The sequence below is a fragment of the Amblyomma maculatum genome, chromosome 11 (assembly GCF_055883805.1).
Source record: "Amblyomma maculatum isolate TAMU_Amacu chromosome 11, ASM5588380v1, whole genome shotgun sequence".
In the NCBI taxonomy this organism is placed as follows: domain Eukaryota; kingdom Metazoa; phylum Arthropoda; class Arachnida; order Ixodida; family Ixodidae; genus Amblyomma; species Amblyomma maculatum.
This window is the reverse complement of record NC_139354.1, coordinates 131,227,618-131,299,706: the sequence shown is the minus strand read 5'-3', so window position 1 is coordinate 131,299,706 and position 72,089 is coordinate 131,227,618.

Below are 72,089 nucleotides of genomic sequence, written 5' to 3'. Positions count from 1 at the left end.
TTGGCAATTTGGTCTCTAGTTCCTCTGCCCTTGCGAAACCCAGCTTGCACGTCCGGAAGCTCCCGATCCACATACTGCTGCAGCCTACCTTGCAGGATTTTTAACATCACCTTGCTAGCATGCGAAATAAGTGCGATCGTGCGGTAGTTGGAACAATCTTTGGCACTGCCTTTCTTTGGAATGGGGATGTAAACTGACCTCCTCCAATCCTGTGGCCACTGCAGGGTTGTCCAAATCTTTTGACATAATGTATGCAGTGCGTTAACAGCGTCGTGGTTGAGGTTTTGAAGCAACTCAGCTGGAATACCATCAATTCCGCTAGCTTTGTTCTTAGCAAGGCTGGCTAAGGCCCATTCAACTTCACTCTTCAGGATGCCCGGCTCGAGATCAGTAATCACAACCGTCCTATGTTGGGTTTGCACATCCGGGTCCTTCATGTACAGTTCTTCTGTGTATTCCTGCCACCTCTTCTTTATCTCTGAGGCTTCAGTGAGGTCCTTGCCTCGTTTGTGCTTTATCACGCCCAGCTTAGCACAGAAGCTTCCTTTGATATATTTGATTGTCTTATACAGAGCTCTTGTGTTCCTTAATTGGCTGTTGTCCTCAACTGCTTGACACTGTATGTTCACGAAGGCATTCTTATCTCTCCTTGCTATTTTCTGAAAATCCGCATTGAGAACCTTGTATCTTTCTCTTTCCCCCATACCTTTTGCCATCCTCCTTTCCTCAGCTATTTGCAAAGCCTCCTCAGATAACCAGTTTGCTTTTTTGCATTTCTTTTGCTTTGGAACTACCTTAGTAGCAACTTCTTGTATTATATCACGAACATCAGTCCACATCTCTTCGGGCTCTTTGTCTTCTAGATATAATTCTTGAAATCGATTCCTCACTTCCACAGCATATTCTAATGGAATCTGATCCAGATCATACCTGAAAGGCCTTCTAGTTTTCTGCGTTTTCCTCAATCGAAGCTTAATTTTGGCAACGAGAAGCTGATGATCGGTGCCACAATCGGCCCCAGGCCTAGTTTTTACTGCTTGTATAGCGTTTCTCCATCTCTGCCGGCAAATAATATAATCGATCTGATTCCTGTACAGACCGTCCGGTGAAATCCATGTGTACAGGCGCCTCTTGTGCTGTTGAAAATGAGTATTCGCTATGGTCAGGTTGTTTTCTTGAGAGAACTCTACTAGCCTCTGCCCAGCTTCATTTGGCTCACCAAGACCGAACTTGCCTGTAATTCCGGATATTACTTCACTCCCGACCTTAGCATTCCAGTCTCCTATGAGAAAAACGACGTCTGATGATGGGGTGCGGTCTAAAAGGCATTGTAGGTCCGCATAAAATCTCTCAACGTCAGCTTCTTCAGCAGCAGTGGTCGGTGCATAGACTTGGATAACTGTTATGTTGAAAGGGTGACCTTGGATCCGAAGTGAAATCATTCGGTCGTTTTTGGGGTTGTACCCTAGCACTGCTTTGCCCATTCTTCTGTTTACTATGAGAGCGACCCCATTCCTTCTCTTGGATTCGGGCCCACAATAAAAGACATAATGGTCGCCGGAGTTAAATTCTCCCATTCCGGTCCACTTGAGCTCGCTGATACCCAAGATATCAATGTTCAATCTGTCCATTTCTCGCTTGACGATATCCAGTTTACCTTGCGTCATAGATCTTACATTCCATGTTGCTATGTGATATATCTCCTTGCAACATCGGACTTTCCGGTCGCTTCCCGACACATCCACAACTGAGCGTCCTTGTGGCTTTAGCCCAGCCGCTTCATTCGTCCTGGAGCTACTAGGAATCGCCCTTTGTTCATCCCCAGTAACATGTGGGACGCCTTCCAACCTGGGGGGCTCATCTTCCGGCGCCATATCGATAATGGTATTGTGACTGGCCATAGGGTTTTCTTGGCAGGAAATACTGGAGTGGGTTGCCATTACCTTCTCCAGTGAATCACATTTTGTCAGAACTCTCTGCCGTGACCTGTCTATCTTGGGTGGCCCTACACAGCAGAGCTCACGACTTCATCGAGTTTCGCAAGCCCCTCCGCCACGACAAGGCAGTGATCCATGAAGGGGTTCCCCTGCCTAGGAAATGTCTTTTTTATCCCTTGGATCAAATTTGCTTGGACAAGCAGTATATGTGTAAAAATGGTGCACCTCATAGTTCAAACGACTTCAGATATCATCGGATGACTACATCACCACTGATCCCACTGAAGGTCCTTATAATTGCTTCAGTGACAGCTTTTTATCATTTTGACGGGCTAGATAATTCATATGAATACGGAATGAAAGCTGATATTTTCTTTCGTATATTTTCTAGGATGCCTGAGGAGAGGCAGCGTGTACCTGGTTGACGTCCTCTCCAGGAAGACCGCGGCAGCCATGAAGTGATGGCTCGTAACAGTGAAGTAATGGGACGGCGGGAACAACGAGCAGGAAAACGTGACGTCTTCAACTCAGCCTAGATGCTGAAAGCCGGAAGAAATTGCTGTGACGGCTCACAACCTTAGTCAGCTGTAAGTGCCACTTTTTATTAGGAGGGTTTTGAGCCTGTTTCGAATATTTAAGAAACAACAATAAAAAGTGCTGTTTAAAACTACATTTGTCGATGTGCAGGCATTTTTAAGCTGCATACGTATGGAGTGCTTTTCACCTGCCCGAGAACACCATTGCTAATGCCAAAAAGTTAGAGATCTCTTGGAGGAGAATATGCGCATCTCAAAATACTGCCGCAGCTCTAACGTCCATGCACAATCGAACTGCAGAAGTTTTAATGGGTAAACCATAGGCCATGGATGAGTAGACTCCTAATCATGCCTGGATAAACCACCGGGTAGCGTGTACCGCCGAAGTGGTTGGACCATGTGTGGGTAAGCCATGACCCATGCATGACCCTAGCGCGGCAGTAGGCTGATAAAGTCGGCCATACTCGTCGGCCCCAGGTCGATTGCCGATAATTGGCCGTTCATAGGTCATTGTCCATTCCCGACTTCGGACTGATGTGGGTGGCCTAGGTCGGCCCGACGAGGTTTAGTCGGTCATACTGGCAAGGGCCGAGCGCGGGCCGTCTATGCGCTTACCGCTTGGGACTGACGTGTGACAACTATAGGTATATTCTGGCTAGCGATGACACAACAATCGAATATTGTTCGAGCGTACGCACCCGGTCGCAGCCATCCTTGGCAAACTGGCAGCGGAGCGATAAGCATTGACTTCAATAGCTGCAGTGTGTTTTATGAACTTCAGCAGAATTATAATAGAGTGTAACGATCGAGTGGCTAGATTTCCGTCTTCACACTTCAGCACTCAAGAGCTGTAAATAAACGCTTATGCGTGACAAGTATGCAGACAGAGCTAGTGATTTCGGCGTGTCTGGAAAACGACATTCACCCGTTTAAGTGAGCTACCCACAAAATCAGCCAAAAGCGTATATCAGCTAATCAGCAACCAGTGCAGCAGTCGTGGGCTTAGATCGCAGGTGTATATTATAACTAGCCATTTCAAAAAAAATCAAGTGGTCGCCGAACATCCTCTTGCTAACGATATTTAGTATAAACGGTTTGCACATCGAAGAAAGCGTAGGAGCGGCAAAAAACTAGCGCGCCAGTCGTATGCGGAGACAGCCGACAATCAAGCACTGATTCCTAATGTGGGATGAAACACTGGCTGTCTCAGCCGTATTGCTATGCAGGCGATCAAAATGCAACAGGCACATGATATGCAATGTATGTGCGTCTTTCATCCTAATAAACCCAAGGCAGCTGAAACGAATCTGGAACTCATCTGTATAGTGTTTCTCATTAACCATGAATTTCGGTACATGGATCCTGGAATTTTCTACATCTTCCTAAAATAATGCGTGCGATATGCCTTGTAATAGTGTTGTAAATTTTGTTTCCTCATTGTTTATGTGCAGGTGCCATTTGCAAAAACGTTGGGGTGGACGCTTTGGAGGCACACGCATTTATTCGCAGCTGGCTGCCTGGTTCCTGTGACAGAGGGGGTGGAAGATAAAGGGGTTATGCTGAAAGCTCCCCTGGCAAACCAGGCATGCCACCTGTGAATACAAATGCAGGGTCAGCCCTCTCACTACGCCTGTGAGTGTGCCTCCAGCTCCCTGGCCCCTTCCACTTCCCGAGAGCCCGCCCTGCCCTGCCCAACCCTTCCACTGCCCTGCACGCCCTGCTGCCACTGCCCCGCCAGCTGCGGCTGTGTGTGCCCTAAGCGCTGGCTAGTAACAACTGCTGTCTAGTAACAATTGCAATAAATATTATCTATTTGTGAACCTGCCCTTGTTTTGTGAATATCTACTGGTTGCTCATGAGCGGCAATTTGAATTATTATGGCCACTCCTATTTGAAAGGCTATTATTGTCCCAGCAAGTTCGATGTGCTGTCACGAATATGGCTTGAATGAAAAAGGCTGCATTTTATGGCCTGCACAGGTAGTGCCACAAAATGTGTAATCTTGACATCATAAATGGTACATGAATGGAGTAGCCCGTGTACCCATGAACCATTGGATGAATATTGGTATCGACAATATGCGGCATGAATGGAGTAGCCAGTGCACCTGCAATGGGTAACCATTGGTATGATATTGGCATTGACAATGGGTCATCAATGGAACAGATAGTATTAAACAAATATTGGTAATACAATGATGCTATAATGCTGGACAGTATTGGCAAGAATCATGGTGCATGAATAGAAAGTCTAATATTGTGCCTACATTGGTGTCTTCAGCTTGGTTGAAAACTGGACCAGTCTTGGAACGAAAGATGGGCCAAAAATGGAGAATATAGTAAAATGCCCAATTGCCAATATCAATCCAATATTGATGCCATTCTTTTCTAGTGATGAACCATTGTTGGACCAATGCTGGTGTGCTGTTTGGGGAGATTGGCCTTCTTCATGCCTGTCCGCTTGTTGGCAATGCTACATATGAGACGGGCTGCCGGCTGTGTATATCGGTGCAAGCGTCGTGTTGTGTTAATGTTGGCTCCGTTTAGGTGGAGTCCGAGAAATCGGATTGAGTCTACCCTAGGCATGGGAAAATTGTCAATAGCGAGGAGGATATCTGGAAATGTGGGGGTTTCTAAGTGCCGGAATAACGCACAAAGAGATTAGATTGTGCTGCTGAGCACGCAGGTCCTTTATACGAAAATAAGCCTTCAACAGTGTTGATCGCACCCTGGAGATTCTGTTCAATACCAGGTGGCACAAAGTGGGCTATGAAGGGGGGCCCCTGGTGGGTCCGATGTAGGCAATGCAGGACAGCCCCGGTGGGCTCAATGTGGGTGCTGCAAGAAAGGCCGACGTAGGCCTGAAGGGGGCTGTCGACAAAGCCCCAATGGGCCCGCATCGCCAAACTCCCCACCAACTCCCCACGATGGTCCTACTTTGAACAGATTCGGGCAGCCACTCTGGATGAACATTGATTTTTTTATTCCGGTTAGCTCCTCAGATAATGATATAGGACCGATGCGGTTTCTATAGCGCAAGCCGCATTTGAGCTTGCCCACATTATTCTCATAGGGGTCCGACGCAGGAAATTGATGGGAAGCCCCTGTCCAAGTTTTCCTAGTCATTAATTATGCACAAGTAATTATTTTATGCTTGTCTGCCCGTTCTAAACCGCCACAATATTAAGTTTTACAATGATTCATAACACTAACCTAGCCTAAATGACTTTGTGTACATCTTGTTAAGCGTATGGAGATTTGTGTTCTTAACAGTAATATTGTGCTCAGTGTTGCAGGCTATCCACAGCAACCACATTAGGAGCAACAGTTAGCAATAAGTAGGTTTTAGTATTTTAGCGCAATTTGCATGAGCACTAGAACTAAAGCCACGTAACATTTCTTACCGACTAAACATGGCAACAACTGTTATAGAATTCATCTATAATAGTAATTTAGGGCACCTCTAATACAAATAAAGGTTGGAAAGAATCATTACACAATTGCACGCATGCCTTAGCCCCATTTCGGCCGATGTGGGACCTAAAGCGGTTTTGTGTGGGCTGCCCGCAAAACACTGCTTTAGGTCCCACATCGGCCGAAATGGGGCTAGAAGGCATCCACATGGGCCGTAATGGGGCTGGAAGGCGGGCCGGCCCGCATGATACCAAAATCGGTCCCTTGTGGGGAATTTGAAGGCACGTGTAACAGCAAGTGAGCTTTAGGTTCCAAAACAACATCCAGCCCAATTGGGGCTGCAGCCCCAATTGGGCTGGGTGCGGCCTCATTTGGGATCTATGAGGGCTTTACCATAATGAGCCCACATTTAGGTTGGATTGCCCTTAAATATCCGACAAAGGAAACTTGCAGTCTGGAGGCAGGAATGTGCTCTGAATTAGCCCTAGCAACGCCGCTACGGGACCCATGGAGAAGGAACAGGGGCAAGCCCAAATGGGGCTTGCCCACATTTGCCCCATCTGGGACCGATGCAGGTTTTATGGTGGTTGCCCCAGCCCCACTGCCTACATGGGACCTACTGGGGCCCAACATTCTGTGCTACCTGGGATGTATCCGTCACTTCCGCCAGAACTCTATTTGACATGGCCGCCCGCACTGTGCGCAACCGGTCAAAGTAAGCGCGTTTTATAGTTCTGGTCTGCCTCAAGGTTCTACGTACATGCGCCGAAAGGTATGTGTTCCTTTATTTGTTTACTGGTTTGTTCCAGTTTTGAATCTAATTTTTTGCGGTGGTCACAACAATGTAATATTGAGCACGTTTTTTATAACATCAAGAGTGTTAACTGTCAATGGTTAGAAATATACTTTTAAGGCTGTGCTACATGTACGCGAAACCTCACGCTGACGCAATGGCGGAACGCATCGCGCAGACAGAAACGTATAAGTAGCTTATCTCTCGCTGGGATCGGCCGAAATAGAAAATTTTGCCGGAATTGCATGAGCGATCAGCTAATAGCGAAACGTACCTCATTGCCTGTCATTTCGCACGCTTTCATTCTTTTGGAGTGCTGCATTGTGATTATGCACTACCGTGTAACTGTTTCACTTTTTACGAACAATGGTGAATGAACAAGAATTCAAAGAAAGTCTGATCGCAACCAAAAAGCAGGACTTCACATGACTACTCGTATAGTGCAAGTTAACGCACATCAGACGGTTGAAATTTATATTAATTTGCATGTTGTCGCAAAATAGTTCAGTTCTTGCAGTTGTTATGATTATGTTCCCATAGTTTTGTGTAAACTATGCCAGTAACACAGAGTGTCGTCGCCGTTTCGTGTTGCCATCGGTTCGTGCTGTCGAGTGCATGTATCTTGCCCAGTAGGCGATGGAGCAAACCATGATCACTTTTGCCGCGCTGCTCGTCGCGTCGCTCTTTTTCTCGCTCACATGTAGGTCAGTCTAGTATTGCGAAATTGTGAAACGCTTCTGAGCGCAACTGCAACCGAGCTTCAGCGTGCAGCTAGGTATGTTTATCTCATGACCACACTTAGAAGACGAAGAAGCTTCTCTGGTAGAGCTTTATGCTATAGTCTTAATCATCACTCTAATGTTGAGTTCACATTTCCGGCCTAGTTCGCTATCAGTGTGTACAGCAACTTAAACATTTTCTTGGTAGGCTCGATTATTGTTGTTACACATTAGCTGCAGGCACTGTATACCTGTCTTCAGTGAGGAAGCAATGCTGAAATCAAAATTTTACGCAGCTTGCTGCGTCGCTGGACCTGGTGAGACTTCATTATCCGGTTAATGAATGTGCACGTAAGCTGACGAAGCTTGACTTCTTCCTTTGCGAGGTACGTCAAGCCTCCATTGTCCTTATATCTTTCAGTTCAGTTCAGTTCAGTCGTTCTGTCGTGTCCGACTCTTCGTGACCGTATGAACCATGTCATGCCACGCTTCCCGGTCTCTCACTATCTTCCTAAAATCACATACCTTCATCTGCAGTGCCTCGAGGATGCCATCTAACCATCGCGTTCGCTGCCTATCTTTCTGCTGCCTATATCTTTCATTAACCTGTAACTAGCCCAGTTAGCTCAAGTTCCCTGTAAGAGGCTCTTGTAGACTAACATGTTGCCTGAAAACCATTACCAGATATCGCAGAAAGCAACAACTTGGTACTGATAAAAAAAAAAAACTGGGAGTTCTTAACTCCCCTTGCAGGCCCTCGTTAGCGTACCCGCAGTTTTCTGCCGTGCATTCACCACATTCCTCAGTTACCGTCTCTGTCGCGTAAGCGACCAGTTTCAATTCCCATTTCACCCTTATATTTTATTAACGCTAAGTTGACAGCTCCTGCCACCGTGAACATGCTATGTGTTCTCATTGCTCCACAAGAGTCCGGCTATATCACCACCAAAAGTGTATTTTGCCAAAAAAGTATTTTTCCAACCTTTGGCTGACAAAGCGGGCATCGAATTTTCGCTGGAACTTTATCTTTTTACTTTATCACGTCGGCTAAAGCAGCCTCAAGAGTATAAACAAATAATGTATGCACAGGCTTCTTGCTTGCAAGGCTACTCAGACCAGCGGCAAAATTTGGAACAAATTTAAGTTAATATACAAATATCCCTATTTACCTTTAAGTGGCATGTCCGAAACATAGGCTGCGATTAAAGCTCCTAGTGTCACCTCATACCTTCTTCTGTTTCGCAACACACGATCAAAAATCCTAGCTTACTGGCAGTCTCTTCGGTAACTTGAGATTAACAGCACGAACAACGTTACGGGAACACAAGAAAAGAGGGCGACGTAACTAGCGCTTTTGTATCCTCTTCTTCTCCTGTGTTCTCGTCACTTTGTTTGCGCTGTAAACCTGCAAAGAATCACCAACAAGTCCAATCTTGTATCCCTACTAGCAGGTTCAACGGCAGCTAGTACGGCATTATGTTTCAGCATCGTGACCTATCATCAGAGCAGCTTTCATTTGAGAGGAATTGGATGCATTTCCACTCCTCGCTATCGCCGCTGCCTGAAGCAAGCACAGCATAAAAAATTAGCGGGTCTCTTATATGTCTCTTAAGAGCAGAATGGCGAAATCCAACACTTCTGCTATCGTTTGCCTCAGTTGAAGGCATTTCAAAAGTCATCGTTTGATATATTGGTCGTTTCGTAGTCATGACTGATGAGTCATGCCTGCCTAGTCATTGTAGTCCTTACCACTCATAGTTAAGCAGGGTTACTCAATTCCGTTGTGGTCATTAAAATTCGTAGTTTTGACATATTGTCATTACAAGTCATGTTATTATTATTCATCATTATTAGTTATTAGCGTTGATCATTACCTATATCGGTGTCTATAACTTTTATTCATTGCCAGACACCTGATCATTTTCATTCTAAATCTCCCTCCTCACACGTCCGCTTTTTGCGATTGACACATCGGCGCACAGGTGCGACGTACAGCTTCTGTTCACAGGCTTTCGCTCCATAAGCTTAGAAAGGCTTTCGTCTTTAAAAGCAAACGCGTCTCATCTTGACGTTAAGGGGCTTGCAATCACGCACACAATAAAATTTGCGTTGACCACGCAGACACGAGGCGAACGCGTCCAGAAAAGAAGCAAACCGGGCGCTCAGCCGACAACCGCGGTAGCGACGTCTTCACGAACAGTGGCGCCCTGAGTAGAAGCAGCTGGTGCAACTGTAAACTCCCCGAGCACGCGTTTGCCCATTGACGGCGGCGCGACACACCAGGCCGCAGCTACAGGTTTTCCTACTGAATTTGATCCTTGTGCCAGCGAAAATAATATGAGTGCTGACTGATATAATCTGCGCGCCGAGTAATTTAATTCGAGTGCCAAGCATTTAATCAAGGCGCCAGAATATTTAATCCAAGGGCCACCTCGAATAATGCCAGCACCAACCAATTTAATCCCAATGCCAACGCAGTTACCACAAGCGCCAGCGAATTTAATCCGGATACCCGCCAATTTAATTCACCGGTGAAAAAGGAATGCGGTAGAGGGCTACAAAGCACGAGACATGAATTCCAAAAACAAATCAAAATTGAGTTCACTTTGCAGTCCATTCGACGAGCAAGCGAAGCGTTACCCTATAGGATGGCTGTCGTCAATATTGATACAAACTATAGTCGACGACGAAGCGGAGACAATCAGTGGCTAGTTGACGTAGACGACGAAGTTGGTTGCTGGAACCGCGCTCAGACCGCTTCTCGGACCGCTCTCGGACTTCGGCAGTCTTCTAGGCTCAGGGCGTTGCCTGGACGTTTGGCGCAATACCCGTTACAATATTATGACAAATATTGCCGTGATGCAAGGGTTTTAAAAATCCGTTTAAGACGCACAATCTCTGCAGTGAAATACTGCAGTGTGCTAGAGCTGTGGCTTACTGGCTATATATTGCAAAAGAACAATTTTGCGCGCTCTGCTGATTACAGAATATATAAAGAATTAAAATGTCTTCGATGAAAGGCACAATTTTATCACACAATTAAAAAAAAGCTTTTAATAAACCATATCTGATTTAGCTATATGTAATTTCATCAGCTAAACATTAGGCACCCAATGCTAAAAAGCTTCAAAACAGACGGCACGTTTTCCGCCTCCGTTTATTCGGTGCCAAATGGACGTCTGTTTTTGCGCCATGCTAGGAGAATGGACGAAATCACAGACACTATTGCACTAATGGAAATAAATGTACTTTCTTTTCTAGAAACGAAGAAGACAAGGTATTTCAAAGCTTGCGGCAATCTTGACGCCTCCGTTGTTTGTTCCCCATTCTCGTCTGCATTTCCACAACGGAGGAGACCAGGACGGTAGTGGTGCGTACTCATATGCTATAGGGGTATTCACTGCCGGACTGTGCGCGGTGCACTGCGGGTAACTGAAGCGCAGTCAGCCATTTTGTTGTCCACCGAACGAACAGGCCGAACGTACGCATCAAGTACTGCCGTGCGGTTCCACGAGTGTTGGCATCCGCAGCTATGGTTTATTGAGCTCTCGTAAACAATTGTAGCCATGCACAGTGCAAGCAACGGAAGCTAGATAGCTTCGTGAACGACCTCGACATTTTAACGTTCCGAAAATGCAGATGGACGACTACGTTAAACGAAAAAACTCACCGAGATGCGACGTCACGTATGGCTGGCACGGTTCAACAGCGCAAGTAGTATCACGAAAAATGCGAAATATATGTCGAAAATCGACTTGGGTGGAACCTTTCGGATGTTATCTAGCAGCGAGCTGTTGCCACGATCCGGGCATGGTTGCTCTTTCCACACTCGCAAGCCAATTCCAGGTAAAAGACAAACACACCAACCTAACAACATGGATCGCCGTGCCCAGCCAGGCGCATGCAGTGCGCCGCCAACACCTTCTCGACGTGTTTTGCGACAGTCCAAGCCCTCGGAGAGCTCGGCGAACTCTGTTTGGCGTACCCGATTCATTTTATCAGAAGTCGGACGATCGCATCGTCTGTGTCGTCTGCGGAGCAATATTCGCTGAAGGAATGTAGGCGGGCAAAGTTGTTTTGCGGAAGGTTTAAAGGGCTGTATAAAATTATTTAGAAATGATTAGCGAAACTTATATTGGCAAAACACAGCCCGGTATTTTAAGTGTTTTGCTGCAAAAAATCATTTCGAGTCTGCAACGCAACAAGGTGGCTGTGGCAGCGGTTTAGTTTGCTTCGTTACTGCCAGAGACGATGCAAACATCCGACCTCTTCTGATCGAATGAGGCAAGTACACCAAATAAGTTCCGCACCAAAAAGACTGACTACAAAATGCTATTTCTGTGCTAAATTGAGCTAGAAGGACTCGGCGGTGTAGCTGGGATAAGTATTGTACGACACGCATGCAATAGAGGGTTTACAAAAGTACGTCTGGCAACCGTGAGCGGCACCCTGATCCCGCGCTGGCCGCCATATTTTGTTCGCTCCATCTGTTCGCTCCGTGTCCGTCCGTCAGCGCTCGCCGTTCTGTTTGCGCTTTTCACGTTTTAAACAAGTGTGCTGTGCTTGGACCTCTGTTCGGTCCCTGGCGGTTTCTGTTAGAGACGCTAGAAGCGTATTTTGACAGCCGAGACGTGGCGGGGCCCACCGGCTGCGCTGCCGAGCGCAGTTACAAATTGCTCTAGGAGTCGTGCATGCCCCCCCCCCCCCCCCCCCCCTCGGCAATCCGCAGCGTCATCCCTATCCAGGTACAGTAGCCAGAGTTCTGTAATGTGGATTTTTTTGTCTGTGCGCCTTTGCTGTTTGCTGTTGCGCCCATGAGAGATCATCGCGAGTTTGTTTGCTTAATTGGTTTGCGCAATCACCGTCGCTCATCCTACTGGAATATACTTGGTTGGTGGAATGAGCGAGGAGGCATTTTATTTTATGATGAAAGGATCATGCGTAATTTGACGTAAGTTGGACTGGCGCTTAGCACTTTCCTTCCCATGCCGTCGACGCAGTAGTTGGCATTAGCCTCGGAAATAATTGGGGGCTGCGTAAACAAAAAATTGTTATGGTAATTTGTACTTCCAGTGATTGAATAATGATTGGTGTGCGATAGGCGATGACGAGTTAATAAAATATTTGTAATTAATTGATCAATTGATGAAATAAAGAGACAAAAAAAGGAAAAATTGAAAAGTAAGGGTTTAAAGGTGTCAGATTGCAAAACCAGTACTTGGTGATGCTAAGGAAGAAAATTTAGAATGTGTAATTGATTAATTGCAATAATTGAAGAATGTGTTCAATAGTGCGAAATTGCTCAGAATGGAAAGCCGATTGTTTTTGCGTATTGGTGTATAAAAATATAAAACGTCAAATAACATAAAAATAAAGAAATCATAGAAATATAACATAACATAATTAACATAGAAATATAACATACATAACAACATATAGCATACTACCCTTGTGTGTAGTATGTTACTTTTGATGAATTCATATTTCACTGCATTGTATTCTTTTCGCCCCACCTGCTAGGGCCCAGTTAGGGCCTGCAGTATTTGGTAAATAAAATAAATTAATTAATTAAAAAATAAATAAAAGAGCTAAAATATAACACGTGAAGGAAAAACATCGTGCGTTTGTGTGTATGATAGAGAGACACTATCGCGTTATACCTTTAACGGCGGAGCTTAAGTGGCCCCTAATTTTTCTCTAACGATATGATATAATATAAATCTGATTTTATGAACACAGCCAGTTGCACAAAGCACAAACACTTCGCAGTAATGTGAGTTGACTTTTCAAATTTCTTTTCGTTTCAGCCGACCTCGAAGCTTCTAATGTCAGCGCTTTCATATGAGATTGCGGCGTCAAATGTTTGCTTTCTGACAGAGGGAATAAACAAGAAATCGACATATTTAAAAAATCCAGTGAATTTCAGGTAGCTGTGAATTAGCGAACCATCGGGCGACTCGAAAAAAACACATAAGTGAAGCGCACGCTTCGTTACTTTATCGGCCGCGCTGGCAGGTATATACAACCTGAGCTGCGCGCTCTGGACGCGGACCGGTCGAAACGGGCTGTACGTGAACATGTTACAACACACTAGTGGGATGTCATCTTTTCATGCTTTTCTAGACGCCGAGGGTTTGGCAGCCGCTTGCTTTAGCAGCGTGAAACACGCACCTCGGGCGCACTAGACAACCGTATTGCTCTCTGCACCAAGCACTACCATTTCGTACGACTGTGAAAAGTAGTTTCGGTAATCATGCCCATGTCTTAAATCAAATACACAATGGTAAATGCAACCTACGTACAAAATGTTTCAAATAATGTATTTGCACAATAGCGTTCGTTATACATGCATTGCTCCTTCTCCCGTGTCCTCCATCGCAGCATAAGTTTATCCTTCAAGTTCACAAGGCTCCATAGCGCGCAAAACAATTAACCTTGCTGTTTTAGGTGATAGCACATTCTGTGAGCTAGCTCCCAGTCAGAGGGACATGCAGTAATGCTTTACATGATGCAAGTGACCCTCGTAAAGCCGATTAAGACTGCAAACGAACGGTCGCGTGCACGCGTATACCTTGATTCCGTGCGCGTCTATGACGGTGCGCTGGCTGCAGAAGGGCACGCAACAACATGCTGGCATCATTCCGAATAGAGCTTGGGGCTAAGAGTGACTGCTTGGATGTTACAAAATGAAACAATCGCTTGTGAGCATTCCAATGCACCTTTCGGTGCATGCACGGGTTCTACGAAGGCGCACGTTGACAGCGTACTCGATGGGGGGCGCGGGCGGACTGAGCAAAACATGGCCGCCGCGCACAGTTTCTGTTTCTTTCACTAGATGGCGCTAACTTTTGTAAAGCCTCTATTGCGCAAAGCGCGAGTTCGTCTGCTTAAACCGCGGCTCAGCCGCTTGTAACATACTTATGTTCTTCGAGTAGTGTGCAGCCTTTCAATTGATTTCTTGTGACGAAGGTCGTTCGTATAGCGCTAGGAACTCATGAATGTTGCACATATTTATGTGCGGCCGTTGGTCGACGCTTACCGTGAAGTTGCGCCCATCGACTGCAAATGGGTCAGTGACAAAGTTTTTTTTTACAAGTCTCTGTCCGCATATCGCAGACTACATATAATTTGAACCGTCACTGATGATACCAAGTGAGTTTTGATTAAAATAGTGCTGGCATAACGTAGAGCGGCACAGTAAACGGATGAACACCAGCTAACCTTAGACAGTCAGAGCAGGACCCAAAGATGGCGTCGGCTGCATACTGACGTCAGCTGTGACGTCACGTGAATACCTCCTATAAGCAGATTGCAGTCTCCGTGTTTTCATTCATTTCGCATGAATGCTACCTCATAATATTTCCTTCCATGGATGAGCAGTGCTCCGATATCCTAATCGGGCACCGAAAACGGGGAGCGCCGTTCAAGCCTCCAGGTGCACCAAGAAGAATGAACAGGAAAGTCTCCGAGCATGACAGGGCCAGAATTCTCGAAGTATCGAGGCATGGAGGAGATGTGAAAAGCATTGAGAGACACGCTGGGCATCAATTTAAAGATGTCGAGATCCATTGCAGCGACCAATAGAGAAGCGTTGAAGAAAGGCAGAACATCGAAGAAATTAGAAAATGAGGTAGTAACGGCTGTAAAGAATATTGTGGATAACAACCCTGCTTTCACTCTAAAGAAAGTAAATCAAGCAGTAAAGAAGAATTGCCGGGGATCGCCATCAGCACAAGTAGCATTGATCGTCTACTGGATTCGCAGGGTTACTCCATGAAGTTGGTGACTCAGAGGCCGATTGACAGCAACAGAGACGACGTGAAACGCAGCCGCAAAACAGACGCGCAATGGCTGCAGTGTGAAGGACCTAGCTTGTGTAGGTTTCACGTCAATGAGACTATTACGTATAGTGTTCAAGGAACTTCGGCCGTGCAGGTAAGGGACAGCCTGCGGTGCTAACGACGACTGGCACCAAAGGAGCAAACCTTAACATTATCGCCAGTATATCAGCAAATGGTGTCATACATTGGACGGCCGTCGACAAGGTTCCCTGGGTCGTGTTCAATGAATGTTTTAGTAACATATCAGCCCGTGTCGAAAGTGAAGAACCTGGCTCTGATGCGGTTTTTATTTTTGACAACGCTCCAGATCGCAGTCGTGCGGAACAGGCAAGCCTGGCCAGTCAGATGCACTCGGTCAAGCGGCTGCTTCCTTACAGTCCGTATTTCAACCCTATCGAGGAAGTTTCAAAGTTCAAGTCGGAAGTCAAAGCTTTCCTCAGCGACTGGAGGGACCTCGTGCTAATCACTCCTCCCCGAATGGCTAAAAAGGACCATCGGCTCAGTTTGTTGCTCGACGCCACCCGACATTCTATGCAGCAAATACAAAGGGTAGACAAATTAAACTGATTGCTGGGCTAGTGACAAAGGGTAGAGTGTGCTGCTCTCGACCGCCTTAACTTTTCTTTTATACGGGCAGCTTTGCATGAAGACGATATGTAAAAAGTGCCAAGTTACACTTAGACTTGCTCAATGTCTACCAGAAAATAAAATTGCATTTCAAAGTCGGCTACGTGTGTGTTTGTACGTGCCTATAGTTTGTTGGCAACCTACGCCGCTAGGATTGCCGCGCAGCAAAATTAAGCACTGCTGCTAAGGTGACCATAGTGAGAGGCAAGTAGCTATATCTGGCCTTGGTTACAAACTCCACTGTACATAGTTTCATTCACTCTACGGTGTTGAGGGTAGACTTAATGCTGAGGCGCGCTCTATCTTTCCGTGGTAGTGGCCGCGTAAAGTTGAAAAAGCGGTGAAATGAGGTAAATGTTTCTATGCCTCTAAACCTTCAAGCTTGAACGAACTGTGCTTTCCACTATTCCTTCTTTTCTACTAGTGGTGTTAAATCATGATTATAAACACAAACACATTTATGCACCGGTTGCAATTTCACGAAAACGGCCGGCTGTTGTGTGAAGGCCGCACATGCCTTGAGTACGCAGATTCACTGCATATGACAACCCATGATAAGCAGTGCCTAATCAGCCAATTATAAGATGACAGTCATATTTATTTACTTGCCATGCGTCTAAGCTAAAACTGCAAGAGGCGTGTCATGTATGTATGTATGTATGTATGTATGTATGTATGTATGTATGTATGTATGTATGTATGTATGTATGTATGTATGTATGTATGTATGTATGTATGTATGTATGTATGTATGTATGTATGTATGTATGTATGTATGTATGTATGTATGTATGTGAGTGTGTGTGTGTATGTATGTGTGTGTATGTATGTATAACTTTATTGAGGAGCCGGCAAACGACAGATTAAAGCGTCGTGACGCTGGCCGAGCGTTGACCCCAAACCGCATTTTGTCAGCTGCGCGTGGTTCACGGTTGTTGCAAAGTATAAGAACAAAGCGAAAGAGTGCATCCAGATGTTACAATTGCTCGTCGCATAGTCTGCAATGTGATCTCAATTTCGATTTATTTCAAGAGAGAGAGAGAGAAAACATTGAATTAATAATCAGTAAGAATTCGCAGGAGCTGGGTAGTTGGTGCCCCTAGTCCAGGGCTCCGCTGGCAGCAGCTGACCTGCGGACTATCTGGATAATCCAGGCTTGCTGGTCCAGGTTGTCGCTGGTCAGGGCCGCCTCCCACTGCTCGTGTGTCGGGCATGGCACTAGTAACATTGGGTCAAGTTTGTCCTGGCATTCCCAAGAGATGTGATAGAGTGTGGGGCTTGCACCGCACCAAGGACAGTAACTCGTGTATTTTTTTGGGCTTATCTTATTTAAATATGAAGATTAGGGAATGCGTTTGTTTGTATTTTTCTCCAGTCTATAGCGTCCGAGGAAGGAAGATGTTTGTGTGGTGGTGAGAAAATTCTTCTTTCTAACCGTAGGTGTTCCAGCCTGTCGCCGTAGGGTCCTAGGAGAGGGGTGGGGTAGGGATGGGGATCCGCCCGGTTTGTTAGAGTTCGGGCTAGATCATTCGCTACCTCATTTCCTTCTAGGCCTTCGTGTCCAAGTGTCCATGTAATTGTGTGCGTCTGGGAGATGGAACGTATTATTGCACACGCTCTTCTGTGAGGTTTTCTGGCCAGGTAGTCCCTGCAGGCTGGTTGGGAGTCTGTCACTACGTGTGATGACTTCTTTTGGTGGTCTTGTGTTTTTATGGTGACGGCTATTGCCAGTGATTCCGCTTCCGCAGGATCCTTGGCATAGATTATTCGAGTTGGCGCTTAGATTAAATATGCTGGCGCTATGATTAAATGCTTGGCACTCAAATTAAAGCCGGCGCTCAGATTCTTTCCGCTGGCGCTAGGATTAAATTCAGAGAGAAAACCTGTAGTGCGCTTCTATCGTGCTGCCTTGGCTGGAGACTAGGGCCAAATAGACTTCACCACGAGGAGTAATCCAATGTAAGAAACTGCGTTTGGAGACTGTATATATCTAGATACATTATAGACAAAATTGAGAGCGTTACATGCAATGCATCGCTGCATGCATCGGGCAATCTTTGTCTCTGTCAAGCAAAATGAAAAATGATGTGTATACCCAACGTCTCTTTAAGCATGCATGACCACGACAGGCTAAGCTAGGGAAACGTACCTCTCGTTACTTGTATCCGGTCATATCGGAATTAAGCAACTGCCATCTTTTCTTATTTATTAAGTTATATTATATACATCCATACCTTTTATTCGTTCACCACCAGCATCGCTAGTTAGTTTTCTTATTTCGGTGGGAATGTACATGCACAGCAAATATGCTCCTTGGAAATTATTCTAAATGTCATGTATTATTCATGGAACTCCGGAAAGCTAACGACCACACTCATCGAAACATGGTTGCGGGTAACCCATCGGGTCAGCATTAGATCCCTTAACTGACGAGTGATAGGGTGCAATTTCATTGGTCAATATGTACCTGATTGGGAACACATTCAACACTGTTGAGCATTCCTTGTATCTTCACAACTCATGAACCCGCTTCATCCGACAGTAATTTGTGAACCTTAGATGTATAAAAGCCCTCGTCAATACATATAGAAACACCAGACGACTCGCTGAGCGATTACCAGCGCTCATGTGCATCGTTCGCCTGAAAGGTGGTGGCAGTCAGTCGCGGCGGCCCGCACCGGAGGAATTGCACAGCCCAATTTGGCCTTGCCATTGGCTAGTATATTTGCGTAGAGCGCCCATTCAGGGGCACAGTACACCTCGAGGGTTTACCCTCTGCCCTACCTTGGACAGGATTCCCGTGGCGGCTGAGAGTTCTGGTGGAAACATTCGTCTTAGCGTTTTAGGCCAGTGAGAAACACTAACCGCAACATCTGCTCAAGATCGATGACATACTCACTTTGGTGCATATATAATATGCTTTAAAACCGCTCGTACTCACTAAGTTAAAAAACACTTGTTTGGAAGAAGATTCGCATCTGCTTTTTTTTTTCAGTGGCGGTCGTCGCCATTTCAGAGTGATTTGCTCTCTGCAGGATGGCGCATCAAGCATTCTAAAACTTTTGAGGATTCTTATGACGAATTCCAATGAGAGATTGGGAGAGTACAGCCGGATCACAGAGCTCAACGCTCCGGCGGAGGTCTCTTTCTTCAAATTTGCCAATGAAATCCGCTGCGTTCCGCACAGCTCGCTGCGCATTTGGCATATCACAATCAGCGCGCAGAAGGGATTCTGGTGGCCCCAAACTCTGAAATGGCCGGTACCGCCTGCGGCCGCAGTTGCTTTGTTGTGAGCACATCTTTCAACTGTTTTACAAAACAAGCGCATCTAATGGCATAAATCTGCGTTGATGAAAAACCAACTGTATTTTGATTGAAGCTGAGACATGACTTTAAAGCGGCATAGACGTCGTTTGCAAAGTTGCCGACGCCGACAGCAGCGAGGTGGCTTTTCAGATAAAGTACATGAAAGTCTGTAGTAAGAGCTAGAGTACGCCAACCGCTTCGAGCGGTTAGCGTGTCTACGCGCAGAGCCTGGCACCTCCGCTTCGCAAGCTGTACGCGTGCGCGGAGTGACCTAGTTGTCCGCAGCAGGTGCGCGCGCCGCTCGCCTAGCCGCTGCGCCGACTGCGGAGTGGACGCCGCCCACTTTGTCAGTTGTGCGGCAACCGACTATCACCACACAATGGGGAAGCAGTATAGACTCAATACTTCAGCAAAACTCTTCTGATTAACACCATTCTATCGACAAAGTAGAAACAGAATCACTACTTTAATGACCACCGGTGATATAAGCAATAACATTCAAGCCGTTACATAAACCATGTGTCTTACTTTCAAGCGAGCCCCATGCTTAACCATGAGTATCTACCTTTCGCTACTCTATCAGGTTTAACCAGAGTTAAACCACAGCCAATATTTATTCACTCTGTGATTCAAGGGCCCTGTCCTTTTAACATAAATAACGTAAAGAGTGCTTTCAGGTGCTCTTATCTTGTCGTCTGTGATTAGGGACAGTTTACGAGGTCAGAGTGGAATAGTATTTGATTCGGATGTCTGCATTGTCGTGGCTGGTTACAGGGTGTCGTCGCGTTGCTTCTGTTGCTATATTAGGAATAAATTCTAGCTCACATGACTTTCGCTATAAGGCTAAAAGGGAAAAAAAGCTTAACATAAATATTTATACAAACTCACGCGAAAGCAACCAATATGCATATCGGTCGACGGCCAGGTGTCAATTGTACCGGCTGCTACTCGATACGTGCAAGGAATAATTGTGTAAAAGTTCCCAGCACTCTTTTCGTCTTATGCTTCTTAGTTGATGTGTCTGTACCTCCGTTTATGCTGTAGCAGCTTCTTTGTCGCGGCGACGGCTGACCACTGCTTTTGGAGTGAAGTATGTTAAGGCCGGCGGCGTCCGCCGGTTCCTCGCCTTTTCGAACATTTTAAACACAGCCGTCGCGCAAGCATTTTCACCGCAAAACTTTTGCAATGAAAGTTCAATCCTTAAAGGTGCTCAATCAATCCAGCCTCTCGAACCACCCGGTAGTGATGACATAAAGCAAAGATGCGACAGTAGTTACAGGGCGCAGATTCAGACGGAAGAGAAACATCATACTGTCTTGTGGCCAAATCCTCTGAATTCGGTGGAGCAAATATTGCGGCTCCGCGGAGCCATCCAGGACCGACATCTTATTCTAATCGTCTATTGACGCAGACTACGCTTTGTCCCACTGTGCCTTTAGAGTACGACTGCCTCAAACAGAGCGGAACAATTTGATCGGGATCTCAAATTGCAAGTCAATAATAATTGGAAACATTCTACAGACCTCTTCGCTCGGCTTTTGTCCATAAATTGTATAACCATGAGGTGCTAGCTATACATGGGATACGGTTTTGTGCAACCGCATTCTAAAAAAAAAAAAAGCTTGATTATTTTTTTTATATTACGTCTTTATTTCTGCTTACGGTAGGCGTTTACCTTGCGGCAGAACTAAGTTACTTCATGGGTGTAGGGGTGGGGGAGCGGTTAAGAGTGGGGGTGAGGGTATGGGTGGGGGTGGGGGTGAATGTTGGGATAGATATGAGGGACCGGTGTCCACTTCTTCCTCGAGGTAGGGTTGTCCCGAGGTCGGCTTCACGAAGTAATGGCCTGGTCCTTCTTCCTTGAAGTAGGAAAGAAAAGTTCGCCAGAGCCGGGTTGCGTCTCATGGCCCGATGTGCGATGGGGGATCGACCCATGCCAGCAGGGCTGCAGGTCGAAGCCCACCCAGGGACTTGAGTGCTCTCTCCCGTACTGCGTCAAAAGCAGGGCAGCTCCACAGGAGATGTTCGGCCGTGCCTCTGACCGGGCATGTCGGGCACTGAGGAGAAGGGTATACCTGCGGGTTTATGAGGTGCAGCTTCGCGGGTGACAGAAGCTGACCAGTCTGGGCTCGGCGAAGGAGTACTGCCTCCATGCTCCGGAATGAGCTTTCTGGGCGGCGATATAGTTGCTCAAGGTTGGCCAAGTGCTGAAGTATGCTTCGACGATAGCGTTGTGCTCGATGCCATGTCTCCGCCCTATCCATATGAGGCGACGACGGATGCGTAACGTCCTCAGGGGGCCACGAAGCGGAAACGAATGTGCATCCAGGCAAAGGTGCGGAAAGAGCTGCTGCGCGCGCTGCCTGGTGTGCCTTTTCGTTTCCAGTGATTCCTTCGTGTGCAGGAATCCCTTTGATAATTAAGGCGTAGCCCTCCTCTCTCAGGCGACGGGCTTGTGTTCGAATAGTGTTCAGAATGGCATAGTCTGCTCCCCCTGCGCGGCATGCAGTGTACGCTGCTTGTGAATCTGTGTAAACATGTTAGGTGCACGGAGCCCGATCTTGTCTTGCTACTATTCGAGTAATGGCAAGTCGTGTGGCAATGAGTTCGAGATTGGTAACAGTGTGTTCCTCGGAAAGCCGTTGAACTACCGAGGTATCTGACACAGAGTCGTGACAAGCTATAGCTGCGCAGTCTGTGTATAGTTGGATAGCTCCTTCCTGGGCTAGCTTGTGTGACATCTTCCTATGCCGTTTGGCGGCAGCTTTGCGCCTTTGAGGATTAGCCGAACTCATATTCTTTTGTAATGGTATACCATCTACTAAGTCAATCAACTCCCATGGTGGGGTGGCGGACGAAAGTGGCTCTAAATTGCCAACATTGTAGCCTAAGGCCTGCAGGATCTGTCGGCCAGCCGCCGTTGGGGAGAGACGGACTCGCTGGGCTTGCAATTGCTGCTCTGCCAGATCCCGAAGGGCATTAATATTGCTGCATGTGTGTAGGTTAACTACTGGGCAGTACTGTGGCAGACCAGTAACTAGGCGCATCGCCTTGCGATTGATTCGCTCAAGCTGAAGGCGTTGGGTCGCGTTAAGTCGCATGTACGGATATGCGTACAGGATTTTCGATGTTATGAGTGCTAATGCCATCTGACGGAGCCCTACCTCCTTGATTCCCCATCCACGCGCAGAGACGCGGCGCATTAGGTGTAAAGCCTGATGACAGCTAAGCATCGTGTTATGAAGCCAGCTTTTGGCTCCTCCATCCTCGTCAATAAGCATGCCTAGTATACGGATTGTTGGTTTCCGGCAAATAACCGAGTGCCCTAAATGAAGAGAGATAAGTTTGCGTTCTGCCTCGGCTCGTACCCGCGGACCGTTAATGACAACCACATATTCGGTTTTTTCCAGAGAGGTTTTCATTCCCCACTTCTCGATGTATTCATGGACGGCATTGAGGCCTGTCTGTAGGGCTTGTTCTTGCTCTGCAGGGGACCCTGAATTGGTCCACAGCGTTATATCGTCCGCATACACGGCGAAATTGGGACCGGGTATCAACGACAGCATTGGCGGGAGACCTGACATAGCTATATTGAAGAGAGCCGGTGATAAGACAGCACCTTTGAGGACACCTGTTTGGTTGCGTTGCCAACCACCCTGAGTATCTCCAACCATTACTGAAAAGGTTCTTCCTGCAAGAAAGGCTTTCACGAAGCGGTAGAGGTTGCCGCCTATCCCCACTTCCTGAAGCCGGCGAGGTATGGTCGAGTGGGGCACGGAATCAAACGCCTTTTTGACGTCGACCCCAACAATCACTCGGAGCTGTGCGCTGCTAGGGTATGCGAGAACGTCGTTATGAAGCCTTCTGAGAATATCTTGGGCGCAGAGACCTCAACGAAAACCTACTTGCATAGGAGACAGGGCGTTGTGCGTGTCTAAGTACCATTCAAGTCTTCTTAGAGCCATACGTTCCATGACCTTACAAAGATTGGACGTCAGCGATATCGGCCTGAGGTCTTGTAATGTTCGACTTGGATTGCCAGGTTTTGGAATTGGTATTACCACTGACTTCTTCCAAGCAAGAGGAAGATCACCGTCGGCCCAGTATTTGTTCATCTCTTTCAGCAGGACAAGTTTGTGTGACTTGGGAAGGTTCAGAAGTGTTGAATAGCTTATACCATCCGGTCCTGGGGCGCTATTGTGATTGGAGTCATAAAGTGCTGCCTCCAGTTCGTCTAATGTGAAGGTAACGTCGTATTCGTTTAATGTACCTGTAAGGGGTCCGCAGGAAAGGCATCCGCATTTTCAGGTTGGGGAAAAAAAAAACCTTCCCTGCTTGTATAGCTAACGCTGCCGGGGAGACGTTCAATTTCAGGGCCATACTTTGGGCAGGGGAAATCGGCTTCTTGCGTCCAAGGATAGCTCGAAATATGTGCCAGGCCTTCGACAAGTTAACTGTTTCATTGAGTGAGTGGCACAGCAGCTGCCAGTCTTGGAGAGCGAGATGCAAAGTATACTTCTCAGCTTCTTGGCTGATGTGAGCGAGAGCACGCCTAAGATGGGATGTCCGGCCTGATTGGCGACACGCCTTGAGAGCACGAAGCCTACGATTCCACAGACGCAAAAGGTGAGAGTCCGGCTTTGGGGCATGAAATTTGACTGAAAGCTTCGTTGTAGCTTTCTTCTTGGCATCGGTGATCTGAGTGATGAGCTCGTCTAATCCTGTGGGAACGTTCAGCTCAGCGAGCATCCTACGGAAATCGTCCCATGAGACGTGCTCCTCTATTCGACGGCCTTGTTGTCGCTGTAATGACTTTCGCCTTCGAGCAGCCCATGAGACTACTATGGGATAATGATCACTGGCCATGACATCATCAGCCCGTGACCATAGGATCTCACTGGGATGAGACACTAGTGTCAAGTCTGGGGAAGTGTCTTGTTGACCTTTGTGCTGGCCAAGGCGAGTGGGTAGAGTGAGGTCGTTGGCTATGGTCAATTTCGCTTTGACAATTTGCTGCCAAAGGTGCCTTCCCCTAGCATCTGAGCGATTATATCCCCAGCTGGTGTGTATGGCGTTAAAATCACCCCCAACCACAATGCGATCCTGGGGATATATCCTTAAGAAGTGCTCTAAAAAAGACATATCCACTCGATATGTCGTAGTACCGAATGATCTCGCATAAACTGAAAAAACTAAGGCTTGTTGGTCGCTATCTAAGCTAAGGCGTACTCCCGCTACCTCCTGCGTCTGCCTGCACCACGCGGAAGTATCTAGTTCAGTATGGGCAGTACGCGACAGAACAAGGACGCATGCCTGCCCATTGGCCATTGGAGCCGCTGTTCGCGATCCTGGCCCGGGGCGTCGGTGCTCTATGGAAGGGGTGCAGTAAGAATTGTACCCTATTAAATTGGGCTTATTAATGGCGGCCTCCTGAAGCAGGATAGCTATAGGAGGCGTTGACGTGATGGACAGTCTCCTCTGAAGTTCCGCTTGTTTGCGACGGATTCCCCGACAATTCCATTGCAATAACCATGTAGGAGAGTCCGAAGCAAAAATGTCATGTGGTTTCGCGCTTATTCCTGCCATTTTTAAACTGAAAGGTACGCGGGACTGGAGATGATGTGTGGCCAATTTCGGACTTTTGATTAGGAGAAACCTGTGCCATTCCCAAGAGTGGCAGCATACGCTTGATCACCTCGGCGATGACCAGTTCGATAATGTGCGTGAGCTGGTTTTCATCTAAGTGTAGCGTATGCGAACGTTCTTTCGCAAGATTCATTTGTGCGGCGCGTTGCATATCACGGAGAGATTCAGCGTGAGCCCGATGTACGCGCACTTGCTTTGGTGCCGTCGCGGTATGCTCAGAAACTGTGGCTAGGGATGAGGTGGCGTTCCTTTGATTATTGCTATCAGATTGTGTAGAGGATTTATGCGCGACTTGCCGTTTAGTTTTACGTTCATTGTCTCGTGTCTTCGGCAACGGCTGACTTTGTAGGGGAGGGAAATCCTGATTATCAAGCACAGTTGCCTCCGAGGTTGATTGCTGTATGCTGACAGGGCTGTTGTGCGCCGTCGTCGCCGCCGTTTGGTTACCACGTAGAACCTCGGCTTGTTTGCGCTCTTTTCGTCGAGACACTCGTATACGGCGGAAGATGTCATTCCTAAAGGTTCTTGTGGCCTGCTGCCGAGCAGGACACCTTGGGTCCGTGGCTACATGCGGTCCTCTGCAATTGCGGCAGAGTGGTTCTGTCGGACAAACCTCGAGGTTTCCATGCGCGAGGCGACCGCAATACGAGCATCGTCGTTGATAGACTAATGGACACGAATTTGCCCTGTGTCCGATTTTGTGACAGGTCTCACATATGACAGACTTCGGGTGATAAGGTGTCACCGGTAGGAGTAAGCTGTACAGATGAATTTTGCGGGGAAGTCTGGAGCCCTCAAACGTGATTAGAGCTGTTCCGTTCTTGCCCATAGGCCTGGCGTTTATTATCCTGCACGAGTAGCAGTTCAGGTTTGCCATGAGCTGTTCGCTTGTTAACCAGTTTGCGCGATAAATTACCCCGCGAATCTGGCCGGGACGTATGGTTTCATAAGCTTGAATAGGTGTATCCTTTCCAGCAATGACGAGGGACTGCAGTCCAATAAGGTGGTCTCTGGCATGTACATGCGATATGTCGACTGCAAACTGATTGCTTCGCTCAAGTGGCCGTACTTGAAATCCAGAGTGAAAATGGATTTTTCGAAGCACATTGGCAACAGTTTCATGCAGCCAGTGTGCGTGGAGTGTGCCTAGTTGTCCAGGTGAGGTTAGCTTAATTATCACAGTGTATTTAACACTGACTGGATCGGCGGCTGTGGCTTTGTTCTTTCGTCTAACCAACTGCCAATCATCTTCAGCATGTTCATTATCAGCCAAGTGATAGTTTCTACCCATTGTGGTGACTATGGGCGCTAAGGCAACGCCTTGCACTCAATAATGCGCGTCCGCGAAGCGAGCGTTTGTAGCTGTCTGCGAGTGGCCATGTTTTAAGCCGTGTCGTGTGTTCACAAAGCGAGTGCTTTCTTGAGATATCTGCGAGGTGCTTAACCCCATCCTAGGTTGCTTGGCAAATTTCGAAAACGGAAAAGTGCAAGATCCTACCTGAGCAGGGGTGTTTCCCGGCTTGTTCTCCATGGAAAGAACGGAGAAAGGGTTGGAGACAGGTATCCTCGCAACCACTGGGCTGGATTCGTAATCCGTCATGTTTTCGTCTGCGTCCAACACGGCTTCAGGTTGGGCTGCGTTATCTGTGCCACTGCATAGCGATGTTGCCGCGGCGTCTTGCCGGGGCTGCTGTGGAGCCATGTTGGCGTTTTCGGCGGCAGGCGTATCCGATGCATCCGGATGGTTTCCTGGCGTAGTCTTCGACGCGGAAGCACTGAAATCGTCGTTCTCTGGTGACGGGGAACACGATAGGGGTGGTCCATCCACTTTCGGGAGCCTAGGCCAGAAACGTCCGGGCCAAAAATCTTGCTGATTTCATCATTTTTAGGAGACCGCTAACAGGGAATAAATTCTTCACCAGTAGTAGATCAAGAACGCCGGTTGGGAAATATGGTTAGTACTGGTGACCACTGCTATAGATCACTGCGAAATTTCGCTTTTCCTCAATGAAACAATTTTTTGGACAACAAGGAAACCTCCGTGCAATCAACCCCTTCTTCTAAACATAGGGCTAGGCATGTAAGCTTTAGGAAAAAAGGAATACAAAAATCACTACAAGGATTTATTCGCCCATCATTCCGAATTTGTCTTAGGCAACGATACACATTTCGTTAAAGATCTTTCCGAGGAAGCAGAAGACTGTGTATATAGTAGATTGCAAATGTTTCTTTGGTATGTGTTTTTTTCGTACGCTCTGTAATCTAAGTAGGAAGAAAATATCCAAATTTTGTTAACTAAGAAGACTGCACTGAGATGTCTTGTAGAATACTGCTTGAAGTCAACTCGTTTGTCCAATGACCATTTCATACCGAGGCAAGTGTTGTACATTTAACGTTGATTATACAATACTGATTGTGTTCTGAAGATTCAAAAAGGCAGTATGCTTCTGTGCCGTTAAAATATTTTTTCCACCGAGGTTGATTGTTTGATCTTCCGCTGTGTAACTTGAGGAAAAAACTCAATGCGGAGGCAGATAGGCATATTGCGTTCTGTTTGCAGCAGCTCACATCGGGAAAAATCTATATGAACGCAATGGTAAGGAATATAGGAAGCGCGAAAAAAAATATTTCTGCAATTGCTTACTCGGCAATAGATGAGGAAAGGGAGGTATCACTAAACGAATAGACGAACACTCCGTATTGCTAAGAGTGAGGTAATATTTGTGTTATAATCGCAGCCGGAATGAAGATTTTACACAATGCTTGTAGCGTGCTGAACAGCCTTGAGATTTTTATTCTCCCGCACGAGGAGCGAAGATTTTATTAAATGCAGCAAAAACCCTAACTCATTCCGTCCAATTTCAAACTGCTCTAACTTGTTTTGGTCGGTTTACATAAATGTTTCTTAGCAAACAATATATTGAGCCCCACAAACGCAGCGAATAGATGTAGCTTTTCTGACACGCTTCCTCACTATAGATGATGCCACACTGCTTCTCACAAGAAAGGAGCACCTCCGGCGTCGCACACGTGCTCTTGTCCTACCGTGTGCGGTAATACTCCCCAACGATCTTACACGCGCTGAGGAGGTTGCGCTACGGAGGATCCGGGTCGGGGTTGCCCTCACACCAGCGGTGACACGAACATGGGCGCAATATCGATATTTATATCAACGTCCAGGATGTCCTGTCTGCAAGTCACCAGATCACGGTATAGATATTCACCACTTGTGGGTTTGCCCGGCACTGAAGCCGACGAGAATTCGGCACCTGACGGCAGTGGGCCTTTCGCTGAATAACTGATCTTCATACATCCCTAGTGAGAAATCTCGTATCGCGGCAAACGGGTTTGAACCGGTCCTGTATTATCCCGTATATATTTTATATCGGTGTGACAAAGCCTATATGAAGCTTAAACATGTTTATTTCGGATATGTTAGGTCCGGTACGAATCTCATTTCGGACAGTCCGCTCTGGTATGGACATAATACAGGACAGACGATTCCCAATATGCATCTCAAACAGGAGATCCCAGCCGGTGCGGATATGAAACAGGGCAAACGAGTCCTGTATTGAGCTCATATACAGGACAGGTCGTGTCCGGTTTAGCTGAACCGGACAAACCCGTCATGAATTGAGCTGATACGGGACAGAGTTATTTCGCTAGTCAACACAGTTCGGGCGGATCGTGAAGCTCAGCCAGAGTGACCACATCGGAACATGCCTGCGCGTTAAATAAGCATGAAACCATGCATACTGTACTTTAAAACTTTTCTGTCTATGTAGAGTGCGCGTTGTTTAAAAAATACCGAGAAGATATGAAGCCGTGGATGTGTGCTCTAGCAAGTACATACGCGCATCGCGTTGCTTTTGCGTGTGCGACAGTCGCTGCAGCTTGTACGATCTTGCGGAGCGTCATCGTATCTGCGCCTGAAGATCTGCCACCTTCAACGCTAAAGTGCAAGCAAGAACGTAGCGTTTAGTTAGCGAGGATGAAAATACGCTCGAGAATAAATGAAACACATCGCTGACCATCTAAATATGCACAAGTTATCCGGATATCGGGAGTCGCTTCCTCGAGGGTTTACGTATGCAAAACACTTGGTTGGAAGCAAATTCATTGACTTCGCTGTTCCGCTCGCAGCAGGTGAAGCTAAAACAAGCAGTATTGCAAGTGTTGGTGTGCCGCATATCTCTCTATATAGAAAAATTACATGCGTTCGAAGACGATGACAAAACACATCAGCACTAGTAAATTGCGACATTTTGAGGTTTGTCTGCAAGAAAGCGATGCATTGTAAAGATCTGGGACACGGATAATCCTTCGTGATAGCCTGGAAAAATATTCAGCGTGTTTAAAGGGCGGTCGATCAATTACGACCACAAATTCTGCACCCTACAAAAATAAACAAAGTACGAAAGAGCAATGTAGACTACGTAAACCAAAATATAACCACCGCAGCCATATCCCGCCATGGTGTAGTGGTTGGGGTTTGTGCTTGTTGTCTGTAAATCACGACGTTTATTCTTTTCTAGTTTTTTTTCTTTTTCAAATGTATAATGTTATTTTATCGCCCTGTATGCTTTTTACAGCCTGGCGTCGTTTTTTTTCCTGGCACAAGGGCCACGAACCATACAGGAATTTTTGGAATGAAAGCTCCGCTCGGTTTCATTTTGATTCAGCCTGTATCAAATAACCATAAACCGGACGGACGCGTCATTTCTGGCACTGATACCGGGCAGAGAATTTCCGTTTCTGAACAGAAGCTGGGCTGATCGATTAAGCTCAACCAGAATGACCATGCCATGCAGACACGCGAGCGAACTAAATAAGCATGATATAACTACTCTCTGTATAAACAAAACTCTTCATTTCACAAATACCTCGAAAATACGAAGCCGTCGAAGTGTGCGCTAGCAAGCATATATACACGCATCGCGTCACTATTGCGCGTGCAACTGTCGCTACAGCTCGTACGATCTTGCAGTGCGTCTTCATATCTGCGGCTGAAGATCTGCCGCCTTCAACGCGAAAGTGGAAGCACGAACGTCTCGTTTGCTAGCGATGACAATAATATGCTCGAGAAAAAATAAACATCGCTGACCATCGAAAGATGCACAGATAGCCACATACCGGACGACGCTTTCACGAATGCTTACATATTGAAACCACTCAGTCGGAAGTGTATCCATTGACATCGCTGCTCTGCTGGTAGCATGTGAAGCTATAACGCCCAGTATTACAAACATTAGTGCATCGGATATCTCTGTATGTAGCAAAACGTACAAGCGTTTGTACACGATGGAAAACACATCAGCACTAGCAAATATGATATCTTGAAGTTTGTATGCAATAAAGCGACGCAGTGTAAAGATACGGGGCAGTTTTGAACCCTCGTGATAGCCTCGAAAAAGAGTCAGCGTGCTTAAAGGGCGGTCGGTGAATTACGGCCACAAATTCTGCAACGAAGGAAAATATACAAAGTACGAATCAGCAAAAATAGTTACATATACTAAATCATAACCGTTGCAATCGTAACGCGCCATGGAGTAGTGTGCATTGTGTGACATTATGTACCCTGTGCCTTTGTACAGGGCCTTGTACGATGGAGGCCCAGGTGCAGATGTTCTAAAAAGGGTAAAAAGAATGCAGGTGACGCCAGGAGCAAAAACGTTTTTTAAATTGCACACCGGAACCTTGCCGGTGAAAGCATTTTTGGAGAAAAAGGGATTATTCATACCCTAGGGATCACGCTGTTTAATATGTAGGGAGCCAGAAACCATAGACCATATTGTTTTACACTTTTGGGAAGGAGTATATTTTTGGGACGTATTGCAAATAACGCTAATGAAAGATTTTCCGCTAGACCGGTGTGGCATTTGGTACTTATGCGTAGAAAGTGAGGATGGGATACCATTCCATTTTATTATGCTCATGGGCCTCCACTGTATATGGCGCTCAAGAATGACGGGTTACCATTGCCATAAAGATTCACGGCCTTCCAGAATTTATTTACGGGAAAGCATGGACAGGTAATTGGCAATCCAGAAAACTACAGCAGAACCTCCCGAGTGGCTCTCAAGGCTAGAGCCTTTATTGTGTATGGGTGAGTTTTAGTGTGTCATATGTAAATAGCGTCTGTAAATAGCATTTGAGTGATTTTTGTTGATTTTGTTCTCGTGTCAAGACCAGGCAATAAAGAAGAAAAAGAGCTCATCGTCTTGTTTTGAATGTCCAAGTCGGCAATAAAGAAAAAAAAATGGCGTGGAGTAGTGGTTGCGGTGCCCGTCTCAAGAGCATGAAGACCGAAGTTCGAATCGATACTTGGCGATGGTTGTATTTATTTATTTTGCATTTTTTACTAATTTTTTAAATATCGTCATTTTATTTTATATTGTTGCATGCTCTTTCCAGACTGGCGATGCGTTTGCTTCCGGAAACGAGGGCATTAACCATAAGGACGTTCCGGTATAAGAACTCCGCACGGTTTCATTCCGGAGTTTCCAGGACAGAACAGGAATTTCCTGGATAGCTCACAATCCTGTATCCCACATCCTGTACAGTAAACCTGTATACGATTTCCTGTACGAATTTTACACAGGATTTTTCAGTAGGGATTGCATGGACTCAAGGACCTTATCATCGCTATATCATGAACTTTATTAGAACAGCTAATTCTTTTTCTTTCATTTAATACCTCCTTTAACATTTACATATTCCATTATGCCCTGAGGCAAAAAAATAACGTTATTAAAAAAGGATGAAGCTTTCTGATTACCAATAACATCTGCTGATTTGCCTTAAGCCGAGTTGCTTACTTCCTTGTGGAAGTAGGTCAGCCCAGTATAAAGTTTTTCTGAGTACGCCTGTTTATCCTTTTTTACCTACGGCATTCTCACCACACGAGATGTCTGATGGAGATGCCAAACGCGGCGCATGCACGAGCCCTAAGAATTGAGCCATCAGATATGACACAGTTTTCATTTTTCGTACATGCGCATGAGCCCCCACCTACTGATGACGGCCTTTTCAAGATGGGGAGGGGTGGGTTGACGTCAATCGCGTGGCGAGTTTCAAAGTATAAAAAGACTGCAAATTTTATCGAGTCTCTTTTGTAGCTCAGGGGCCTGCCCAAATCTGCACTCAATATCAAGAGACATATTTGCAGCCTTGATACATAGTAAGTATGACACTTCGAGTCTCTTTTGCAGGTCAGGTGCCTGCCCGAATCTGCGCTCAATATCAAGAGATATATTTGAAGCCTTGATACACAGTAAGTATGAAACTTCAGATGGCCTCTTCAAAAATGAAATATCTATGTTGCCTGTTTACCTGTTAGTTCAGCTCACACATATACATCCGTCATGGCTTATTTTAAAGAGCTGAAGATAATCTTGCGCGGCGATGTTCAAGACACCAACCACGAGAAAATGTTAAATTATGATGCGCGCTTTGAAAGACCAGCTTATTGGTTAGCTTTCACGCTAGGCACCAAGAACTCTAATAGTTCACGAAAGAAACAACAAGCATTTAGAATATCGTGGAAGCCCAAATTCGATATTGAGGACAGTTCAATAAAACAATTTCTGCAATTTCTGCAAATCACTGCACTGGCACGTCCACAAGCAGATATAAAGTGCGGCATACTATGCGCGTGAAATTATTAAGGAGGCAGCACTGCAGGCGACAGCCAAGGTACGACCTATGACGCTGCAGTATGCCCTGATACATATTAAGCTGGCTCTCCTGTCTCTTTGCCTATCTAACTGATTCTTCCAGAACGCCACCTAGTCAGCCTTATAGCAATGTTGAATTCAATTTAATTCAATTCAGTTTATTTTCAACTCAAGGTTGAAGGCCATCAGGAGAAAAGCCTATTTTAGGACAGCTTGAAGAGTGCCTGAGGGATCACACAGGGCAGCAGTTGGTCCAGAGTAACTTACTGTGCAAGCTCATATAAATTTTACATCAGTTTGAAGAAAAGCTCACAAAATTTCAGAATACAATAAATAAAAAAGAGTAGTTATTCATGGAAATTCCAAGTAATTTGTGTTATGCTTCAATTCACAAAGAAACATGTAAAGCACTACAGAATTAAATACGTGAGCGCGACTCTAATCACAAAGTGTGTATTGTTATTGAAACATAGGTAGTTCATTTGGTTCCATGAGTTCCATAAAAACTAAAATATTATTCCTTAAACTTGAACACTGCGGATTTCCCGGCACATTCCTACAGCTTTTAATAACACATTCAGAGTATCGCCAGGAGCGGGTTGTAATTAACAATTCTTCATCGCACTTTAGATCCATTCTTTTAGGTGTGCCGCACGGCAGTATTCTTGAGCCTACACTGTTTAACGTCTATATTAATGCCATTATGAACACTAACAACAGCACTAAATGTATCATGTATGCAGAAGACATCACCATATTTATTGGGGCTAAAACATAAAGCGACTTGACATTCAATGCTAATGAAACTCCGCGCAAATTGGCCGAATGAAGTACTGAATCTTTATTGAAAATTAACACATCCAAATCTAAAGCAGTACTTCAAGTGTCTAGGAGTAACATAGCGCTGCAATTTTTTATAGGACGTACACATCGACAATCTAGTTAAAAAACTTGCAAGATGCACAGGTACATCGTGCAAAGACCGTTTTTTCATACCTGTCAGTGTCAGACTTTTAATTTATAATGCACTATTTTCATCTAACTTATCATAATTTCATCTGGTGTGGAGTACAACAAATGGACAAATATAAATAAATTACAGAAAATACAAAAATAGCCATTGGTAAATTTGGAAATTCCCCGTTTACTGCTCACACTCAACCTCTTTTCGCATCATTAAAAGTAACTGCAATAAATGCCGTATATAATTTATTGCTAACTATACGATAAGAAAGAAAACGGAAAAGCATTACAAATTCTTTGATAACACAGCTAACTTGGGGTCAAAATCTAATTACTACTTGACACGTAACAACGACATCTGGTATATGTTTCGCACTTATAATGGTCGTAAAATGCTCGGACATATAATTCCAACTTTTTTTTAACCCGCGTAATGAGCCCTTGGCACCTGATGACACGGTTTTTTCTTGCTTCAAGTTTTTGTCGTTTCCTCCCTTTTTCTTTTCCGTCTCCTATTATTATTCTCGGTTTGCATTTTTCAGTTTTTCTGAGTTTTTCGTTATAATTTTGTCGCCCTCACTTATTTATTGCTGCAAAAGCATGTTCACCAATTTTTACTAAATATAATGTGAACAATGCGCTGTAGCCTTTTATATTAAATTTTTATTGTTCTGTATCTGTTCTGTTGCTGCCGGGTTTTCTGTACTGGGGGATGGAAGGATGGATGGAATATAGCGGCGTCCCCTTTGAAATGGGGTGGTAGAAGTAGCTATTATGCTCATTTTTCACCCTATATCTTAATTATTGTTTTTGATTAGTTAACTATACCATCATTCGTTTCATTGAATTTTTGTTTCTACATTACTAACATTATGTCACTACTCTGCTTTTAAGCCACCAATCTTCCAGTCGTTTTTTGCTAGGTTCCACCGCCGGTTTATTCACCCGGCAACTGGTATCTAAACCCCAGAGCTTGAGGAACACTGACAGCGCCTGAATCAATTTCCGGATGGATACCATTACATTTGAGTATAATATGGTATATTCTTTCACTGGGGTTACCACATGCAGCACATGCGTCATCTTCATTGTTAAATTTCCTTTTTTTAGCGTCGTGTTCTAAGGCACCCTGATCTAGCTTCAAAAACTAGGGCACTGCCTCTTGAGTTATCAAAGAAAGCTTGCTTCCTGATCTGCCTTTTCCACTTTCGGTATAATTCCACACTGTTTCTTTCCCATCGAATATATGGAATTTTTTTTTCTGTTTTTCACCTGTTGCTTAACGCTCTTCATTTCTTCGTTCTTATGACCAGCACACTTACTAGTTAGTTTCCTAGTTCTTTTCCTTCATTGTGAGTCAATGCTTTTTATGTATAGGTATTTAAATACTTTAGCTGCCCCTCTATAACTGTCCAATTTCTTCAGGTGGTCCTTATATAATATTTTACTCTGAGCTTGCAGTACTTCGAAAGATGCCCAGCCCATATCTCCTCGTATCGCCTCATTTGTGGTTTTGCCGTGGGCATCTAGTGCTAATCGTCCAACGGCTCTCTGATTTATTTCTGATGTCGACTGTACCTCTGATTTCAGGAATAAAACCGCAGTTCAGAACGTAAGTCCGGGCACCATAGTTCCTTTCCAAATACCCCTCAAACTTGATACCTGTTCTATTCCCACAATTCCTTATACTTCATTATCCCGGCATTTCCGCCCTTTGTCCTTAGGTGATTGCTCATGCTTTCCAATGTATGTCAATCCTTCGTTTACTCATACCCCCAGGTATTTATATTCTGCTACTCTAGGTATTTTATTGCCTTGTATTTTAAGACCCTGATCAATTGAGCCATTGAAAATCACCAGACGTGACTTAACTGCTCTAACACTGAAGCCATAAAGGTCTCTTTCGTCTCCGTAATACTTAACTAGAGTTTGCAATTCTTCCAGACTCTCAGCTACCAGCACATTATCGTCTGCATACATCAAACCGGGGAGGCGCTGCTCTACCGCCTTTCCACCTAATCAATATAAAAGGTTAAAAGATAGGTTACTGTCTTGGATCCTCCGTTCCAGGTTTATCATATAAAGCACGAACAGCACCGGTGATAGAGGACAGCCTTGACTTAATATGTGCATAATTTGACATCTTCCGTTCTTCTTATCCCTTCCCATGTAATTTCTACTTTGTTATCCCGGTATATTACCTGTAGGAACTCTATTATCTCATAACCGATAAGTTCTTTTTTTAATATGTTCCACAGGAGTTCCCTGTTTACGTTGTCGTACGCCTCGTTTATGTCCAGGAAGGCCAAATACAAAGGTCTATTTTCCACACTAGATATTTCGATGCATTGGGTAAGCACGAACAGGCTATCATCTAAACGCCTGCCATTTCTAAAGCCGTTCTGAAGTTCTCCCAGTATCGTGTTACTTTCTATCCATGCTTGTACCTTTAATTTCACCGCCTGCATGGACAACCTGTACATAAAAGATGTTATGGCAATCGGCCTGTAGGATTTTATGTGCATCCTTTCTCCTTTCCCTTTATAAATCAAATTCATTTTACTCTGCCGCCAACTGTCCGGAATTTGATTATTCGTTATGACTGTTTCCAAAGCTTTTAACAACGTTTCCTTACTTTTTGGACAAAGCTCATTAATCAGTTTGATCGAAATTTCATCTGTTCCTGTAGATGTGTTTTTAGGAATATTTTTTTCTGCCTTTTTCTAGTTCAGATTGGTCAGTTTTAAGGTGCTTTGTATTTTGTTACCTTGTGTTGCTTCCTGATTTGCGGAGACTACCCTAACGTCGCTCTTAAATGACTCGGCTGTAACTGATGTAATGTAGTTCACTGTGTTGTCTCCCTTTAAACAATTTCCCTCGTTAACTTGAATCCGATCCTGCTTTCTTTGATTCTTTTTTCCTAGCCAGCTTATACGGTTCCAGAATTGTCTTGCTCCGCCTTTAGAGGCATCGGGGGAGGGTGGGGGGGGGGGGAGGGATTGCGCCCTCTGTCAAGCCAATCATAGGCCTTTTGGGTGCACCTCTAACATCCGTAATGCTTAAAAAAAGGTATTGGAAATAAAATACTGACGCTATCATTTTTTATTGAAAGTCTGGAAATATATTTCCGTCTTTTCATAGTCATTGAGAAGAAGTGGAAGTTGGTATTGTAGGAATTGCCAGAGATATTCGGCACGCCGGTGCGGGGCAAACCACTTGTCACAGCTTCGGGTGCGGACGTCATTTTTTGTTTGCTTAAACTTGCGCGAACTTTTTAAAAACGTTTGAAGGTCATTGTTTGCAAAAAAGAAAGCGTACCTTAATCGGTATTCTAGGTAATATTGTGCTTTGGTTATTTGATACTTGAGAAAATTCTGTCGGATGGTAATACGATCCAATAGCATACTACGAAGAACTTTTTTCTGTAGAAGAAAAATTGCGTTAAGGTTAGCGATTGTTGTTGTTCCCCAAACAAGCGAGCAATAGTTTAAATTTGATTTGAATTATGCGTGGTAAATAAGAACTTTTATTTTTTCAGGGAGATAATACCGACATCTGGCAAGTGCTCCCGCGGCTGATGACAGTGGCTTGCGCAAACAATCGGTGTGGTGCGACCATGTCAGGCCAACCGAAAATTCCACTCCCAAAATTCTATGTTGGTTAACAACTTCAATAGCAGCAGTACCGTGTGTTAAAACATCATCTATTGCAGCCTGTTTGTTTCTTGGTTTAAACATTATTGATTTAGATTTTTTTCATTCATCTTAAGATCATTGGCGTTGGACTAATTGATTATCTTAGTCATCTCAGTTTCCGCTTTTCAAACTACTTCCTGTATCTTCCTGTACCTGCTTGTATCACCGGCATAAAGAGCATAACAGTCATCATAAATCGGTAGAACAATATCATTTACATATATACATTGAAAAGCAGTGGCCCGTATAGACTTCCTTGTGGCACACCAGAAGAAATACTCTGAAAAGATGTGATGTGGTCCCCAATACTTACTCACTGCTTCCGATCACTGAAGTAGGATTCCAACAACACCTGCGATACACCGCAGATAGCATAAGCACTAAGATTTTTAAATAGAAGTTTGTGGTTCAGAAAATCAAAGGCGTTGATAAAATCTAGAAAAATACCCAACGTAAGCATTTTGCACTCAATGTTTTAGATTAGTTGTTTCATCATTTACAGTGCTGTTTTAGTCAATTTTCCTCGACAGAAACCATTATGATACTCTCGTGGCATATTACATTTAGCGAAGAATTTTTATATGCGAACCAACAAGATTTTTTCTACGCCCTTTGAAAACACTGGCACTATGGACACCGGCCTGTAGTTCGTAACATCATTTTATTTACCGCCTTTAAAGAGGACCGATACTTTTGCTTCTTTCATGCGAGTTGGGAAACAACCACTTGTAAAGACATGTTGAAAATATATACTAGGTGAGGTTAGACGACGTCAAATAAAAACTCGACAGACTTTATCTGAATGTCATGAACATCCGTTGAGCTGGTATTTTTAAGGTTGAGGAATGTACTACAAATGTCCGTTTCATCTGTTGGTTCGGGGAATACGGTTGCATTTTGTTCGTGCCTGGGCGTTGACTGTTTCATCGCAGGTTGGTCTCATCATGTTTCATTTCATATTTTTGTAAAGAAGAAGGCAGCTTCCTCCCGGTCTCTCTCTTCAACTTCTATTTGCCAATATACACAGCGCATATGTACCCTAGAAAAGCATTTAGCTTGTCGCATTTTTCTAAGAATGTTATATATGCGTGTAGGAGGATAAACTCCTTATTTGACGCGCTGCTGACTTTCATGAACTCCACAAAGAAGCGGAACGTACCAACTTTGATTTACAAATTATTGCAGGGGATGACCGCGAACTTTACGATGTCAAGATTAGGCTCTCCTTAAGGCCAGGGTTTCGACGTGGACGCTCTTCGATTGACAACGTGGTGGACCTGGTGTCATCTGTACAACACCAAAAAATTTTGAAGCGCTTACCCGGGTTGTTGTTCCTTGATATAAAGAGCGAATATGCCAACATCACTCACCAGGCCATTTTGGATGCTCTGGAAGCTACCGAGCTTGGCGGTCATGTTTTTTGCTGGATACGCAGTAATTTATCCAGCAGATCTCACTTTATGCTGACTGAAGATGGCCCAAAATCTTCTCATTTCACTTCCCGTGGAGTCCCATAGGGCAGAGTACTAAGCCCAATGCTTTTCAATCTTACTCTTGTCGGGTTTGTCGACTTAATACCATAATCGGCGCAACTTTCAATATATGCAGAAGACATCTGCATCTGGGCATCAAGAGGTATGCACCTACCCACAGGTTATAGCGAGGATTCAAAAGGCGGCAAGTATAGTTGCGACCTACCTCCACCTGCGTGGTCTACAAATATCAACTGAAAGGTGTTGTCTAGTTGCATTTACACACAAGACCATGTCACCTTACACCGTACGCATTGATGGAAAAACAATACCCTACGAAAGCAGCCATCGCTTTCTGGGAGTTATCGACCGAAATCTTTCGTGGGCTCCCCATATCTCATTCATGAAAAAGAGGCTGACAGCAATTACTCACGTACTTGCCTTTTTTGGGGGAATGTCATGGGGAGCGTCCGTGCGCTCGATGCTACAACTATACCGTGCATTATTTATGGGATTTTTTCGGTACAGCTTACCTGCACTTGGAAATATCAAGAAAACCAACTTATGAATTCTACAGAGCGTTCAAGCTCAAGCCCTGCCAACCTTCCTGGAATTGCCGAAATGTGCCTCTACGGCTGGTACCATTTTAATTGCACAGGAGCATCCCAGATCTACCTACCTAACAGTTTACTTCCTGAGGGCACACTTCCGACACATATCTAGGGTTCCCTGTCATCCTATGGCCAGTCTTTCCTTACCAGGCTGCGTACATCGTTTACAAAGACCGTTGATGCGCATCGCGCTATATTGCCGTCCCACTTTACACCCGCATCTAGATCATCCTCTCCACTATGGAGCCTACATAAACAACACGTGCTTCTTTCAATACCCGGGATCAGGAAGAAGGTCGAGCTATCGACGACAGAACTAAAGCAAAACATTCTTGAATACTTTCGTCAGTACCATGCAAATCGTTCGCCCGTCTACAGCGATGTTTCAGTGAATGCCGTGAGTTCTTCAGGCTCCATGGTCGCAATTAATACAGAAATAAAGGGACAATTCACGAGACTTTTTCAACCGCTGCAGAGCTAATCGCTCTTCATGTTGCAATTAGGCATATCAGTCAGCAGAGCCCCCAGAGGTGGTCTATTTTCACAGACTCAAAAGCAGCCCTGCAAGCATTAAAAGCGGCTCTTCGCCGTGTAGCTCATGAACAACTCGTTGCGGAAATACGACAAATTCACCACTGTGCAATTAATGGAGGACATGACATCATCTTCCAGTGGCTTCCAGGACACAGCGGCATAGCGGGCAATCTTCGGGCAGACGAAGTCGCACGAACAGCCCACCAAGACGGCGATTGTGTGTTGATTCCCTTTTCCAGGGCAGAAGCAACGGGCAGGCTTCGCGAACTTGCGCGGGGGCACTCACTCTCCTTGTGGAATTCTGGCCAGTTTGCGAACTGCCGCTTAACATCCCTTGGACCCTGACCTGAAGCTCCGCCTTCCACCTGGCCTACCCCGACGCGAAGAAACTTTGCTGTGCTGCCTGTGGGTTGGTGTAGCATTCACAAACTCGTATTCTTTCATGATAGGCACGGCGAACAGCTCTACACGTACAAAATGTGGATGCGACGAGTCTATAGGCCACATTTTTTGTGAGTGCCCGATATACAGTGAGGAAAGGAAGTATCTGTGCCATTCGCTGGAGCATTTAAATGGACGCCCATTGAGTGAAACTAAATTTTTGGTCCCTGGCCACGGCGATCGTCTGCGACGAAGGCCTCCCAGGCACTGCTCCGCTTTATGAGAAGCACAGGCCTAATCGAAATACTATGAGTTTGCTATGACATGACTGTAATGTGATGTGATGTGGCGTGTCTGTTATGTTATTGTATTAACTTCACCTATCCCTCTCTCACAACCTTTATATCCACTCATCCCCTTCCCCCCGTGCAGGGTAGCCAACCGGTTGCTTTTTCTGGTTAACATTCCTGCCTTTCCTCCTCATCTTTCTCCTCCTCCTCCCAGAAAAGAAACTTGATCTTGCAAAAAAATAGCAGCAGAATTGAGACATAGTGGTGGTGTAATGGGAAATGGCTTCTTTGGGAGGGGTGGAAAATCTGAAAACAAGTGTTAGTGACTTTCACGGACAGGCGGCTAAAGTGGCACCAAGGCTCAAGTGAATTAAGGTTACCTTGTATTTTATATATGAGCTGATTAATGTCCTTATGTGATATCATAGTAGAGTCATCTGCACATTGTATACCAGTGCAATGCTTTAAATAGGACGGTAAGTCATTAATGTAGAGGAAAAACAATATAGGGCCTAGAATAGAACCTTGCGAAACAGCCTTGCTAATTAATGCTACGTTAGATATGCGGTCGTTGATAGAGACTACGTGCTCTCGGTCACAGAGACAGTTATGTAAGAGTATTAGGCAAGTCCAGTGATACCGTATTATTCTACTTTGTGAAACACGATAGAGTGATCGATGGAATCAAATGGTTTATTAAAATCTATGAATACTGCTCCTGAGAACATTCCTTTCTCAATAGCTAGCCTAACATATTTCATGAAAGACGCTATTGCAGTATCTGTAGATAGACCGTGCCAGCCGTGTTGACAATCTGTCATGTTAAATTTTTCAATATATCTTGACAACGTTATTTCAATTAGTTTTTCTCGAATTTTCTCAAAAAAGAGAAAACTTGCAAGCGGTCGATAATTATTTGGCAGAGCTAGCTAACCTTGTTTGGAGACCGATATTACTTTTGCTAACTTAAGCTGCTTGGGATAACTGCCGCATGTAAAAACGAGATTGTAGATGTGGCTGAGGACTGGTGCAAGCAAAGATAGGATAAGCTTCACATAGTTTCCACTGATATTTCAACGCCGGGGCCCGTTATTAGTAATTACACCGGGGCCGGTCATTAGTGATTCGTCTCGACACGGATGGGGGCGGGGTGGAGTTATAAAGGAGGAGTGAGGGCAACTCTCAAGAGAAGGTGAGCACAATGAAGAGGAAGGATAATTACAGTAATTGAGAAAATATCGGCTAAATGTATTCGCCATTTCCTCGGAATCGGATAAAGTAACACCATCGGGAAAAATAGATTTAACAACATTAAGTGACTTACGAATGCTCAGATTTTCGTCAAGCAGCTGCCATTTCCGTTTAGAATTATTATTACGTCAGCGATAGCTCATCAAAGAGTGTAGCGCTTGTTTTGCTTGTACAAAGCTGTTTACAGATGGGTATTTTAAACTCTGCGAGAGACGTCGGTTCGCACTCTGTAGCTTGCTTCTGCTGCAAAGCGAACAATATGTAAATTATAGACCGCAGGGATGAAACGAATGATTAAATAAAATCAACAAAGTGACTTCTGTAGCGAAAGCTACACTGGCCAAGAACTTGTGATTTCGTTGTGGCGGTGCTCCGAGTAGGCACACAGTGGCCTTGAGCCGTCGCCCAGCAACCAGCGCTCGCCGCGGAGCCGCCCCCACCGTTTGGCATGACGTCCCACCTCTTGCCTCATCGTAGCGCTCGCCTTCACTCGCTTCGCCAGCTGTGTCGTATGCCTGATAACTAGTTCTAATTAATGACGCCATCACATGGTGTAGCCATCGGCCCTGACGTCATGACCGCATGTGACACTACCGTGATGTCACTTCCGGCCATATCTAGTAACCGGAAGTGATAATGACGCCACATCTGATCATGAGGTCACGACTAGTGATAACGTTACCAGGCGTTTCACGCATATACGAAGCTGACCCCGCCGGGCGTTCAATCCAGGCGTCCATGCCGCACCTTTCATTTGCCGCTTCCCCGAACGCCGCACCACAAAATATATAGAAATAGACGCAGTACAAGCAGGCATCAGCGGCATCATATCGGTTGACAGCAAAGAGAAGTTGCAGTATCCTTCATAATTCACCGTAGACAGCTTGACCGAGCTGTAAAAAAAGGAGGAAGGTGGCAGTGAAAACAAAGAAAAAGACGTGCCGTAGTGGGAGGCTTCGGTCCACTTCGCCACAGACGCTTTCACCTCATCGCTCGTAAGTAGTCCACAGTGCTCCTCGCATTTTTACTTTACTTTCAATGATCAAGATATATTGTTATATATGTACGCTTACTACCAACCGTCCTGAGCACAGTTCTATTCCCCTTGCTCGCAGACTCATCTTTGTCGCAACCTCACTTTAGCTAGTGAACCGCGTCGTCTTGTTAGCGAACCAACGCCTAAAAAAAAAAAGCGCTGAAATTTGTTATTACGAGGGGAATGCTGCGTCTCCTTGGTTAATCAGTGCTCTTTCATACTGTGTAGCCATTTCAATTATCTCGTTCCACCATGGAGCGTGTGCTAGAGTCCGTCTCTTACAAACCGGGAGATTTCGTTTTGCTTTGGCTGCCGTTCCAACGTCGCGGGCTGTATCAAAATGTATTGTGGTAATACGCTGGACCCTTTTTTCTCCTAAGCCGATTTAATGACGTAATCTATGCTATCGCTTACGTGACAGCGGCGAAACGCTAGTCGGGGAAAACGCAGCTGCCTCAGGTTGCACGTTTGAATTGGTTCTAACGAAAATCTTGACTCGCTCAAGGACGAGCTTCTCTTCTCAGAAGACAACTGTTACGACAATTACGCTGCGCCGCGAGAAACATAAGGCCGGGAAGGATGAGGTGGAGGCACAAAGATTGGGGAAGTGACAAGCACTCCTCAGACCATTCATAATATTTCATGAATCCCCATCTCGTCTGTAAAAATTAAGTCTAATCTCTGAAATTTTGTTAAAAACTCTATGGCAATCTCAGAAATTTTGTTAAAAACTCTATGGTAATATGGGAAATAGATGCAGTGTTTAAATGTTTTATTTTGGAATCGATTTCAAAATAGTGAAAGTAAAAATGCATATATTGACAATAAATATTAAGAGCTGAATTGACGGAAAATGAAATTAAATCTTGACCCAAGTTTGAGTTTGTCCACCTTGAATTTCTTAATAGAATGATGTCCGTCAATACAAAAAGTAAAAATTTGTTTAAATAATTTATTGTAATAAACATTCAGTCATTAAGCTGTATCCCATTTATAGTCTCCGCCTTGCTGTAGAATCCTCTTGCACAGATCACACCTGCGTATCTCTCGTAGCTATTGAAAATATAACCTGTAAATAAGTGAGAGAAAAATTGCGCACATGGTATTGAAGTATTCCGCAGACATCGGCTCCGAAGAAAGGGCAATATGACTCAACAAACAGTCACTTTGCGCAGTTCAGATGCACACGCCTGTTTTCAGTGTTGACTCTAGTAGGGCAGCTTTTAGGGTGAGCGGGCCTGCATGGAGAATCCTTGTGTTCAAAACGCAATAGACGGCATGAACTAAAAATGGAGACGTTAGTTTTGAAAGATCAGGCGCGAATGGAACTTAAGCGTGCCAATTTCGGCGCGCAAAATGGCAGAAATGCACCCAGAATCGGCGGCAGCTAGCTCTTTTAGTACCGCTTATTGGACGTTTCAGTAGCGGGGAGTCAGGAAATCGATCGGAAGCTTGCTAGGGCATGCTTTTGAGTATTCCACTGTGGATGGCATTCTGCAACATAGCACCGTCAGTTTCGCCGCCGCTCAGGAAATAATACCGCAGCCGGTCGTACTTGAGTATGTTCGAGAAGAGTGAAGCAATTTACTGAAGAAAGGTGAAAAGGAAACGCATATTTACCGACAGCCGTGGAGAGCAGCAACTAAATTGCTTACTGCGCTAGTGCAATCGCGATCATTGCGTTGATAACATGCTAGACAGCTGTCAATTGCGAGCATGCTCTTTCATTTAACAGATGAATGTAGCCTCCATCGTCTGAATAGCAAAAGGAAAGCGACCAATAATACCAAAATGCGAGCTCTGCAACAGACTTCACTGTGATTTAATTTCAACCTCGGCGGGCTTAAAAAAAAGAGCCTTTCGGACACCTTGAACCCTTAAATTAAGGCCGATGTAATATTGTCGAGTTACAAGCCGGTGGGTATTCATCGTGTTCGACATTTGACGCGACATCCTGCATACTGCTCGGAGTGCCCTGTATTGCGGTTTATAGAAGATGTTCTCCCCTCGATACTAAGAATAGATATATTCCGTTCGGGCAGCATTAGAGGGTAAATTGCAGTTTTAAATAATTTTCGACAGGTGAATAACTATGCAGTCATAAGACAAGCATATGGACAAGTGAAGCGGCCGGTGATGTGATTGGTGAGGGCATGATTGGCTGGAAGATCCCTAGCCTCCTAATGAGGGCGTACGTGTTCGTTATAATTGCCGGTTGTATCAAGTAATATATACTATCACGCTCAGTATGAGCTACTCCACGCGAACGCATGGCTGAGCGCTCTGCAAGGTTATACAGTAGCGCTGACTGTGTCGTATGTTAGAGTTATCTGGAGAAGATGGAGCTGTTTAAGCAAGCACGCTAGAGTCCCTCGTTCCCGTTTATCTGAAGGACACGTCATTTGTTACTTACTCATTTTGTTTTCGCTGTAACAGAAAATGCAGAATCATACAGCACGTTTGCCACCGACGAGATATGGCGTGTAAAAGGTATCAAAGACAACACTTTCTTCTCTCAAAAACGGCTGTGCGTTTACATGATTTCAGCGCTGATTGAGCGCGTTAGCACAAAGCGCGAAATCAAAAGCAGTCACGACGTGATCCATGCAACGGTTAAATGAGTTTTAGCATCTACAAGCAGCCACTTTGACGCATATAAATCTGCGGCGCTTCCGTCCAGCTTTTTCCGTTCAGTAACATGATTAGGCGCATAGAGGCATACCAGAAAACACCTAGTGTTCTGACAGAGCCTTGCCCGCTCATAAAGTCTTGGCGTCGACCGGCGACTGCATTTCTCCTTTTCGAAACTGATATCAAAACAATACTCAATGAGGGTTAAGGAGAACGCAATCAAGTGGAGGTGATGTGAGCTTGCTGGAACAGCTACGCCTTCTCCAGATAGCTCTTAAACAAGGAACAATCAGCGCCTCTGTACAACCATGCCGAGCGCTCGGCTACACATTAATGTGGTGCACATCTCCTACTGAGCGCGATAGTATCTCAAGATCTCCAATGTTTTTCGAAAACAACGTTCGCAAAGAATTCTCTAGTGCACTGCATATTATTGAAATATGGCTTCGTTTCCTGCAGGTGACATAGTAAATGTCAAGAACGAAAACTTTGCTTTCTTTTAATCAGATTCACATTCGAAGACAGACACGCATGCAGCCGCTTTGGCCTTCCAACAAACCGCACATTTGAATTTACAGCGGAAATAAATGAATATCAACCATAAAAAACGCATTAAACAAATCCATTGAGCACAAAGCAAACAACGATTTCTGTGATCTTGTCAACCGATTGTACGAAGCCAGCTATTCTAACAAAAATTTAGTGTTCATAACAGGATCTCTGCTCGCAAAAAAGAGCAGTGCCCAGGCTAAATCAGGCAGCGAATACCAAATAATAGCTCCATTTTCTTATCACCGCAAAATATCTCCTAAGCTGAAAAAAAAAGAACAAGGAGTAGTAGGAGAGTTATTGTACTAACAATCGCATAAACTTGCAAAACTATGTATAATGACCTAATCTTGCGACAACAAAACATCAATGCACATTAGGGAGCATGGCTTCACTAATATGGTCTCACTGGTCACGCCTATCAGTTCACATTGTTACTTGCAGCATTTGTATTACATTTGTAAGCTCTATACTTCAAAATATATAGTATTTGTACCAGTATTTTGTATGCGTCGGCTCCTAGGCCAAGAATTCTTTGACGCAAGGTAATTTTACCCATGATACATACTTAACAGGAGCCATCTGCAATGTGGCGATGAGCTGTTTTCACGAAGCTCAGCTTCTGATTTAAAATCACTGAACTTGCCCTAGAGTGATGCGCCTTTTGTCTCATATCCCACACCTAGTTCTCAAACTGAGTATTTTTCTTCAGGCATACAAAAAGCTCCTAGAGGAGGAGTGTAATAACACAGAAACTCGTCTGAAAGGCCTTGAGCAGTTTTCAGCGACTCAGCTACTCTTCTTGTCAAGGGCGATGGTAAGCAATCACTAAAATAATTGCTAAAGAATACAAAGCTGGAAAGATGATGTCTTTTCCTGCGCAGGCACATTGCGGAATATTCAATGAAGAAGAAATCCATGATTGGATTTCTGCGGTACAGCATAGCCCGTACGAGTACAGGTAAGTGTTTAGTTTGACAAAGTGTGGATCTGGGCAAGCTTTTTTTGCGTCATGCTCGTTATTTTTAGTTTGAGTTGAGACATAAAAATAGAATAAGTATCAGATGTTATTGTGACATTCTCATTCAACTTACCTATATCACGTGACCTTGCCACGTGTTACTATCATATCTACCCTTGATTGACACTAATCCTCTACTGTAATGGGACTCAAACCCGTGACCTTCACGGGACTTTCAACCCACCACGTTCACGGGACTCAAACCATGACCTTCAAAGGATACGAATACAAGTCCTTTATGGGACTAGAACCCACGACCTTCACAGATCATTGTTTTAAAATTTTGGAATACAGTGCCAGAACTAACATGTATGCCAGTTCCTTTTTTGTTCGATCCATCAGTGAATGGAATCGGCTTTCAAGTCATCAAGTGTGCTCCATAAATGAAGATGTGTTTTTTTCCACTCTGTAACCCCCCTGCTGTAGCGCCCTCGGGCTAAGCGGGGTAATCATTGAATAAAAGAATAAAAGAAAATCGTAATTATTTTATGATCATATTGTGGCCATAATTTATACAACGCTAGTGTTGTATCTAATTTTATTTAGAGAGCTATATTTCCGACGCAATCTTTATTTATACAGGCACACTGAAGGGTACACTCAGAAGTGATTCCAGTGAAACGTGGAACTATATATCAGGCACAAAATAGAAGAGGACATGCACGGCGCTGTTCAAAATACATTACAATTATGGCCAAGGAATCATCAATTAGCTATAACAACAATGACTAATTGTCCTCAAAAGTGGGAGAAGAAAGAAAAAAATTCCGAGAGCCCTGCAGAATCTTCACTGGAAAAATACGAAAGTTTGAGGGCATTTCAGATGCACACAGTGCATCAACCGCCCTTTCTGTAGCGTTTGATAGCAAGGCCAGTGCTAGCGCCGCACAATGCATGTTTCTTTCCTAGAAGTACATTTGTTGCAGTGCTCCTGCAAGTGTGACATTGGGCGGTATACCGTCGCTCGTATCGCAAGTAGTTCCTTGGTGCGCGTTCGTTGTAGTGATCCTGAAGTGTGGCCTTTCTAATACGGCATCTCTTCTATCGCGTGCCGTTTTCAAAGCCACGTGACATTCTCATTCAACTTACCTATATCACGTGACCTTGCCACGTGTTACTATCATATCTACCCTTGATTGACACTAATCCTCTACTGTAATGGGACTCAAACCCGTGACCTTCACGGTACTTTCAACCCACCACGTTCACGGGACTCAAACCATGACCTTCAAAGGATACGAATACAAGTCCTTTATGGGACTAGAACCCACGACCTTCACAGGACTCAAACCAAATACCATCATGCGAATCGATCCCAGTTATTACAAACCATTCAGCAATAGCCCCAAGCTCTAATCGCTTTCCAATAATCATCCATAATCCTATTATCACCAACCGCTAATCGCTGTATTTCAATCACCAACTCTATATCAATAATCACCCATCACTCACAAATTTTACTGAATATTAATAACTAAACCTTTTGACCAATCACTAATAACAAACAAAAAACAATATCACTAATAAATTAGTAATCAATAACTACCTATCACTAATCATGGACCACTAACACCCTGTTGCTAATAATGAATCACTAATTTTTTATCAGTAGAGTATCTCACTCGAACATCTGTCTCATTTGTTTCACTTTTTCTGGATATTTGTATACGTACTTCGGCACTCTAATGCAGCCATTAAGGCTTTCGACTTAATAAACGCAAGGTTCTCCACACTTCTGATGTCACTGTAGCCCGATGTGCTTATTGGCGCGTCTTGTTATCCTTTTAGTGTTTTTGCATCACCGTTATTGGTGATGACCTTATGTATTTATGGTTCTTTAACTACGGTACACACAAGCAGCATTTATTTAGGAGTCATTGACATCCGACTTGCATGTAACACACGTTTGTAAACAAGACGATGGAGCTGCAATGCCGGTTGAGCCGCCGCGACCTTTTAAAAAGACGATCAGCTCGTCTGCCAGATGCCCACTGGGAGCCCAATAAACAGTTTGATATTATCAACTAGTAATCCAATGTTTCATGCTATGTAGGTTAGTTAGCACTCGGGCATGTTACCCTTCAGTTAGGGCCGGTTAAACCGCTGCATCCTCGGCCATACACCTCATCTTATGGGGTCACAATTCTCGTTGACAAATTAACGCTGGGCTTTTGCCACCTTCTGGTAATTTCATGAATGTCTCGGTATATAGAAAGTATTCTTATAATATATTAACTATAAAAAAACTCAAACGCACAACGTTCTTTAGAGCGGAAGCTCTGACACAATAGGTAGCAAAGTAAAATCTACCTTGGGCCAATTCTCTACCTACAGATGACAGCGACTAAGCCTGTTAATGAGAGGCCGTAGGCCTTGTAGCCTGCTTCTGTGAACTAGTGCATGCGTGAAGAAGATAGGCCTTTTCGCTGGACGCTGACGAAGGGGAAGCAGTTGTGGAATTACTATCGCGCAGATTAAGTTGTTCTTGATCGCCCCGTTTCCTCGCCTACTTCGACGCCGTCCTCGACGTACTTCTACATTTGGTAGAGATGCTGGGTGTCGATCCCAGTACCTCCCGCAGTACCGATGTCTTTTTCACACCATCGCCAATCTTCCTAAACCGCAAAAGGCTTCCCCTGCCTTATGCCGTACTTTCTATATTAGCTGGCCTCACTGCGCTCTGGCTTTCTAATCCGTTCTCATTTCCGGTAGCCCTGCGTCGCGGTGAATGCCTGGGCACCATTCAGCTCAAGGATTCTATTCTCACGGTTGATGAAACTCCCTCTTCGCAGCCCGCTGACTTGGTTGCACTCACACCACCTGTTCTTGTGCTGGACGAGTCTTCGGCCGATGTTTTTGTCCGCTCCATCGATGCTAGTCTTCCTGGGCCTCAACGCTCCCAACTCCTCGCACTGCTTCTTCAGTTTTGCTCTTCATTCGACTCTCATCAGGCTTGTTTGAGCCGCACATCAACTTTTGCCCACCACATTGACGCCGGTTCCCACGCTCCTTCGCGCCAGCGCCCCTATCGAGTGTCTGACGCCGTGGGCCGAGTTCTTGAAGCCCAAGTTAATATTATGCTTCAGTATGCCGTGATTGAGCCGTCTAACAGTCTGTGCTCCTCTCCTCATGTCCTGGTGAGGAAGGAAGATGGTTCTATACGCTTCTGCGTCGACTACCGTCGCCTAAACAAAATCACGAGGAACGACGTCTACCCCCTTCCGCGTATAGATGATGCAATGGATTGCTTACAAAGTGCTAAACTCTTCTTCGCTCAATTTACGATCGGGCTACTGGCAGGTGCTCATGGCTGCGGAAGATCGCCCTAAAACCGCATTTGTCACCTCCGATGGCCTCTGAATTGACCGCCATGCATTTCGGTCTCTAATGCCCCTGCTACATTCCAGCATATGATGGAGACTATACTGCGTGGCCTGAAGTGGAAGACGTGCCTCTGTTACCTTGACGACATCGTGGTGTTCTTGCCGTATTTTGCGAACCACCTGTCTCGCCTGAAACAGGTCTTGACATGTATTGCGAACGCCGGCCTGCAGCTCAACCTGAAGAACTGTCGTTTCTCTACTCGTGAGCTGACCATTTTAGGCCACGATATGTCCAAGGAGGGTATACTTCCTGATTCCGCCAAGTTTTGAGCTGTCACTGAGTTTCCGAAGCCTACTACCATCAAGCAATTAAGAAGTTTTTTGGGCCTGTGCTCATACCTTCGCCGTTTTATACGGAACTTTGCGTCCATTTTCGCCCCGTTGACTCAGCTCCTCGGCAATACCTCAGATATTTCGCTGAGGGCACCAGCATGCGACGACGTCTACGACACATTGCGCCGCCTCCTCACAGCCCCACCCATCCTGCACCATTTTGACCCTATGGCGCCCAACGAAGTGCATGCAGACGCCAGTGGTGTCGGCATGGGCGCTGTGCTTGCTCAGCTTCCCTCCGGTTTCGGTGAATACGTAGTTGCTTACGCCAGCCGTACTCTCACAAAAGCCGAACCGAACTACTCTGCAACGTAAAACGAGTGCTTGGCCATCGTCTAGGCCCTCACAAAGTTTCGTCCTCACCTTTACGGCCGTTCGTTTGATTTAGTAAGAGACCATCATGCCCTCTGCTGGCTTTCATCGCTCAAGGACTCATCCGGCCGCTTGGCACTGTGGGCTCTTCGTCTACAAGAATATGACATCCGAGTTATTAGCCGATCTGGTCGCAAGCATACAGACGCCGACGCTTTGTCTGGCTCACCGCTACCAGCCGACCTTGCCAGCCTCTCCATCTCGGACTCCGCGGCATCTTCGCTCGACGTCAGTGACATGCCCTCCGAAAAATGAAAGGATCCATGGATCGCATCCCTTATTGACTACCTTTTCAACAATTCAGCGATTGCCCCTTCACGCGCCCTTCGCCGTCAAGCTTCCCACTATAAGATTCGGGATCAACTCTTTTAACTACAACTCAAGTGGACGGAAATGGCTCCTCGTGATTCCACGCCATCTACGGACTCAATTATGTACAGCTTTGCACGCCGATCCACAGTGCGGTCCCACCGAAGGTTTCAAGATGTGCACTCGAATTCGTCTTCGCTACTATTGGCGCGGTATGTACAACTCGGTTCTAAGATACGTTCGATCGTGCTTGACTTGCCAACGCCGCAAACCTGCCTCTCACCGTTCGTCTGGTGAGTTACAGCTTCTCACACGCCCGCTTAGACCCTTCGACCGCATTGAAAATGACCTCTATGGCCCTCTTCCGTACACAGCAGATGGCAAACGCTGGGTCTTTGTTGCCGTCGACCACCTGACGCGATAGGCCGAAACCGCCGCGCTCCCAGCTGCAACAGCCCGAGATATGGCCGGTTTCTTATTGAACAACTTCATTCTCTGTCACGTGCTGCTCATGAATTGCTCAGCGACAGAGGCCGTAATTTCTTATCTGAGGTCGTTGAAACCCTGCTCGCTCAGTGCAAAATCGTTCACCGCACTTGCACCGCCTACCACCCGCAAGCAAACGGCCTTACTGAACGATTTAATCGCACCCTCGGTGACATGCTCGCGAAGTACGTCGGATCCAATCACACAAACTGGGACATTGTCCTTCCTCATATTACCTTCGCGTACAGCACTGCTACGCAATCAAGCACAGGATTCTCTCCGTTGTTTTTGCTTTATGGTCGGCATCCATCTGCTCCCCTTGATACTGTCCTCCCCTACAACCCTGACGTATCAGAATGTACCACAGTGACCGAAGCTGCACAGCACGCAGAAGAATGCCGCCAGATTGCACGTACATCCACAACCGACTATCAGTGGCGCCAAAAATATCGCCATGACACCAATCAGAAGAATGCACCGCACTTCAAGCCTGGCTCAGTCGTGTGGCTCTGGGTTCCATCAGGCAGCCCAGGCCTATCAACAAAACTGATCTCCAAGTATCATGGGCCCTAACGCGTTGTCGAGTGTACTTCACCAGTGAACTATATTGTTGAGCCGCTTACGCCATCTTCCGATCTGCGACGTCGTGGCCGCTAAACTGTTCATGTGCAGCGCCATACGCCGTTCTACAATCCCATTGTATCTTCTTCCCTTAAGTCTCCAGGAAGGCTCCTTTTTCCTTGGGGTGCATTGTGAAGAGGAAGGTGGGCCTCTTCGCTGGACGCTGACGAAAAGGAAGCAGTTGCGGAATTGATATCACGCAGATTGTGTTGCTCTTTATCGCCCCGTTTCCCCGCCGACCTCGACGCCGTCTTCGACATACTTCTACACATGGCTTTTGAATGACTGAACATTTACGATCCCTTTAATAACCTTATCGTTAATAAAAACACTGTTTTAGTTCAGAAATATTTCTTGTTAATAAAATGATACTTTTTCGCAAAACATATTATATATAGCTGGATAGCTCATGCGGAATGAAACTGCATTGAAAAAAAGCTATTTCTAAATGTATTTATTATTTTATTGACATTAATCTTACTTTCCACTACTGCTGCGAGTCATGTATAACTGGATAGCTTGTGCCAGGAATAATGCACTGAAGGAACTGCAGGACTTCAATTCTTAACCTTATTTGTGATTAAAAAATGAATATTACGCACAGCCTTAATAAATATATCCTCCGATGGCTTATACAATGTATAATATTAATAATGAAATATGATTGCGCAAATACAATAGGAAGTTTTATTTGCTCGATGTAAATAGTGGCCTGTTGAACAAAAAGTTTACCTTTAAGCTACAAACACAACTAATATATGGTAAGAAATATTTTCAATGCTGATATCATAAAATATCTAGTTTTTCCTAGAACATCAATGAAACCAGGGTAAACCCTACTATCTTTTTGATGCTCATGAATTTGAAACTATCACACGAACAAATGAAGCACAGAAGAATAAATATTTTAACTAGAACCAGCACTGCCAGCGTTAGAAAGCTTGCACACTGGCAAGACAGCGTATTGGTGGTTCTAGTACTAGTGCAAAAAACATTGGCTGATGTCCATAGAACAGGATGGACAGAAAATGAGAAGTCTTTCGTGTGTAACGCTGATTCCCACGGTTGCTCTTCCTTCAGACGACTAATAATAAATGTATGCACATTACTGAATGCAATGCCTTCAAATGCATTAGAACAAAGTGAACTTTTGCGCAGTGACACGAAGGTGGTTTTCATTAGTACTTTTTACCGTATACAGGATTGACCATATAGCGATTTTCATTAAAAGCAATGTTCGCAGAATGCTGTGTTTTCTTAGCAGGCAATAACATTATTCACGCAAATATCTGAACAGTGTCAAATTTTCATTTCGCTCTGGCGACTCATATTAATACTCCATCTAGCAATGCCCCAAAGTACTGAGATTGGATAATATACAATAAATTATTAAAATTTTCATGTCTCTTTCGGGGTCAATCTTCCTCTACAAAATAATGACGATTTTTCCGTGGTGTTCAACTGCAGGCGAGGTTCTTCAATGTATAAGGAAAAAAATGAAAGATGCACGTTGTGGTGAATTCCAGCAGCAATAAACGCACAAGTGGTTGTATTCTAGCAGGGTTAAGCCTGTGAAAATAAGAGTGATTTTCAATAAACGTTGCGGGAAGTATAAAAGAGACATATATCCTTTTTACTCCGAAGCTGTAAATTTCGGCTTTTTTAATGCATGGAATTACACGCTTGGCGTAGAAAGGTTTCCTTAAATATTAGCATTACTAACATTATTGCACACATAGCACTTAGAGAAGGGTAAATCAAAAACATTTTGGAGTGAAATCACACAAGGAGGAAGGCGCTGCGGTGCAAAATATATCACTCTGCCAGCTTGTTTCACTTTGTTATACATTGTCGTTTAATCAAAGCGCAAATAATTACTGCAGATAGCATATTCGACGAAGCGGTTTAAAGAACTCCCATCAAAGGTTTGCAAAATTTGTAATGAAGACCTAAAGAAAATGTTTGCATGTAGCCGAGAATCATTTCGTTTTAGCAGCACGCCCTAAATGTATTAGGGGACCAAGTGGTAAGATGAATGCAATAAAAATAGAAGCTTGTGTAGAAGTGTGGATTATAGCGGTCGCCACACGAAGAGCTCCAAATGCACGCTACACAAATGTGAAATTGTATGGAAAGATATTTTCCGTACTTCCTCAGCTTAAAACCTCAGTGTATAAAAGGCCACTGAAGAACGCAAAATTCACACTCATATATATATCATGTCTAAGCTTACTCAGTGACTACATTTAATAGAATAGCTTTGCGGCAACATTTTCTTAGGTGGCAGGTCTGCACTAAGTTCTTTTTCATATTTTTGGTGACTGCACTTTCATTTTACTTTTATGTTTATTCTTTGCTCTGGATTTTCAACTAATACTAAAAACGTGACACATTTGGCATCAGTTCAGTTCAGTCGTTCAGTCGCGTCCGACTCTTCGTGACCCTATGGACCATGTCACGCCACGCTTTCCGGTCTCTCACTATCTTCCTAACATCACATAACTTCATCTGCAGTGCCTCGAGGATGCCATCTAACCAACGCGTTCGCTGCCTACCCCTTCTCCGGCGACCCTCAACCTTTCCCAACATCAAATCTTTCTCCAGGGAATCCTCTCTTCTCATCAGATGACCAAAGTAGCTGAGCTTTAACTTTAAAATTTGACCCTCCAATGAGCAGTCAGGGTTTATAATCGACAATATCGACTGATTTGATCTTCTGGCAGTCCAAAGAACTCTCAAGAGTCTTCGCCAGCACCACAATTCAAACGCGTGAATTCTTCGGCGGTCAGCCTTTTTCACAGTCCAACTCTCGCATCCATACATCACAACTGGAAAGACCATAGCACGAGTTATACGGATCTTGGTTGGCAGACTAATGTCTCTGCTCTTTACTAGGCGGTCAAGGCTAACCATTGCTCTCTTTCCCAGAAGCAGGCGTCTCCTAATTTCATGGCTGCAGTCTCCTTCCGAGGTAATCTTGGAGCCCAAGAAGAGAAAATCTGTCACAGCTTCCACTTCTTGTCCATTGATGCTCCAGGACTTGATAGGGCAAGACGCCATGATCTTTGTCTTTTTAATGTTCAGTTTAAGCCCAAACTTCTCACTCTCTTCTTGTACGCGGATCAGAAGTCTCTTGAGTTCCACTTCACTTTCTGCCATTAAAGTGGTGTCATCCGCATATCTAAGGTTGTTTACACGTTTTCCAGCAATCTTCACTCCAGCTGAAGACTCGTCCAGACCGGCCTTCCTCATGATGCACTTTGCATATAGGTTAAATAGGCAGGGCGACAGTATGCAGCCTTGGCTCACTCCTTTCTCGATCGGAAACCAATCAGTAAGACCATGCCCAGTTCTGAATGTGGCCTCTTGCCCTTCATACAGTTTCCTGAGGAGACAGATGAGGTGAATTGGAACTCCCATCTCTTGGAGAGCTTGCCACAATCTTCTATGATCTACGCAGTCAAACACTTTCGCATAGTCAATAAAGCAGAAGTAGATTGCTTTCTGGAACTCTCTTGCTTTTTCCATGATCCAGCGAAGGTTACCAATTTGGTCTCTAGTTCCTCTGCCCTTGCGAAACCCAGCTTGCACGTCCGGAAGCTCCCGCTCCACATAATGCTGCAGCCTACCTTGGAGTATTTTCAACGTCACCTTGCTAGCATGCGAAATGAGCGCAATCGTGCTGTAGTTGGAACAATCTTTGGCACTGCCTTTCTTTGGCATAGCTTAACGCAAAATATCGCCTGCCCCGGGTTGGTATTATTTGGTCTGCTGAAATACCATCTCATGGTCCTTAACACCCTACTTCATCATCGTCTTTCCGACTGCTCACCACAATCTAGACAGCGATAAACACTGTAAACATCCACGAGACCGGGTTAGCCATCATATTAACTTGAAAAAGCAGACACAACGTGTTCCAACACAAACGTTGATATTTTCATATCGCCATCTGGGGACAGTGTGCTATTAAAAGCCTCGCATTAAGAAAGATATAATGTTTCTGGGTTTAAATTCAAATTGGTCATTGGAGTTCTAGGCGATGAGGATCAAAAGTAGATCAAAAGTTTAGATCAAAAGTAGGGCACAACAGCAGCACAACAACACACAGGTTTAGCACGTGAAGAAACTGGCTATCAAGATTGCGGAGTAGCTGATTGTATGTGGCCAGCAAAGCTAATTTGCTTTTTTTTATTATCAGTCCACCGGTACATGGAGAAACCCTTTAGTTGCTCCCCATCGAATCATCTGGTCCTCATTTCAGAATTGCAAGTAAACCTGTCAGCTGCGGCCGAATTGGCAGGGACATGTGCTTCGACAACAGCAAATGAACGCCGCCGCATACAAAACATCGCCTCTGTAGCAAATTTAACGCTGTGGAGGAAGTTAAAATTTTCATAGGTATATTGACACGAGTGCTACAAGAATGAATGTTAACCTGTACTCTTTAGAGGTAAATCTTTGTAGATAAGTTAACTACCTTGATAACAGGCGTATGAGTAAAAAGAAAATTTCTTATGCTGTAAAACAAGTGCCCATTATCTTTCAAAGATTAAAAAGCAATAAGGCTGTTAAAGATTCAAATATTAAGAATAACATAACTAAGAGCACTTATATTGGCAATTTTAGACACCTAACTGTTCCACGCAGGTATTTGTTTATACATGAATAAATGTTTTATTTATTATATTGAAAGTTGTGTAGACAAACCTGAAATTTGGGAAGAAAAGTTTGCTATGAAAATGTAGCATTTGCTGCGGCCATCACTCTTGTCAATCATCATTTTATCAGCAAGATTTATTTTAATGCACGACGCTACTGTGCGCGTAAATAGGAGAAAGGGTGGTTCTGTTAAGCAGTGAATGTTTAAAAGGAATTGCACCCAAACCATTTAAAGCATGGTTTGGTTAAATAGGGTACCCCAGACGGAAGTGTCCACAGCTGGAGCTGGGGTACTGGGAAGATAAGTGAAATTACCAATGCCGCGGTATCGAGGAACTTACATCTTTCGAGTGTGGTTCATACTTCTGGTTTAAAAAGGATAAAATTATTCAAATAGCATGATATGAGTAAGGTCATGATATGAGTAAGGAACCTTCGATATTTATAGAATTGCTCTGCTAGCTACAAGACTTGCCTCCAAATGAGTTTTTTCTGTAACATGTATTCAAGAATAATATTGCCGTAAAGCAGCAATGACCTGTAATTGGTTGATGCCATGAAATATTAAATTCATGGCATATTATTGTCGTTACGTTTCCACACCATCGAACTGTGGAAGAGCGAATCAAACGCTTGAGCTTTTCAAAAGCAATCTGGTACTTTTTATCTCACGTCAAGGGTGTGTTTTTCTCCAGAAGCTTGTACAGCTATTCAGCAACCGTGGCTCTGTTTTCTAAAAACCGGTCATAAAATGCCAAAAGCCCTAGGAAAGCCTGCAGAGATGTCTTGTCAGCCGGCTTTGGAACCTGAAAAATAGCCTTTACCGTTTCCTTTGTTGTATCAACGCCTTGCGCGTCAATCTCATGTCCAAAAAAATCTACTGACGTGATGCCGAATCGGCATTTTTATTGGATGAGGCGTCGGCCTTTTTCGCTTAGCCTCGACAAGACTTTGTCTAGATTTTGCACATGCTCTGTAGCGTCATTCCCACTCCCAATAATATTGTCAGGATTAACACTCACCCCTGGAATTTCTGCCAATGTTGTCTCCATCATATGCTGGAAGATGGTTGGCGCAGCGTATATTCCGGAAGGAAGCCGTTTCATTCGGAACATTTTTTTTTGTAGTGATGACCGTGAGCACTGTGGTCGTCTCATCTTCGACGTTTAGCTGCTAATAAGCCTGAAGACTTTACGAACACCTCCGTGATTGTCGGTAGCGGGTAAGCCGTCTTCATGACCACTGCGTTAACTGTGCTCCTGTAGTCGCAGCAAACACGAAATGTTCCGTTCCCTTTGGGAACCCACACTAAAAGTATAGCCACTTCGGTATGTTGTGTTGGTTCAAGGGTGCCTTGTTGTTGAAGACGGCCGACCTCTTCTTCCATTGGCTCTTGATACGCAAGGGGCACTGGATGCGCCTTGCAGCCTTGCAACAAATCCAAATGAACCAAGCGTTCCGTATAGCAGTCGATGCCTTGCTTGAACACATAAGGATGGCGTCCGAGAACCTCTCGCCGCTCTGGTGTTGGCTAAGCGACTTAATTGATTCCGTGCAATACCATGTGCAGCGCGGAAAACCAGTCACGCCCAAGCATACTGCAGCCAATTTCTTGCTTGCATTACCAGCAAAGGTAGTACGTAGTCTTGATTTAAATCGCACATGAACTTAAGCTGATGCAAGAGTGCGAAGTTCTTCCGACCAAGTGCGCAAGATTTGGAGTGTTCGTTTGCCATGTCTGGCGGTAAGTAGCTTTGCTGATTAAAGAACATGCGGTGCCCGTATTAACTTCGAATTTAAGCGGTCTTCCCTCCACTTTCACATCAACTAGGAATTTGGAGCAGGGTTTTCGCTCACTCACTGCGTGAAGCTTATATCACGGATAGCTGTGCGGAGTGTCGTTGCTGCTGGATTGAGCGTCAAACTGCGCGTTTCTGGCCTGCTGTTATCCTTACCTTTCTTAGCTTCTTTCATGCAGGAGATGCAAGCTTTCTCGATGTGGCATTTATTGTGGCAAAAACGTCATTGTACGATTCTGAACTTGGAGGTATGAGCCTCGTGCCATCGATAACAGTGTCGTTGCTGCGGGGAACTCTTGTGCTCTTTTTTGGGTTACGGAGTTTTGTATACTTCTGCAAAGCTTGTCACTCCCTTGAGTCCTCGCTGCTGCCTAGACGCACCTTCTGCTGACATGGCCAGGTAAAATGCTCGCTGAAACGTCAAGTCTTTCTTAGCGAATAGTCTCTTTTAGAGGTGCTCATCGCAGATGCCGCAGACGAATCTGTCGCGAAGCATGACATCTTGGGGCAGCATGGAGGAATCCTTAAAACAGTTTGTCCTTTTGCCGGTAAATTCAATGTTGCAGACGTTGTCGTCAATACTCTAAAGTTGCAGTCGGCTGTCAACCTTCTGAGGGCTGCGACGTAGTTGCTGATTGCTTCTTCAGTCAGTTGGTCTGAAGGCTGGAAGACACCTCTGTTGACCTAGGGTCGAAGTGCTTCTGGAGAAGTATGACTAAGTCATGGTAGCTGACTTCTCCAGGAGTCTTCTGTGCTACCAGCAAGCAAAACGTTAGGCGCTGTATCCACGAAGATCAATGTTTGCCGTTAAATGTCTCTATGGAGCCCTGCATTGCTCCAGTAGCCATGGCCTGACTTTCAACTGCGGTTCAACCATGTTTAAGCAACAGCGCAAAAGGACAAAGACGAGTGGAAAGAGGAACACCAAAACGGCGCCGTGTTTGTGTACCTCCTTCCACTCGTCTCTGTCCCTTTGCGCTGTTGCTTAAACATGCATGATCACCAACTAGTCCAAACCTCCGCTCTTCTACATTTCAACTGCGGGTTTTGCCCACGTGGTCTCGGATCCAATCCTCGTCGCCAGTATTATAGGCAACCTGCAGTGGGCAGGCGGCGTTAGTGAAACGCAGCGGGGCTCAGTGGCTGCGTGTCTCCCACCACAGTTAATGCACTTGGGATGGATTGCTTGAAAGTCCGTTCTGTGGTGGAGACCGCCACAGCGCAGCGGGCTGCATCTTTACAGGCCGCAAGGATGTGGCCGAAGGTGCCGCTATTGGTGCACTGGACTGGACGAGGGAGGCAGGCGCGCTCACGTCGACGAAGTTTGAAGAGGGCGACTTCGTCAGGTGGGGCAGCACTGGCGAAGCGCACGAGGACGTTTGCACCGGCTCGGGAATATCCGACAAAGGGGGACTTGCTCTCGAGGTTTTCAGCAAAGTCCTCGATGGGTAGAAAAGGGTCTATTCCAAAGATGATGCCGGTGCTGGTGTTGGTGCGGGCCTCCTTGGCACGAACGGAGATGCCACACACAGAAATGACAGCGAGAAGTGGCTCGATGTCGGCTTACTGCGGCATATCAACCGCAATAACAATCCGGTGAATGTTCATGCAGTCTTGCTTGGCAGAAGGGAGCTTAGACAGTTCCGCTGCGATTGCGCAACGCGGGTCGGTGAGGAAGGGGGCCTTCGTACCCACGGGACAAAACAGGACAGTTTCTGTGCTGTTGGAGTGGGCGGGTGGCTCGATTGGTGTGGTACTGAAACGTGCAGCTGAGGCCACGAGGAGGCGTTGAGGACTTTTGTGCGAGGAAGCTGGAGCCTGCGAGGAGCCGTCAGTTGTTTCCGACACTAGTGCGGAGCGAGGTGACGAAGCTGCGGAGGGCAAGGCCTCCTCAAATAAGGCGGAAGGTAAGGTGCCGCGTCTTTCGGGTGTCGCTTCTTGGGAGCAGGAAAACTGTTTTTTTGTTGCGGATGGGCTTCGGAGTTTGCAGCATTCATGAGCACTTCTCCATCCTTGTGAGGTGGGTGTGTCTGTGCTGTCAGACGACTAGGAGGGGTCTCCTTCGATTGGCGATGTTATTCGGCACTAGAGAAAGCGTCGACAATGAGAGCGGTTGAGGTTGCTTGGGGGACGGAGCCCTGAGCGGGTATCATAGGGGGGAAGTCCGCCTCTTGGATAATAGAAGGGTCTTTAGCAGGTCGGGCTTGAGGAACGAAGGCTGAGTCGTCGCTCCAGTATTGGAGGATGGTCTCGTTCAAAGTGCCTTGGGGGATAGATGCGAGGACGGGGGCTTTGCCACCAGGACTGTTTTCAGTGAGAAAGAGAACGCTGCTTTTCTCACCATTTTGGACTAGGATGGTGATGCAAGGAACTGGTGCTTGTTCTTGTGGGTTGTCTGGTTGGGCATTGGTAGTGCAATTCTCGCCCGTTCGCCAAACTTCGTCTGGAGCCTGTGGGAGGTGACTCTAGTGTGATTGACCGTCTTGCATTGGAGGGCGGCTGATTGCTGCGATTAAACGTCGTGCGTCTTCCTGAGATGCCAGGGAAACGTTGGCCTGGTTCAGGAACTGTTGCCGGGTGTGGGGGAAGCCCACGCTGCCAGCACGGCGATGGTGGCGGCCGGCAAGCCGGGCGCGAGGTTCTGTGGGAATGTCATCCAGGCTTCGTGAAGCTAGTTGTGAGACGTGAGTCTATGTGCCGTGGAAGTGGAGCGGCGACAGTTCAAGTCATGTGAGATCCATGGCGGAAAGGGAGAACACCTCACTTCACGCACAACGCTACACACATGAGTGCGATGATTCACATCGCGGGACGACGTAGTGAGACCGCGCAAAAACGCCTGCGAGGACAGCGAGTCCGAGCACAAACACGAGCAGCGGGAGGAATAAGCCGGGAGGGGGCACAACCGAAAGGGCGCATAGCGAGAACGGACCGAGGATGTCGCTCACATAACAGGACAGTACGCGGAGAGGAGAATACACGGGTGTCAAATTTGCGCATGGTGAAATAATAATCAGGAAAATGATGCCTGTGGCCAACTGACGTGAAGATGCGACGTAATCCAGTGCACATGCGACGTAATGTAGTTGGCAGAACACCGAAAGACGACTACGGAGAGGAGCCCCGTCCAACGCTGGAGCGCGCGTACGCGCTTCCGATGACGCGGAGCGCCGAGTACGAAATCGGCCGGTGCGAGCGCCGGGCACACTAAGAGAAGGGTTATATATCTGTGTGTTTTTTCAATAAACTTCAGTTGTGAGTCAGCGCCCGTCCTGTCCGTTCTTCACCTCCGTGCACGTCTTTTGCGCTGTTTTTCTATCATCACATTAAGAGGTCGGACGGAGCGAGCGCCGCGCACACCCAATCTCGACGACAGCTGAGAAGATACTGACGCGTGGTGAAACGCGGGCAATTGAGGGAGAATGAGTGCGTATGTCCACTCTCTACGAAGGCCCGGAGGGAAAAGAGAATCTCGACATCAGAGAAGTTCGCCCTCAAAAAAAAAAGTGAGACAAGGTTCAAGCACCACCCTCGTCAATGGGAGGCACATCGAGTGATCTTTTGTGCCTCACTGATTATACTACGCCGATTGAACTTCGTTTTCCCAGCTAGGGAAGTGGGGACAACCGTCGGTATTTAGGCGCTGGAAATTGTCTCTACGGAGAGCTCCGTTTTTTTCCTCATACCTCAGTACATTCCATAATGTAAAAAGTGTATAAAACATTATTCGTCTCTCCTCCCTGGCTGCTCCTGTTCCAGGTCCTTCGTCTCTGCTCCCCATGGTCCCACTGTGGGGAAGCCTGGGCCCCCGACCCCGATCACATCAGGGCTTGATAACTAAATCAGTTCTAGAACCAAGGGTTTCAAGAGTTGCTTTTTTAGTTAAAGGGCTTTAGGATATCGAGCTAGCTTTGTTTTTTTTTCAAATTTTTCTTTTGAGATGGATTCAACGTATACATCCAGTTCGGGGCAGCGCTCCGCATCAGGAAACCATGTGCTGGGGGCTCTGAGTAGGTTAGAGGCTTCCAGTACATTATTTGGGGGATCGGCGAAGAATTCCTTAATATGCATTCTTGCGAATTCAGCTAAATCGAATTGAAGTTCATATTCATTAAAGCTGTTATTCATTGGGTGGGCAGAAGGGAGTCCTCGGATTAGGACCTGTTTATATACTATCGCTTAGAGATTTAGAAATGTCAATGACGTTGCTTTCATCTATGTCCTGTCTCGTAGGTAAAACCTGTCGCTGTTTTGAAACTGGAGGAGGTATTCTTTGCTGCCTAGGTGTATCAATAAATACCGACCGCTTATTCCTCTGGAATTTAGGTTGTTTTTTACCCAGACGTTTTTGTTCTTTCGTTTTCACGAATTCTTTTAGTGCTTGATGCTCGTTTGCGGATAGTGTTAGTTTGTTCATTTGGTCGGTAAGATCGTCTACATTTTGCTAACGGTGTTGTTCTAAAATTGCTATCAAAGCTAATGACACGTAATCTAAAATTTTCTTCCAGCGAATGAGTAGTTCACGTCAGCGCACTTCACATTAATCCTAAATCTTTCGGTACCATTTCGTTTGTTAAATAATGTTTGTAAGTACCTTAATGCAATATGTAGTTACTGTGCTTTGCGGCAATTTTCCTCGCAACAAGAAAAGGGCGACTTTTATGCTGTGGGATTTCGGCTCTAGGAGTCAATCATTTACTCTTGTTCGGAGTGGACTTCCTGATAGGCGTTACGTGTTTAGGGGTGGCCTACTTAGAGCTGGTTTTCGTGGTGAATTCCACTTCGGTTTCCGCCTGGCAGCTGGTGTATTTCCTAAAATTTCTGGGTGTCTGTGTGAAAGTACTGCAGTATGCCTTCGGGTCCGTGCGCGCGTGTTTTCCGCTGGTGTTGGTTCCACGGCCTTCGTTTGCGTGCACATGTCGCGTGTAAGGACAATGGGAGCTCTTCGTTCGGCTTTCCCTGATCGTTGTCAGTTTTGTGTGTGTTCAGTTTATCCGTGCTGGCCAGAGAAGCGCGTGTGGTAGGTTCATATTGCAGCGTCCACTTAAATGAGTTCCTAATTCTATACATTATCATGTTTCCATTAGCCGGACGCCGCCTCGAACGTTAGTGTGTAGTACACCTCAAGCCAGTTGTGGCTCCGGGTCATGTTGGATTTCTGCGTAGTAGATGTTATCGACGTGTTCATGGCTGAGTTCATGTCAAACAAGAAGTGGTTAACTTTAAACCTGTTTTTTGCGTTTCCAGCTAGGGTACGTGGTTGGTATATGTACATTTCGTGCTTGTTTGTGAGCCTACGTAAGATTGTCTTTACTGTGAGTTTCGCGTCTGGTCTGATGGCATGAACATCGTGTATGAGAGTTTTCATGTCCTGAATTGTCTGTTCTCCGGTGCTTCGTTTCAAGTCATTAGTACCGCAATGATAGATGAAGTCGGTGATGTATCTTGGTGCTGCTGCTATGGGTTTTGTGCAAGAGCAGAAATATATAGAGGCATATCTAGTCCATAAATTTAGAACATTGGAACCAGCAGGAATAAATATATCTAAACGAACCCTACAATACCTTAAATATATTCACTCTGTACCTTAACTATTCGGGCAAACAATCTTACATGGCCTTAATTGTACAGCTAATTAACAACACATGTACACTCTATCCCCCTCTGCAATAGCATAAGCTGCACCTGTTTCTCCAAATAAGTTTCCGCCTTATCGCTTCCTACTTGAGTAGACCCTTGAACTTTTTTTTGGCCCGCCAGGTGTGGTTTACTGTGTGGTTATCATTCTGTTTTTTTGCCCTCCTCCCTCCCCCTTCTTTTGCAGAAACTTCTAAAGAATTGTTCCCTTGCGAATATATTCCTTATCAGGGCCCTTTGGACAGCCTGTCCCTTTTTAAGAAACGTGCCTTTGCACAGAACCTACTTTAAGGTGGTGACCTGTCATCCACCCGATATTGTAATTTTTCCTGGTAGTGCCGCTTTTATTCCTTTTGAAGGCATCAGGATCCGTGGTTCCTGGCTGAGAAATATATATTGAAGAAACCTTTTTTTACATTTTTTTTTACTCCTTGACTTACTTTCTTCTTACACGGCGGGTTACCATTTTACCGGCATCCCTACCGCATCTTGAATCAACTTACTGACATGACCTGCAAGATCACGCCCCTTTCTCTCACTCCAGACTCCAATGCACCACCTACACAAAAAGTTCACGTCGCTTGTCTTGAACCTAACCATTCCAGCTCCTCGGGGGGAGGGGGGGGGGGGGGGGGGGTTAGTGTTGCGGTGTGTATCCGAGATGTCGGCAGACGATGAGCATGTTTTTGGCGCTGGTCTTAACGGAACGACGACAACACTGACGCTGGAATTATTGTGCTGGTGTGCTCTGGTGTTCCCGAGGTGCTCCTGACGTTGAAATGCGACTGTTACCGCTTGGGATCGCCCAGTAACAATATGTCTGGTGACAGTCCTCGCAATGAATGAATGAAATCTGGAGAAGTAAAGAGAGCGACTTTGTACTAAATCTGGTTTTGGAGCTAGAGTTATGATAACAACCATAGCAGTCTATTTAGGCTAGGCGATATTCACTGCTGGTAAAGCATTTTTGTCTTAAAGGATTCAGTGGAAATTTATCAAGTCAATACAGGGTACTAAAGTCTTGGACCGTCATTAATGCCTGCTGTGTAGAGTAGTTATACCTCGCGACCACAGACGTACCTGCTCCTCATATAGGCGCGAATGTGGAAACATTTTATTGAGCCTTTAATTCAACCCAGGTAGCACAAACTGGGCTATGGAGGGGGGCCCCTGGTGGGTCCGATGTAGGCAATTCAGGACAGGCGCGGTGGGCTCAATATGGGGGCTGCGAGAGGGGCCGACGTAGGCCTGAAGGGGGCTGTCGACAAAGCCCCGATGGGCCCCACTAGGGACCGATGCAGGCAGCCCTTGCGGGGCTGCCCACATTTTTCCCGCATTGCCAAAAGGCCACATCCCGCCAACTCCCCACGATGGTCCTACTTTGGACACATTCGGGCAGCCGCTGTGGATGAACATTTATTTTTTATATCGGTTAGCCCCTCCGATAATGACATAGGACCGATGCGGGCTCTATAGCGCAAGCCGCACTTGGGCTTGCCCACATTATTCTCATAGGGGTCCGACGCAGGAAATTGATGGGAAGCCCTTGTCCAAGTTTTCCCAATCATTATTTATGCCCATATAAGGAATTATTTTATGCATGTCTGCCCTTTCTAAACAGGCACAATATTAAATTTTACAATAATTCTTAGCATTATTCTAGCCTAAATGACTTGGTGTACATCTTGTTCAGGCTATGGAGATGTGTGTTCTGAACAGTAATTTTGTGCTGAATGTTGCAGGCTATCCATGCACAGCAACCACATTAAGAGCAATAGTTAGTAATCAGTATGTTTTAGTATTTTTAGCGCAATTCGCATGAGCTCGAGAACTAAAGCCACGTAATATATCTAACCGTCTAAACATGGCAAAAACTGTTATACAAATCATCTATAATAGTAATATAGGGCAGCATCTAAAACAAATAAAGGTTTGAAAGAATCATTACACAATTGCACGCACGCCTTCTAGCCCCATTGCGGCCAATGTGGGACCTACAGCGGTTTTGTGTGGAGAGCCCCAATTGGGCTGGGTGTTGTTTTTGAACCTAAAGCCCACTTGCTGTCGCACGTGCCTTCAAATTCCCCACAAGGAACCGATTTTAGTATCATGCAGGCCTGCCCGCCTTCCAGCCCTATTACGGCCCATGTGGGATATAAAGCAGTTTTGTACGGGTAGCCCCAATTGGGCTGGGTGTTGTTTGTGAACCTAGAGCCCACCAGAGGTTGCACGTGCCTTCAAATTTCCCACAAGGGCCCAGTCTTGGTACCATGCGGGCACGCCCGCCTTCCAGCCCCATTACAGCCTATGTGGGACCTAAAGCGGTTTAGCTAAGGCTGCCTCATTTGGGCTTCACGAGGGCTGGTCCAAATTGATCTCTTATCTATATTTCACCTGAGCTAAAGTAACCTACATGGGGCCGATTGGAGCAACATATGGGAATATCCTTTTTTTTGCCCCATTTCGGCCGATGTAATTCCCACAAAGATTTTATGGGGGCGGCCTCATTTCGGATCTATGAGAGCTTTCCAATAAAGAGCGCACATGCATGTTGGATTGCCCTTAAATATCCGACACAGGACCCTTGCGGTCTGGATGCAGGAATGTGATCTGCATCAGCCCGAGCAACACCTCTATAGGACCAATGCAGAAGGAACAGGGGCAAGCCCAAATGGGGTTTGCCCACATTTGCGCCATCGGGGACCGATGCAGGTTTTATCATGGTTACCCCAGCCCCGCTTGCCGTCATCGGACCTACTGGGGCCTCACATTGTGTGCTACCTGGGAATTTATTTTCTTCCTAATGTCGATCAGCACGAATCAATCAGTGCTGCAAATTCAGGAAGAGGGAACTACGATCAGGTGTTATGTCTAACGAACTTCATGTGGCTCTTTTTTTACTGTGATCAGTGTCGTGTATATTTTAATTTCGGTTGTTCATGCAATATTTTGTACTTTTATTCTATCGTTACTTTTTCAGGCTTTGTTTAGCATCTTGGGCTGAAATTTATCTTTCTGTCTGGGTTAGATTTCATTCAGAGATCAATGCGAATCATTACTATATTGTACTTATTGTGAATAGAGTGTTCACATAGTACAACCAATTCTGCATGACCGATAACATCTTAAGTGAGGCAAAATTTTAAGACAAACCTCTTTCCGGCGTCAAAGGCAAAACGACAGGGCCGAGTTTTATTCCTGACAATTTTCAAAGCAGAAGAAAGACAACGCAATATTTTCCTTTGCAGAGGTGTGACAAACCTACTTGCAGCCTTTAAACCACGTTCGACTCAATTTTTCATTGGGATAGCAATCTTGCGCCAGGTTTCGAGCCGTCCGTGGTTTCGGAAGACGCCACACTTGACCTTGAGAAGAAGACTGGTAACTTACGCTCTCCCGTCATACGGTTAAAGGAAGAGCTAAGTGTCTCCAATAATGAACCACCTTACACTGACAGTTCGTGATGGAGGAATAATGTAGCAGGCACAATAAGCTTCCGCCGTTGCTATCGCAATTCAACTAGGGTTAACAACAGTTAAACCACAACTAATTTCGCTTCACTTGCCGGAAAAGATCGGCGCGAAGATTCCCTTAATTTCTTGTTTTTTTACTCTGGTGAAGAAATGCAGCCGCCATCTCACAAAGAAATGAACCACTTCTGCAGTTGTCACAAAAAGTGAGGGATAGGCCACCCTTGCGGATGGTTTTCATTATCAGGCTATAAACACTCGATAATATTCATATGGAAATTAGGGTGTGCAACTTTCTCTACTGTTAACTCTTTCACATAAGCTTTTGCAATTTTTAAGAGGCCAAGCAAGCGTTCTCAAGGCACTTATAGATAGTCTTCTGATTTTATGGATGTGCAATAACTGGGCTATCGAGGTGAAATTTTAAAGTTTCGATGACTTCCGAGTTGAGCTTCTAAAGCTTTGAAGCAGCTTCAGCAAATTATCGTTGCAAAATCGCAAAAATGGCTTGAAAAACCCGAACATTTCACTGACAGAATTCCCATGTGCCGGACATACAATCAGCGCGGAAGCTACAAGGCACAAAACATGCTTACTTCATTCCCTGGCCTGTTTCCTGTTGCATCTACGGTCTTCAATAGTGCACACCTTTGGGGCAGCGTCTGAGCTCTCTAGAACAGCCGACGGTTCCTGACGACGCTTGACACTTTTAGGCTTTATATGCGAGGGAGCTCTGATCTTTTTCTCGGCACGGCGTCCAGAGAGATATTTAGGACGTGACGATGAGAGATCGCAAACCCGTCATCAAACAACCATTCATCTGCATGCACAATGTCATTCGCATCGAGTGTTTTAACACGCACCACATGCGGGGAGTCGAAACTAAGCCCAGAAATTTCTTGGTGCTGTATGACGCGCTTCTACTTTTCACGCCGGTCGCTGTCCCTGGGCAGGCGGCATATCAACACCTTCGTTTTCCCTGCACTCGGAGCGGCAAGCAAGTGCGCAGCAAGTACGTGGCATTCTTACCGGCTTTCAGGTACAATCAAAGATCACTGTGCGTAAGAAATCGAAAACTGCGAACGCACTCGCAACGCTACTTTGCACAGACAGCAGCAGCCGCCGTCATTCTCGCCTCCTCGATGACCCTAGACTAGACGCAGCACCGCCCTTCGGTCGCCGCTGGAAGCGTACAGATCTTCCATATAGTGATGGCGAAGCTTCATGACCAGTAGTAAATGTATTGAAGAACTGTGACAATTCTTCAAGCTTCGCAAAGAATTCATCTAATGTGTCAATAATAGGAACATCACTGCCATGGTTGAAATCACAAAATGTGATGTACTCAAACTTCGAATTCTGAACTATGCAACTAAACGAGAATAATAAAGCCTTAAGTTCAGATACGTCGTCAACAACGGAACAGTGGAAGCTATTCTCGAATACACTGCAGCTGAGAAAAACGAGAGCAATTACTGCTGTGGGGATGAAATTGCTGAAGGGTTAGTTGGTTCATACTAACCAAAGAATTTATGCTAACCATTGGTTAGCAAAGACGGCTGCTTGTCTGGTATTCACATGGACAATTTGTTTGATGCCAAGGTATAAGGAAAGGATTGACAACTTTTTGTACAAAGCGGCTTCATAGCCGGTAGTGATAACTAAAGGGCAGTGAATGCCTAGCGCAATAAAATATTCCATGAGCATTTTATTTGATGCGTTCAAATTATGTTAATGTTTGCAAAGAAGAAATAACTGATGAGGAAAGAACCAGAAAGCCGGTAAAACACTCAGAGTAATGTGAATGAACTTACCAAGGGTGCGTAAGGGGGGGGGGGGGGGGTGCGTCGGGGTGCGTGCGTCGACCTCTGTCAAGCCTTTTTCTGGCTTTTTGTCGGCGCACCTAACATCTTAACGGTGTTGAATATATTGAATTGAATTGAAATAAACCTTGATCATCATCGTCATCCGTGCTTGCCCACTGCAGGGCTACGGCCTCTCTTATGTTTCTCCGATTACCGCGGTTCTCTGCTAGCTGTCTTCACTCGACTGCTGCGAAGTTGTTAACCTTATATGCCCACCTAACTTTCTGTCGCCCCCTGCTACATTTTCCTTCCCCTCGAATGCAGTGTTACCCTAAGTACCATCGGTTCTCCCGTCTTCGTACTACATGCCCTACCCAAATAATTTTTTCATTCCCACTATAACGTCATTATCTCGAGTTATTTCTCTGATCATCTGCACGCTTGCTATCCTTTAACGCTGCACCAATAAATTGGCGCTCCATACCCTTCTGTGTTGTCCCAAATTTAAGTATGGTTTGGTTTGGTTTGTGGTTTTTAACGTCCCGAAGCGACTCAGGCTATGAGAGACGTCATAGCGAAGGGCTCCGAAAATTTCGGCCTCCTGGGGTTCTTTAGCATAAACTGACCTCGTACAGCACACGGGCCTTGCTTTCTGCCGCCATAGAAAAGCGGCCGCCGAGACCGGAATTCGATACCGCGTCCTTGGGAACAATAGTCGAGCACCGCAACCACTGCCCCACCCAGACGGGACTGAACTTAAGTAGAACCCCTTTCGTTAGCCTTCATATTGCAGCCCCGTATTAGAGCACAGGTAAGATACAACTGTTATTATTTTCCTATTGAGCGATTCCGGTAAGCTGCTAGTCATATATACCAGTATTCGCTAAATGCACACCATTCCAATCTTATTCCCCTAGTTATTTCTCTTTCGGGATCCGGATCTGCAGCTACTGCCTGTCCTAAGTAGATATATTCATCTAGGATATACAGTGCTTCGCCAGCTATTGCAAACTGTTTTTTCTTTCCTGGGTTGAAAATTACCTTAGCCTTCTGCAAATCGATTTTGGGCCACCTTTCTGTTTTCCTGTCTAGGCCATCAATCATTCTTTGGGAATAATCCCCTGAGTTGATCGCAAGACAATGTCATAAGCTAATCGCTGATTACTCCATCCACCCTCATCGCTAACTGCTCCCATTCCAAGTGTGAATATATCCTGTAAGCAAGCTGTGAAGTGTACTGGGGAGATCGAGTATCCGGCCTAACAGCTGTTTTAAGGGAATTTTGTTCTTTAATGCATAACTATGGGAGCAGAGCAGCCACCATGTACGTCATCCAGTATTTTCCCATACCGCTCGCCTAGACGCTGATTTCGCAATGCCTGCAGATTGCTGAGATTTCTCCCGAGTCAAATTATTTTTCGTAATCGGTGAACGGTATGTACATGTGCTTGTTATATTCCGAGAATTTCCTATCGCCTGGTTGATGGTATGAATATGATCGATATTTGAGTACTTTTTCATAAAACTGCTTGATCATTTGCTTGAATGATGTCTACGTTTGTACTGATTCTGTAAGCGAATGCCTTAGGAAATACTTCGTACGTAATGGATAGTAAGCTGATTGGTCAGTAATTTTTGAAGTCCTTAGCATCCCCTTCGTGACGAAGAGGAAATTGTTAGCATTCTTTCATGAATTCGTTAACGTCGATTACATCAGGCATTGCGCATAAGGGGTGGCCAGTTTTCCTACTACGATATCTCCCTTGTCCGTCAAAATATCTTCAGTTACCTTATCTTCCCCTCTGCATTCCCTGTTTTCATAGTTTATAAAGCTTTCTTAACCTCGTCCTTCGTCACTGGCGGATCGTTTAACTCTTCTTCACTTCTGCCAATCTCATTATTGTCCTGACCACTTCTGCTACTGCACAGATGATTATGAAACTCCTCGGCTTCTTTGCCATGTTGTCCATATTCGCGATGGCATTGCTCGCCTTGTCCAATAGCACATATATCTGATTTTTGCCTATGTCTAAATTCCTCTTCACCGCTTTTAGCCTGCCTCCGTTCTTCACAGCATATTCAACCTTCTTCATGTTATACCTCCTTATGCCGCACAATTTACATATATTGATTATTTTTGGTAGCTCTGCCAATTCTACCTTGTCTCTCGGGTTAGAGGCCTTCATTCCGCCGCGTGCCTCGTGGTAGGCGTGCCTTTTCGGTGGTGGCGTTGATTTCCTCATCGCCCAGGTTTTGCCTTGCGTCCCAAAAATAAAGGAGCGTA